Source organism: Cupressus sempervirens, chromosome 4 (assembly GCF_028749045.1).
Source record: "Cupressus sempervirens isolate cs-2001-9-10 chromosome 4, ASM2874904v1, whole genome shotgun sequence".
In the NCBI taxonomy this organism is placed as follows: domain Eukaryota; kingdom Viridiplantae; phylum Streptophyta; class Pinopsida; order Cupressales; family Cupressaceae; genus Cupressus; species Cupressus sempervirens.
In genome coordinates, this window is record NC_143121.1 from 609991304 (window position 1) to 610063392 (window position 72089).

Genomic DNA, 72089 nt, shown 5'->3' on the forward strand with positions numbered 1-72089 from the left:
AATATTTTTCTTTCCTCATAGTAGGAAAAACATAGAATGTGACCATATTTTGGATTTTGAAAATGTAATACTATTTTAAAGTTATATATTTTTCAATCAGTTTGCAAATCAACACTTATAAGTAACCCCATTAGAAAATAAGCAATAATTACTTATTGAACTCATAATTGGACAACAATTATATAGATGGAAACTAAAAAATATGCTTAATAAACCCTTTTGATTTCATCAAATTTGGATAATTTTTTTTTTCATATCACTACTTTTTGGCCCCTCATGACCACACATGTACCCTAGCAAAAATAATGAGGGAAAATATCTTGATAATTTCCCCTTTACCTCCCACTTGTTAAGTACACATCTCGCTTATGGTTCAAGGATCTAGAACAATATAATAAAAAATTGCACCTATCTCTAAGAAACTAAACCAACAGAGGAAACTAAACCACATTTTGGGAGGACAATTGGTTAGGGGGAAAACCTATAATATTTAGAAAGTTTTTCAATGTTGGAAATGTTATTAAAAAGACCTTTGGAAATTATGTCAAAGATTACATTAATCCTGCATGAAAATGGATAACTCTTATTAGCAATTGGAGAGGTAACCCTTAAAGTTTAACACTAATTAAGGAATTAAAAGAGTTCATAAATACCTTCAAGATTCCTACAACACACTCTATTGAAATAATCATATCGGATAAAAAAAAGTTTGGGTGATTTCTTTGTAGGATCTTCCTACCTTCAACTGATTGACACAGAGGTGCTAAGACTTTTCTTGACAAAGGTTTTGGTTTCAATAGTTAACACCTAAGATAAATTTCTTATGGTAGGAAATGCTTCATGAATGAATCCTTACTATTGATAACCTTAGGAGAAGAGGCCTCTAATTTCCTAATAGATATTTCTTCTGTAAGTAGGAGGAGGAATATATCTACCACCTTTTTGTCTCTTTCCCATTTGCAAGTTAGACATGGGCTTCTATTTTACAAAATTTTAACCTCTCATCACTAGTAGATTTGGTGTTAATTTTTGACCTTATGTCATTTTCTATTTGATTTTAACTTTTTTTTTTCTTAAGCTCCCGATTGGTCAAAAATTCAACCAACATGAGTTTGTTTGGTTGAAATTTTAACCAATATGGATTATAAATTAAAAAAAGAGAAAAGTGCATGGGAGGAGGGATTTTCACTACATCTATTCACTTGCCAGCATGGGAGAAGGGATTGAGCTACAAGTGCATTGCTAATTTCTCTAGTAATTCATTAACCCCATGCCATTTTGAATGCACATGAATGCAAAAGGATGCAAGATTTTCAACACAAATGATCTAATCATAAAGAAATTGACCTCATTTTTGTTTCTAGTAATGGTCGAAAGCAAGTGAATGCAAAAGGAGGTGATAAGTTATAGGAGGTTATCTAGTTTCTTTTTGCTATTGGATCTACTACTAATATAGGATATGAAACTAGATTTGCTTCTAATGTAGGTACCCTTGCCTCTACTTTCACAAATAGGTGACTACTTAGCTACTTGCAGTGAATGAAAATCAAGTATTGCTTCCACCAATGCTCTAGTCTGCTACTCAAATGCTTCCTTTACTTCGTAATCTTGATTTTTATTACCTTAGAATAGTAGGAAATTTGGATCTTGTGTGAATGCAATGGCACTATATTGTGGTCCCCATTTTTTTTCTAGGTGGGCCCCTAAAATATGGGGGGAATAGTAGGGACAATAATTTTCCCTTACAATAATATGTTTGTGGGCCTTACTCTTACCCTTAAAATAGTGGAATGTGATTATAAGTTGCAAGAGGTAGAAAACAAGTCAATGCCAAATGCTCAAGTCAATGGTAGAAAGCAAGTGAATGCATTAATCCCTCATTTTGAACTAGACCCAAACCTTGGTAGCCATGAAATGAAAAGAAAAAGAGTTTGAGGATAAAAAATAAAACCCTGCAGATTTACTAGCTCATACCTATGGATTAGTGCCTCTTATCTATTTTTATTCTTATGCAAAATCTCATATGATTTTTCATTTTAGGAGCTCCTATAGGAATTTTAGTGTTGAGAAAGTTTCAGGCCACATTCATAATAACAATCTTTCTTTGTTTTGTTTATATCTTGGTTTTATTGTCTTTCATCATTCTTTGAAGTTCGAATATTATTAGATTGTATTTCAATTTTGGGTTTGAAGATCTTTTAGAAAATGTGGTTTCTAATTAAATAGTAAGTGATTTCTTTCTCAATCTTGCAGTTGCTTCATTAGAGTTATTTGCAAGAAGGAAATTTTTTTTTAATAATTTTTATATATTTTCAGTTTTATAGGTGGCCTAATAAGCATGTCATATATTTACTATGCTCAAATAATTGTAGGAGAACCATAAATAAATTTAATACATTTTGAGATAGGTAATGTAGGCTAGATCTTAGTAAGTTTGGGGCTATTCAATCTTCCCATCTATGATAAAAAATTACTGTAGCCAGTTCAGTAATCTTAAATTTACATTAGAAATAGGCATAAACAACTCTTCCATAATGATGTCCCCCATAATTTTTGCCTCCATTGAAAACATTTTTTTGGTGACAAAATCCTTATAAACTATGAAAGTATGCACATAATTTATTCTCTCATAGGAAGTGTGTGTTTTCTTTATCCCATACATTATCTTCAAATGAATTCTCTTTAACTATCCCATAAATTATCTTCCCAAATGATTTTTCTTTAGTTTTAAGAGATGTTATTAAATGGATGGAAATACTATTAGGGAAAATCTTAGAGTGAGTTCACTGGACTTGTTTAAGTTAAATTTACCTATCATCATTCACCATTATTTGATGAATCTTCCATAGGTGGTGATAAAGACAATAACATGTTAATTGTTGATAATTTGACTGTCTATTTGTTGATAGGAAGCTACATACATGTGTACACACACACACACACACAACTATGGCTAAATTTATGTTGTTTGATGTGAACATAAGATTTTTCCTTTGATGCTCAATCTTCCTAATCAATATCTCTTGTAATGGTTATAATTGATGGGTGATTGGTTGGTTAGCTAAATAGCTAAGTAACAAAGGATTGGACATCCTTCTACATTGACTCTATAATTAGACATAACCATATATTTTCCTAAGAATAACATACTAACTTCATTTTATTTTGTCAACCTGTGAGAGTAAGCTTGAGAGGGTGGTTGTAAAGTATATGCTCTAATTCCTCTTTAAGTAATTACAACTAAAATAGAAAAGAGATGCTGAAGGAAACTAAGCTAGGAACCTAGGAACTTAAACAACATTTTGTCTTAAAGCTTAACATAATGTTGCAAATAGTAAATTTATTTATGCACCTATGTTGCAGGAATAGTTCAATGATTCTGTTATGAATGGTTGTAGGAATAGTAGAAGTCTACTTTGAAAAGCAACAAACAAGGAAATAAAATCTATTCTAACAAATTAGTTCACTCACCAAGTGGGCCCCCTTGGATGAGTGAACAAAAAGATGGTCAAGACTAAAGGTGGAAAGTTGAACTTTGTATTCTATTCATTCATAATAAGAGGTTACATTTAAAAACAAGATTACACATACTAAACAAATAATCTATTCTATCTTTCTTCTGGCCAAGCCAAAATCTCTTTTCAAAGCTACAATGGGAATTATTTAAAGGAAAGATTAAAAAACTTCCTACTTCTATGATCACTCCATCAATGAGGATCCATTATAGATCATAAAGTTTACAATAGAAATATCATTAACTATGTTTTAACTCCTCTAAGAATATAGCAGGTTGAGGAAGCTATATTCATGCCCTGCCATAATAGAATTCACACAATAATCTACTTGTTGTGGTGATTCATCAATCTGGTTGGCTTTGACTTAGCATTGAAATGCTAACTTGAATATGCATGGCAAGTACCTACAAACCATTTAAATGCAAAAGCTTCCACATACATAAATATTCATTTCATCATCAATGTTAGAAAAGGTATAATGTTCAAATTGTCACTCTTTACAAATCCTATGGCTATAGGAAGGAACCTACCTAAACATATAATGAATGAGGAAATATTTATCAACATGTAATATTCCTTCATTAAACTATAGAAGTCCATAGATTCAAGAAAATGCAACATATTTGAACAATCTATACTTCAATCTTCATGTCCTAACATATAGATAATATATTCATAAAAACATAAGTTCTTTTGCTTAAACCATAGAGTCACAAAATGTTTCTTGCAAGATAACTGCCTAAAAATAAGATAAAAGCTTCTCAAAATAATGGCCTTTTAGAGGGTCATCATTCCCCACAAATGATCTATTGCTGGTCTCTAGTAATTATGAAGTTCTTAATCCAGGCCCACACTCTCTAGTCACTAGATGTCCTTTCTCCTAGCACATTCTTCACATAATCAAAGTAACAATAATTTTTCTTGAGCCTCTTCCAACACTAAACTTTAGTAGTCATGTCATGATCTTCTACATTGTCATTTACTACTAGTAGTGGATGCAAGAGAACTAGGGGCTGATACCTCAATGGAAACTAGTGTTTACATTGATTTCTCCCTAAGTCGATATACCAAGGAATCCTAATTGTGGCAAGAGTCAAGTTTTGTGGAGAGTGGGGTTCTCTTATTTTTAGATCACATGGCATTCTAACCCATCACTACCTTGAGGCAACAATTATTGTTTCAACATTTTGAGAATAGTGTTGTTCCTAGTTTGTAAAGGCCTATTCTTTGACTATACTCACCTTACTAAATCATGAAATATTTTCCTAAATAGAAATCCAATCCAGATATATTCATTTGGAATGTTGAACTTTAGGTCTCATGAACAAGGGTGTTGTCATCTCATTCTCCCTATAGGGTGCAACTTGATGTTCTCTATTTATTTCATTCTATATCCATGAAATTTTTGCCCTTAATTGCACATCCCCTATAGATAGGACTAGGTTCCATTCAGTGTCATTAGGCACTACTAGATTGTGAAGATATAATCACATAGAAAATTTTTCAAAGCCATAGGAATAGATCAAAATGCATCATAAAACTCATTTGGGGTAGAGATAGAGGGGTCAAGACCTTCCACAATTCTAGTCAATTTATAATTTGTATATTTTTTCTTTAACAAAAAAACCATATACTAGGGATGGCGACCTACATTCCATTAACTCAGGAATCAATCTTATGATAGAATTCCTCTCTTCAAAACTTTATTTTGATTTGAACTTTATTTTAGCTGGTAATTTTACTCATTAATAATGTGCTTTAATTTTTGTTTCTCTAATTTCCATTAAGGTCTCTCCCATTATAACTTTTGAAACAAACCAATTCCTAGAGACAAGGGTATAGATAGGTTTGGTGGTGGCAATGGCTCGTGATTAAAGAGGTCTATCCATTCAAGTGCCAAATGGGGAATTTTTTTGACACTTTGCAATGTGGAGCACCCTCCTTTTCTCATGAAAATAGTTTTTTCCTCTTTTTCTTCCCTACTAGATTCTATGGCTACTACAACTAATGTGTCTAACCTTTCTCAAGATCCAATTTTTCTAGTACTTCTTTAACAATTTTAGGTCTAAATTTTGGATAATCCTTTGAAGAGAGCTCTGCAAATTTTTTGCTAATATCTTGCATAATAGAGTTTCCTTTAAATTCCTTAGACATTTCAAACTCACTAGATTCCTTATCACTATCAATAAGCACATAATCAACACTACAATCAACTTCAAGTTGTAGATTATGGGTTTTGCTTTGAGTTTCACTGGCTTCAATTTTCTATAATTTTTCCTCTAGAGAGGACTCCTTTTTACTTTTAAACACTTCAAGGGTAACTATGGGAACAAAGACTTCTAGAAACCTACTCTTAGAGAGTCTTGCACTTTGCCTCATGGGTGGTGTTGACAAGTATAGAAGATTCTTTCATTTCCTCTTGTTTATAGGTATTTCCAACACAAGAACTTTAGGAGGTTTTTCTAGATCTTCCTCCTCTTGAGAGTGTAGGGGTTCATTAAGGTTACTGTCCTCATTCGATTATTGTTCTAGCCCATGTGCTTTAGGTTCTAAAATTTTACCTTTGTCTTTCTTAGTGGAAGACCTATTCTTAATAGATGATGGGGCCTTAGGAGCATTAGCAAATTCTACATTTATTTTTATTTTTTTTGATAAAAATGGAGGGTTCAACCTTGTAAATCCTCTTCTTATTTGGTCTAAGACTAGATGGAGAGGCTTCAGGAGAATTTCTAGCTCTGGGGATATTTTTACAAAAACTTTTGGATGTTCTTTCCCTTTATCCTACACCTTGGCTTCTAGGGCCAACCAACCCAGGTTCTACCTCTTTTAATTGTAAGAACTCCTCCCATGACTCAATTACTTGCTTATTTAATTTCCTTTCTACAATTAATTTTATTAAACTATGGTGAGAGATAGATTAATCCCTTAGTGACTATACTAGAGAAGCTTGCTTCTTAATTATATTAAATAGGAAATTTGAAAGGTTTATTTTCCTGTAATCATGTTGTAGGTGAGCCAACATTTTGAAATGTATGGCATGCAGGTATTTATAATTTCCCTCACATGTGAAATACAAGATGATAAACACTGCAGGTTGAATAAACTCCATTGGCAAGGATATCCTAGAAGTACCTTATTTCTTATCAATGTTCAATGGTAGGTCCTAGTGTCTATTGAATTGTGCCCTAGCTATCTTTAGGTCAAACTCTTTCTCCCAATTTTTGCCTTCTTGGGAAAACTCAATGACCTCGACTATAATCTCCTCTAAGAACTCAATTCCTAGACATTTAACAACTATGATGCCATCCCTTAAGGTGATAATGAAATGAAGAGCTACCTCTTCATCAAATCCATTCAAAATAAAACAATAATCCAACCATCACCTTCTCGTAAATATTTCACAATTGATTGCATCAACCAAAAGAACTAGATGATCAATGAACTCACTCCTTTGTATACCCCCACCCATGGTTAATTCTAGCTTTATTATGGGGAAACCATGATGTTTCAAAGCTTAGTGGATCAAGCTTTACAATATTACAACACTAGCCTTGATTTTTCAAAAAAAAAATGGCATGTACTTGGAGAGTTTAATGCACCATATCTCATAATATCCTTCTTGCATAAATTTTCATAATTTCTGCTCATGTACAAGTTTGTCACTCGGACACATTAAAAATTGTCATTAAAATTTAAGTAACTAATTTTAATGTCCTTAATTTCATAATGACACAATCACAGAAGGACAAGTCACCAACATGTGATATTAAATATGCACTTATTTGTAGTCATCTCAATGCACTTTGAAAATACATGCGATTTGATTTTATTTTTTAAAGCAAACATTTAATATTTCTCTTCCCAAATTAAATAAAAGCATGGGTCCTACTAGGCCAGGATAGAAAAGAATGAACAATTATAAATAATACCAAATCGTAGCAAAGAATGAATAAAATAAAATAAAATACATGCAAAGTTATGTGGTAAGTACTTGGCAACTACTGTAGAAAAGATGTTATGGAAAGATCATTGGAATTGATAGAGTGATGGGATGGAATGGTAACATGGAAGAGAGAGAAGTTGAAGTGGAATGGATGTGAACAAGCTACATCCAAAGAAAAAGTGTTTATTATGAATGTCTTGATTGGAGTCAAGAAGTTTCAAGAGTTAGGGTAGGAAACCCAGACTCACTGGCTACAAGAATAAAAATGTCCTAATTATTCTAGAATTTTTGCAAGGACTCCTCATGGCTAACTATTTTAATGTAAAGCTTGTACATTAGTAAATTTTGACCCAATTTTTGATGAAATTTGGTTGAATTTTGATTCATGTTGGTTGAAATTGTGACCAAGTTGTACATCACAATTTTTCTCATTGAAATTTTGACCAAACCTCAAATTGGTGAAAATTTTGACCAACACTTTGGTCAAAAATATTGCATTTTGGATGAGCCTAATTGGTTCATATTGGTCAAAATTTTGACCAAATCTTGGTGGAAAACTTTCAAGAATTGGTCAAAATTTTGACCAATTCTAGTCCATATCATGATTAGAATGCCATGGTCATGACCAACGGGTTGGTCAAAATTTCAACCAAATCTGGGTGGAAAGCTTTCAAGAATTGGTCAAAATTTTGACCAATTTTGGCCCATCTCATGACCAAGATGCCATGGTCATGACCAATGGATTGGTCAAATTTTTGACTAAATATTGGTGGAAAAATTTCAAGAATTGGTCAAAATGACCAATTTTGGTCCATCTCACAACCAGGATACCATGGTCATGACCAATGGGTTGGTCAAAATTTTAACCAAATATTGGTGGAAAACTTCCAAGAATTGGTCAAAATTTTGACAATTCTAGTCTATCTCACAACCAAATGGTTGGTTGACATGTCAACCTATTCTTGGTAGAAATCCTTCATGAGTTGGTCAAAATTTTGACGAATCTAATTTATTTAAAAAAAAATATAGTGGGTTGCAGTGGATATTGATTACCATCAATATGGAATGTAGCTACTATAGAAATTTACTGTGTGCTTAAATCACCCAATCAATGCCTACCCGTGGACTCTCTCTTAGATCATCTTCTTTGATCACTCAACCAACACAATTCTAGAAGAGGCTTGGTAGTGATTATCATTCTATAACACATTGGTTCAGTGATTTTGATGTTGATCTACTGGTGAGCCCTCATCTAGCATTAGGTGTTTGCTTGGCACTCTAGCAATTTGTTATATACCTATCGTGGCTAATGGGAGATTTGATAATGAAAGCTTCCCATGACCCTCCAATAGAATTAGTGTTGGTGTTCAAGGAAGACACGTTTTCTAGATTTTGAATATTGGCATTAGCATCATTTCTATTGGAGTGCCATGAAGCATCCTGATTTCTATGTGAGGGCTCCCTAAAGTCATCTCTATGCAACTTCATTGGCATAATTTGTGGAATGGTTCAACAATGGTTGTCATTCCAACATGTCATTGTGGTTGCCTGGAAAGTGATCTGAACGATGAGCCATCATCTAGAAATTGGGCTGCTTATCATGAGTGACAAAGGAGTTTTTGTTATTGGAATCTCCCTATGGCCATCAAATGGAGCCATTTCTTGTGTAAGAAAAGGATGAATGCAGTCTTGGATTCCAAATGAAATCAATGACATTAGATCTATAAGAGAGGAATGAAGTAGCAACCCATTTTGTATACATGACTCCCTAAAGTTTCTTTTCTTTCTCACTCCATTGGCACAAATTTGGGAGTGTTTTTCGACAACAATTGTCATTCTAGTGTCATTGTGATAATCTAGAAAGTGATATTAAGGGAAGAGCTTGTGTCTAGCACTTGGGATGTTTGTGCAAGCTAGTAGGGGATCTTCTATTATGCAAGCCTAGTTAGATAGAGTAGAGCTATTAGCATCATCAACAACCTTAGATGAATCCTTAAGAGTGGAGTATGAATCCACGAACCATTAGGAGCATCAAGTTTGATCTTCTCAAGGAGGTCCTTCAAAGAGTCAACCACCATGAGGATGCACATGAAGATCTTCCATGGCAGTAAGGTTTCAACATAAATGCAATAACCTAGAATGCACTAAAGATAGCACAACATTCTAAAAAGGGCCAAAGGATTTCATATAATTGAATACAAAAAAACTTACCACACCTGTTAGATAAATTAGATTTGAAAGCTTCTTGGACTAAATTAGATTCTAAAGACATCAAATATATTTGTATTGAATATAACACTTCTTAAAAAAATCATTAACCAAAGTATTTATTATATGCATGTAGAGAAACACATGAATACATACATGCATGCTACTCTCTTATGTGTCCAACGATGTTTAATTCTGGGACAATCATCTACATCCATATGAAGCAATCTCAGATTACATGAATATCACAAGCAATTTCCTATTTCTCCTCTTTATTCCTATCAACAATTTCCAAAACACATTCCTTTAGCATAAAACCATTTCCTCCAAATTTCATAGGCCTGGAAAAAATCACAAGCATTCTTGAGGTTCATTTTGGCTACCTTAAGGTGTAGTGTCATATTTTAGAAATTAAGATAGATATCTTCTATAAGTTATTGCAAAGTATTATTAAAAAATTTTTTTATAAAAACATTTTTCTCTAGTCAACAATATAAACTAACAATTCTCTTTGACCAACTGTAGAAAACAACTACATACATTTGATAGACGTAGTAAGTTATTAATAATATATCAATTTTCCAACAATTTCCCTTTGATTGAAAACAAATCAATTTGTCAACAACTTTCCTTGACCAATTTGTCAATATTGTTTCCTCTTTTATCAATCCAATTTCATGTTGGACCACTATGTATAGAGGCCATATTTTTCCATTGTGTTAATGTCTTTGTTATATATGAGTCTTCATGGAATGACAACCACTAGTATAATTTGGAGCATAGTATTTTATAATTGCTAGTGAAGAGTCACATTATAGGTCTCATTGTTGTTCACACTAATGACAAGATTATCACCTTCATGAACATATATATTGGGACTGGGAAACTTTCCATTCACTATCACAATTGTTTCTGTGTTGCATAATCTGCTCACATTTTGTGTTCTAATCTATAACACATTGTAAACAACATGATTACATTAAAATCATACATATTTTCACAAATAACCCAAAAGACCCTAATAAAATTTTCACAAGATGCATGTCTTTACAAAGTTGGTGTTAACAAGAGGTGTGTGTATGCAAAATTGTTGTGTTTGTAAGCTATGTGCCTTCACTTGACCATTGTTGTGTTTACAAGATGTGTGCCTGTGAAAAACTATTGTGTTTGTAAGCTACAAGCCTTCACTTGATTGTCGTGCTTTTAAATTTGAATAAAATGACAATTTATGATATTGTGATCAAACTTAAATTAGATATTTTTTGAATCTAAATTCATAGACCCATGTTTTAGAAAGAATGCTAGAAAAGAACCCATCTATCTATTATTAAAATGAATGGTAAAAAATTTCTACTTAGAGAAATGAACATTAAACCTTAAAGTACTAAAACTACAACTCAAACCCACTAATTTATTTACACTCAAAATAATAAATGTATTGGATAGTGAGACCCCTCAATGATGATCTGGCTACTATAAAATCAAAAGAAAAAGATTACCATGCATAATCTCTCACCAAACTGCAAACCCAAATAATCCATATGAACAAAACTAAGATCTAAATCTCTATCGTATATGGTGCCCCATCATTCATGCTAAGTTTGGTTTGTGGTGTGTATTGTGTAATTTGATAGAAACCCATGATTTGATTAATGAAAGGAGAGAATGGCAGTTTGTGTATTATTTGCCAAGTGTTAACACTGATCAAGGTAAGTCATTTGTAATGTCTTTTCCTCTCTTTCTGTCAACCATGACTGGTAGGCATGACCTATCCATAGCAATTGGATTGAAGACAATTATATTACAGTATAGTAGCAACTAGGCCAAAAGATAAATATGTGATTATAGTCAAATTATAGGCATATTTTATATGTTTATGCCATAGATATACTTGCATAAATTATTGATCTTTATGACTAGTCTAAATGAGTTTTTATTGCAAACATGTAAGGGAAGATTCATATGAAAATCAATTCTAGATTTAGAGGAAGTGGATTTCAAATAGAAAGGATAACCAACCTTCATAAGAGGAGAAGGAAGACATACCTTCATGTTCTTATTGATGACACCAACCCAATGGAATGGAATGATCAACAAGCCTTCCATGCTCATGGACCAAGAGGATGAATGGAAGAATGGTTTCCCATAATCTTGAACTTGACCAAGGATGGAGAGCCTGCAAGGCAATCTAAGGGATGGAAGGAGCCCCACCATCCATGCTCTCACTGTACAAGGGTGGTAATCCTTGAGACTGCATTTTTCAAATGTTTCAATGAATTCCTAATGAGATAATTATGGGTTTCCACATTGACTATTGCCTTTCATGGATTGATTTTTAATATGAGTAATATTAATATGATCTCATGATCCATACTACAATTAGCCAAAGTAGATGTTATATTGTCTTATGACTTAAATGAAAATTTCCAATCACTATTAATAAATGATAGAATAAATAATCATGCACCTTCTTGTGCAACCACCTTAGAAAAATATGTTGTACTACATTTTGTATTATCTAGACTAGTAAACTGATCATACCATGCTTCACAACCTGTAGGCATCATAAATAAGATTAATACAAGTAGAAAATATAAAACTATCTTCAAAATAATCATCAATACTCAATAGCAGACCAGAATGCTAGTCCATTTTCTCAGAAAGGTCAATCCATTGATGAGTCTTGGACAAAACAATTTTATGGTTTCTCAAACCAAGTATCTTAGTTGGATAATTCAACTTAAAAAATGTCCATGCGCATGATCGAATCAAGAAGAGAATGAAATTATCCAAATGAATGAAGGGTAATGTAACAAGAAATGCACCTCCTAGTCTAGATAATTGGTTGCAAGCTCATAATCTATTAGTATAGACATAGTGCATTGCAAGTATGGTATTTCCCTAGCCTATATAGGTGGGAAGTGGTGATCATGTAAAGCACTATAGAAAAAATTGTCATTTCAAATTTCTTAAGCTAAGGATAATAGAAAAGCTATACAAGGATTAATGTATAATAAACTTTGACAAAAATAATATCTATTGTGAAAAGTAATCAAAAACTTGAAAACCTTCTGAATTCTGATCAATTATACATCAAGCTTGAAAATAACAATAATTTGTATAGAATTAAGAGGTGACGCAAGAAGTAGACAATATTAAATAGTTATAATTAATTTATTGATGCATATGAATGGATATATTAGACAAATGGAATACAACCCAAAACTTGACCAATTTCTATATATTAAAAAATTATTATCCAGATTCATCTCTTCTTTTATTACTCTTTTCCACCCACCAATCAAGTCTTCAATCAGCTCCTAAAAATTATTCCAACTGAAAGTTTAGTTTCATTAGTATATTGCCAAAGACAAAAACTTGACCAATTTCTATATAGTAGATAATGCTTTCCATAGTTATGCCCTTTGATGCAAATAAAGCTTCCTTTATTTACCTTTTACCCATCTTTTATCTCAATTTAGGACAAAAGTATATTGCCCCAAGTTCAAGCAATCTTTAAATATTCATAAATGATTACAAGTATCTTATGTTGCCAAATCAGATGTTTTACCTATTGAACGCAAGTATGAAATTTTCCAAATTAGATCTAAATTTAGACCATCCACACATATTATGAGCTTCGTCTACTCTTCCAAACATGTAAAAGGTGAATAAACCCCTAAAATGTGATGTGATCTTCATTTTCATTCATTTTACAAACACATTGAATGGAAAATGTAGTGAAGAATTGTTTTGTGGACTAGAATTTCAATTGATTGATAATATAATGTCATCTCTTTAAGAAGGATATTGAAGAGTTAGTAGTGATGGAGCCCTTTTTATTTGGAAAAAAATTATTGCCTCCATTTAAGAGATGATGTTGAAGATTTGATGAAGTATCATGGCTTGACAAATATATTTACTATTTTCATCAAATTTCTCTAATTCATCCCACTTCAATAGATTAATTCCTTACTAGTATTCTACTAATACAATTGCTTACCATCTCTCTCTATATCAACATGCATTGAAAGTGAACCACATCAAACATAATAATGTTCATCTTAACAAAGTTTTTGTTGCACCTTCTAATATAGAAAAATTTATATCTATCAATAATTAATATATCCATTCTCACTAATTTTATGTACAAACAATTTTCTCTCTACAAAATTATATATAAAATATAAAATATATCTAAATCACTAAACATAGTTGTCTTTGTCTTAAAGAAATAAAACTAATATTAGTTTAGCTTATCTATAGAAATCTCATTCTCATCCCCCACATCACTAACATTTTCTCCTTGTTTATAAACTAAGGATCTAATAGTTGCAGTATTTGAGAGTATAGATGGAACTCTAATTCCTCACATATCTGCATCATGGTGGTTCTATCTTTAGGACTTTTTCAACACACCTCCGCCCAAGTTGACCCATAGAAAACATCATATCTCTGTTATATGTCTATATCATAAGAAAAAGCTCCAAAATGCTCTCTAAATCAACTTGTACAAGGCTTGGCCTAGCCTACCAACACAAGCAAGAAAGAAAAATATAATTGAATTTCAATGCTAGTAGGAAAAAAAAGTGAGTGTTAGTCCATGAGAAGAGAATGATGTGTATGCCATGAACATATATCTCATTGATTCAATAATGTTATAGCAAGGTTGCCTTTTGGTAAGATCAATGGCTAGTCTTGTAGCAACTACAAGAGAATCATACCAAAACTGTAGACATCAATGAATGGTGTAAGATGGTAACTTGAACAATAGTTAGGATCCATGTAACCAGGTGTCCCTTTAACAAGGTTGTTCACATGTGAGTCACCACCCAATATACCTACCCTCACAAGCCCAAAATTAGATACATTTTCTTCCATTTCATTGTCCACCAAGATATTTCTAGGCTTAATGTCTTTGTGGATGATGGTAGGCTTAAACTCTTCATGTAGGTGATTAATCTCTATACTTGAGAAAATGCTAGAAAATATTCATTCTTTTCTGATGGTAAGATTGACAACTATAGTTCCTATTAGAACTACACAAATTTAAGCTGATTTGTTTAACTAATTCATATGAAATCATAATAGTTTAGTATAATTTTACACAATCATCTAAACAAATCAAAATCTAAAATGTGCCATATAAATTTAGTTTTAAGAACAACATTAGTGAACATTTTTTCAGCCAATTATGGGTTAATATGCTCATTTTTCAAATTAAAAGCAATTTAAAATGTTATCAAATGAAGGCCTTCTTTAAACATTGCACACACACACATTGCTTTTTCTACTACTATCTTTGAATAACAATACCAATTCTGAGCACTAGAAGAGAAAGAGGAGAAATTAGCTTAATAAATTTGGAATATGGATGTAAGTTTACAAGGCTTTCCATGGTATGCAAATAAAAAATAAATGGTTTACCTTGGTTTGGATGTAGTAATGAAGGTTTCTCTAGTAGTCCTCATCAACTATGGTTTGCAGATTTCTGTTGAGGTCAAGGTAAATCACAAAGATGGAGGACATGAGGTGTTCAGAGAAACTATCAAATGACTACATTTTAATTATAAATTTTATAATATAGATGTTAATTAAAAGTTTTGTGAACATCTTTATATTTTAACAAGTTCTCGTGTTATAACAATAGGTTATCAAAATTGTTCACTTTTGTTAGGCTTAAGAAAAATTGTGGCACTAGCTTAAGTTAAGCTTCCTACTAATGCCTAATTAAAAATTTTCCTACTAGCATGCAAACACCACAGAATAGGTTAAAAAGGGACCCCAAGTCATTCTTGAGGCAAAAATATTATAAGGATCAACCTCATCCAACACCATGAGGCTTGTCCAACCTCATCCAACACCCTCCCCAAAGGGTCTCTCTATTTTAGTGAATGCAACAATGGAAGTAGTTCTATTTCCTTGGTTATTTGTTATGATTTCAACTCTATCAAAATGCAAAAAACCTACACAAATTTAGGTGGTGCCTAGAGCAATGCAAATAGCTTTGTCTCTTGTCATACCTCTGCTTTGCAAAAATAATTCATAGGAGGTAATGTACTCATGATATGATCAAAACTTACTACTTTATAGTCACAACCATTAGTACTATTTTGAACTATCACAACCATTGAAATATGCTATGCTACTAGATCATTTCCACTACTACCATGCCAAAAATGATCAATTCAATATGTACCTACTAAAGCAATCTATGAGCTAACTTGATTTTATCAGAGAGACTAAATTGTGATTTTGACAAGTAAACTATTCTAAGAAAAGAAAGGTGACCGAGGAACTAAATTTACTGCTCCCATAGATGGAGCTAACTGTAAGATCAAATAAAAGGTTGGAAAAGCCTCATGGTTTTGGATGAGGTTGTGGCTATCCAAGATAATAAGGATCTTTTATAAAAATATGTTAAAAAGGGATCCTAAGTCAAATCCTTGGAGACCTAGCCTAGGAAAGGTCATTATTTCCAATGTGTTTGTTGATGTTGATACTATTTAAGCTATAGCTAGTACTTACAAATTTGAAACAATGAATGTGGAAAGAATAGATATAAATTATTTATCAATCATGTATGTAGAGAATATTATAGATAAAATATGTCACTCAACTTAATATACTTTTCAATGAGGATCCAATAACCTAACTTGTGTTTTGAGTTTGACATTGTTGTTGAAATTGAAAGGATTGTGTATAAAAGAATGATGCATTGGAAGAAAAATAGAAGTTTGAAGAATTATAATTTATTATGTTAGTTATTATTATTTTAAAATAGTGTTATCTTCCATCACTCAATGAGATTAACAATGTTAGAGGGAAGTGGAGAAAGGCTACCAATTCAACTCTAGTGTAGAACTTGAGACAAACATAGTAAAGGTCATAATTATGGGATGTTCCATGAATCTTTGTATGTCATAACTATAGTGAAGATACTCCAGAATCTTTATATGCATGTGATGGTAGAAAGGTGAAAGAAAAGGATCTTGGATTGATCCTAAGTTTGTGAGCCAAGAATCACCATCAAGGTCATAGTTTAGTGATCTAGTAAGCACCTAGAAAGAACTAGAAAATAAGGAAGGAAGCCTTGTTGTTACATCAATGTTGAAATTTTTTGATAATGGAGAACATGACCTATTTTGGTTAGACTATTGATGTAGCGGATGGGGGCATTGTGAAAGTATGGAGATGAAAGTCTCTATACAACATCAATACCCTAGATAGAGAAAAAGAGGAGTTGATCAGAATCTTAGGATCTAAAAAATGTCACCTTTCATCCAAGGTAGGATAAAATGGCTAAGATGGATTGAAGAGTAGAAACTAGAACACTAAGGAGGGCTGTGATTAACTAATTAGAAAATAGCTAAGACCAAAGACAAACATGCAATTGTGACTGTATTGGGATAAAAGGTGCTTACCTAAGGCAGAATTGTTCTCATGGCTTGCACTAAAAAATAAAATCCTTATAGCTGATGCCTTCAGAGAAAAAGGATATGTAGGTCCAAGAAGGTGCCCTTTTTGTCAAGAGGATGAAGAAAATGTGGACCACATATTATTAACCTATAAATACTCTCACAAATGTTGGAGCTGGTTACATAACAAACTTGGATGTAACTCAACAATACCAAGGTCAATCCTAAGCATGTTTCAAGCTTGGCCTATTCAAAATAAGGACTATTTGTATGGTGGATTGTGGATTTCAACACCATCTATTGTCATATCAGAGTTATGGTAGGAGAGAAATAGACACATTAAAAAAAAAAAAGGATAGGATAGGAACAAATTATTAACAAGATGGAGGTTTCCATTATAAATATTGTGATAGAATATTAAATATGAAAAAAGTGGAGGAAAAGATGAGAGGTAGATGGATTGGGTTTAAGATTCCTTGATATGTTAGTTTGAGCTTCACTTGGTATTGAAAATACTTTAATATGCTCTACTTAACAAGGCCAACCATGTAAAGATGGAAGCTCATCTAGCCTCACCTCCTCCCCCTAACATCAATCTAAATTACCCATTATAATCTAATTACATACTTCATTCATTCATTCATCCATTTATGAGCTATAACATTCAATCAATACAATCACATAATATTCATTAAGATGATATAAAATTCATTAATACACAATACTAATAAAGACTTCATTAACACATAACAATATTCATTAACGTTAACTAAAAATCAATATTAATACACAAATTTCATAGATAATTACTTAAAACAAAGTTCTTTCATGATCCAACAAAATTTATCAAATAAGGTTTATCAAAGAGCATTTTTAAAAAATCATTTCTTCTTTTTGTTTTTCTTAGCTTTTTTATGAAAAAGGCTAATAGGAGCATCAATATCTTCCTCATTCTCCTCATCTTGTCGCACATGTAATATCAAATTATGATGCCTCCCCCTATTTGGAGGAGCAAGATGTTGCTGCACTAAAGGGGGCTCTATTGCAAGAACAAGTAATTTGGTTAAATTGGCATACTCTTTTTCTTTCCTTTTTAAAACTATTACAAGAATTTAATTTAGTAGTACAACATAACATACATTTTTCTTACCTGACAATGCCACATAGTGTAAATTAATATTTTGATCCACTACTATGTCAAGATGTTAAAATCTTGGAACATGCTCCACTCCTTCACCATGATGTTCAACATTCTTTAAAATACTCAAAAAAAGGTTACACATCAAATTGTAATTGAAGATGTTAAATTGTATTCATAATTGCATAATTAATTTCCAATAGAAAATGAATACCTCCACCACTATAATGCACATCATGGCCTTCATCATGAGTAGGTTCTATGATAGGATATGAAGGCTACAATGAAATTTTATGCACATTGTTATGTCATCAATTTATGTTCAAAACTAACACCAAAAGGAAAATTTCTCAACCATTCAATTTCATTTACTTTTAATTTGACTAATTTACCCATGTCTCATTTGGTGCACTAGATTCCTAGGTATAGCTTTCAGATTCTTGGTGTAGGTGTCCAGCCACAACTTTATAGCCTTCCTTCAAGAAATATTTTTATCTTCATCCATGAGCTCCACATTGAATTTTGTACCCTGTGTATTTTTCTTAATATCATTAGTTTTGTATGTATGGTTTGATTAAAAAAAATTGTTTGAACCATTATATTAAAAAATATTATAAAATTCCATTGCTACTATTTACAAGTTGAGACTAAAGGTTCTTATTGCCACTAGAGAAAATTTTGTGTTGGCCAACCTTCTCTAGTCTCACTTTTGTAGCCATTGATGTGTCCTGCAGTTTATGAATAGTTTGAAATATGTTAGATTATATATTTACACAGATCACTAATTAGTACATGATTACATTCTACTTAATACTATCATGACATACCTTCTTTTTCCTTGTTCTAGTTCATTTCCTTTATTACCACGTAGCCTTTTCTCCTTCGCATTTTTTATTATTTCATTCCACTCCATCAGTGGAATCATAGGAGGATGCTCATAATTTTAGTTCTCCTTTAGACCCCTTCTATATTGATCACTCATAGTCTTTATATGTCTTGATGCTCTTTTCAGAAGTAGGGTAATGTCAAAGATGTAATTTTCCAAATAGGTCCTCAAAAGATGTAATCAACTCATTTTTAATTCAAAACCTTGTTCATTCCGCCTTTTTTTTAATTTTTATTTTTAGATCAATAACTTTAATATAGTACAATAAATGGAAGAAAATAAAAATATTGTAGTAATGATATAAAACTACATACCTTTTATGTATGGTCAGTCCAAATGGCCTCAATGTCATATCAAAAAGATGATCAAAGAAAATGTTATTTCCTACAAAAACATAAAGGGATTATTAGTCCAAAATGAGTTATGTATAAGTAAACTAAAATTTCACTTTAAATAATAACAATTTTAAAGCACCTGGAAGCTTTCATAATTTTAATAGAAATATAATTTTCTTGTTTAGCAACAATGTCCCTGCAAATGAACTAGTTCTAGTCACATAGACTACTCCAGGAAATGGACCAACTTCAGTGGTACTGGTCTCTATTGCTTTATTAACTAAAGGTCTATCTATTAGTGCACAAAATAGGTATATGAGTATAAAATTCACCTAGCAAAAAAACCAATGCATGATTAGCACATTACAAAATATAGCAAAACAAGATTTTACTAATTGTAATGGGCATAGATGAGGATGTTTTCATGCTCATTGTTATCAGCAATGCACTTGGCAATATCAAACCATCGACCAAAGGAGGTGTCTGCACTTCATCATGAGCTGAAGAATAAAATATTGTTAGCAGAGACATTTGCAATGGATAAAGATCAAATGGGATACTAGCTAGAAGCATCACTAAATAAAAGTTAAGTGTTATAATATTGATGAAAACAAATAATGTTGCACTAGTTTCATTTTCAACATTAAATGTCCTATTTCAAAATTTAGTAATTGCCTTAAATAAACTCAATAGTGTAATAATACTATAAGTATAATTAACATTGTAAAAATAAAGTGTTACTTAGACAAATGTTGTGTGCTACAACCCTCACCATGCTCACCACATAGTGTCACAACTATCACATATTTTTGTATAAGAACACATAATATTTTAGATCATGATCCATAATATACTATAAAATATTTCTTGAGATTAATTACTACTTACCTTTAAAGAATTGACTCTATGGCCTAATTCTTCTTTCAGTGCCTCTTTTTCCTCACTTGTGTCAACCTCAATGATAATGTCAACAGTTTTATCACTATATCTTTGTTTGAATTGTTGGGCCATGAAAATAGGTCAACACTAAGGGTGATTTAATATAGAAGTGATGCCCATATTTTAGATCACATTTGATTTGCTATCATTTTAGCTTTTCCCTATCACTTGTGACATCAATATTAGTAAAATTCAATAAAAATAACTCCAAAGCCATAAAGAAAAGAATATAATAATACAAAATTTGTTTCTATATAATTTGAACAATTACAATTAATATTTACCTCTGCTAAAGAAGGTATGTGATATGGTGCATCCTTGCCTATGGGTGGTGGTCTTTTTATGTCACCCTATAAAAAAGACTAGTAATTATTGGTGTAAATAAGTATTTAATATTTACACTTTACTTAAGTTTAGTTAGGTTAATGCATTATTTTATTATTTATTAGGTAAGACACTGTCATGTCCCCTTTTCAAATAATTAAAAAAGAAAATCTTTGCTAAGGCAGGCAGGCCCAAGAAAGTGAAGTTTCGGAAAAAGGGGGTTAATCTTTGGAAACCGTTGGACTAATAAATGAAAATTATTATTAAAATAAGTTTCATTAACCTCTCTTGGACGTGAGTTATAGTTATGCCCTCTTTTAAGGGGTTTGGAGGCATTTTGGGCTCATTCCAGACTTGATTTTCGCTCATTCTTTGTTAGTCTTCAGAGGCTGCCAAACCTGTGGAGAAGGAGACCCAAGAACGGGAGTTTGCAGGTTTCCAGGGAGACCCAAGAACGGGAGTTTGCAAGTTTCTAGGAAGGCTAAGGACGGGAGTTTGAAGCCATTCCATGTGCATGCTCATACAGAGTTTGCCTTTGTGCTGAACGGTGTAGATTTGTGGATTTTTGGGTGTGTTTTTTGCATGAGTTTGGTGTTTTCAGTTGAGCATTTCATATCAGTTTTGGTTGCTGCTGTATTTCAGACTTTAAGCTATTAAAATAGAGCTGAATATATGTATTGGGACGTGATTAAACTTCTGAGATAGTTTATTAGTGTTTTTGTGGTGTTTCCGGGCATTTTGTGTTAATTTCGGGAGCCCGATGAGCATAGTTTTTGTCCTACATTTGTGAGTTGTTGTGTAAAGGCTATATAGATCTGGAAATGTCATTTTTTAGGCTGTTATTCTGTTGAAATTTCTGTAAAAATGTCCACTTTCAGATTTATTAATAACAGGTGAAGCTGTGAAGCTTTTTGGCACTATTTTCGACATACCCGATTTGGGGTTTCTTAAGAAATTTGGTGGATCTTTGTGATATCAGTTGTTTGATCTTAAAGATCTGATTAAAGGTTGGAAATATCATACAAAATCAGAAAAGGGACATTACAGTGCTATCAGAGCCATGATCTTGCCAGCCTGAGGGTTTGTAGAAGTTTGCAGGTCAGTTTTGACAACTACCCAGATCTTGCATTTCAGTTTTGAGAACTACCCAAATCTTGCATGTCATAATTTATGGTTGCATGTTTCTTCTAATTAGCTGCATGTCAAAATTAATGGGTGCGTGCTACTTCTAATTATTTTCATGTTAGTTCTTGGTGAATTTGGTGGTTGTAGAAGTTTGCATGTCAGTTTTCACAACTACCCAGATCTTGCATGTCAGTTTTGACAACTACCCAGATCTTGGATGCCATAATTTGGTGGTTGCATGTTGCTTCTAATCAGTTGCATGTCCAAATCTATAGTTTCATGTTAGTTCTTGGTGAATTTGGTGGTTGTAGAAGTTTGTATGTCAGTTTTGACAACTACCCAGATCTTGCATGTCAGTTTTGACAACTACCCAGATCTTGCATGTCATAATTTGGTGGTTGCATGTTGCTTCTAATCAGTTGCATGTCAAAATCTATGGTTGCATGCTACTTCTAATCAATTGCATGTTAGTTCTTGGTGTTTGAAGAAGTTATATCCTATTGGGGTTACACTCTACTTTATCTAGAATGGACAGGTATAGTACAGAGTCTCAGAGGACACGATCTTGGACAATTGATATCCAGAGTCAAAACAGTAGGAAGGATGGTTATTTAGACATTCGAGATAAACTTATGAAAATAAGCCATGACATGTCTAAACAGTTGGTTGAGCACCACCGTATAATGAATGACATGTTGTCCGACCCAGCTAAGGTGGATAAGTTGACTAGATTTCTATTTGGCAAATTTTCTCACAGGACAGATGACACAATTCACAAGAACTTGCATGAGGAGTTTGAGAAACTAGCTGATAGCCAGGTAGAGGTCTCAGATTCTACTCTGCCACAAGAGGTGGTGGGAAAGGATATCACACAGATTGATAGTAACAGTCAACTTGATACTCAAATTGAGACAATTGTTTACAGGTCATCAAAGGGTGATGCCACAGGTATTCAAGATGGTATAGTTACAACAGGCAGTGACTACAGTGTAGTGGGTTCAGATGATGATTATGAGGATGTTGTTGTGCAGGATGGTGAGATACCTGGTAGAGATGAGCAGACATTGAGCATTCATGACTTTGCTAAGGAAGAGTACCAGGCACAGTTAGATGCTTCATCACATGAGGTTGAGGCTGGTAGTACTTCACATGATTTGTCCAACCAGCTGAAGGTGAACCAAGATAGTATTGTGACTTCATTATCTCATCATGACAGGTATGTGGAGTTAGTTGGTATTGGTCATATTACTCAGGTGAGGAGTTTGCTTGAGTTACCAGTTGATTCTAGTTTACGGATATGGACTCGAGATTGTTATATTGGCATTTGGGATTCAGTTGACTGGAGATCTTTAACACTTTTTGGTAGCAGTGTTTGTTTGGGTGCTATCATGGATTTGATTAGCAGATTACACGGTGTTGTCTTTTCTTGTGCCAGTATCTTGTTTGATGTTGGTATTAGTTTTTATACACCGGTGTTGGGCTTTGTTCATATATCTAGTCGACCATACTTGCTGGAATGTGTTGATGATGTTTCATATTTGGCAGTGTGTATAGATGAGTCCCAGGATCATATTGGCATTGATGACATCCAGGAGGATGTAGTGGGAAATTTTGAAGACTTAGTTTCTTTGGGTATAGAGGAGTTGGACAGCAGTGCTACAGTTTTTGATACTCCGTATGTTGATATGAGCTTTAGATTTGATTCACAGGATATGGATGGTAATACTCTAGAGACTAGTAACTTTGAGGACACTCCTTCAGACAGTGCATCAGAGGAGGTTTGTAGGAGACAGTCAAGCCAGTGCCATCATGTGTCTAATCAGTTGAGAGTTAGTGACCAAGACATTGCTATCACTTGCCAACATTTCGATGCTGCTCGTCAGTTGTTAGCATTTTATGGATGGGGTTCTCCTACTAATGATGAGCAGGAAGGAAGTTATCTTTCCTTGACAGAGATCCACTCTTTATGGGAGGCTATTTGGATTTTGAGACAGAATTATATGCAGTTGGTAGCTGACAGAGATTATCTTATGGAGTGGGGTAGTACAGCATATGATGCATTGTTCGCCAAGGAAGATGAGGTGAGTGAGCTTACTGAGCAGCTTGAGGTGACTTCTGAGATTCTTGAGAGTACACAGTTGGCTTTCAAGGAGTCACAGTTTCATTTGGCTAAGGTGACCATGGAGTTAGAGTGACTACAGTCTTTATCTGATTCTATACAGTCACAAGCTATGGTGTTTGGTGATTCGAGGATGTCCATGGCTGAGATTGTCAGAGATAGTGGAGATGGGGATGCATCCATCCTTGATACTAACATTGGCATATCAGGTTCATTCCCACTAGAGTCAGGTTTAGTTGAGTTGGGTATTGTAGTAGATTATTGTATGCCTAACAAGGTGGTGGCCTCTAGTACTGAAGGCACAGAGACTAGTGATGTATCAAAGGTCATGTGTGATGTTGGTGAGTCGACAGTTGGCATGGTTCCTCCTAGTAATACTACTCCCTTCGCAATGTCTTCAAAGGTAGTAGTCAGTTCCAACTTGGTTAATGATCGATTATAGTTAGTTACATCTGGATTGTAGTCTGACCCACTGACTGAGATTGGTGCATTCTATCGGCATTACACTATGAGGTATGCTCATCTATCTACCTTTTATGACCATGTTGATGAGATGATGATACAGAGATGTACTTTGGTTCCTAGTGCTTATCATCAGTTATGGGATAGTTTGATGCCTCAGGATGAGAGTTGTGATGGGCATGACATGGTGATAGGTCCTACAATTGACAGGTTGATAATACATGACTTAGAGTAGGAGCTTTGGAGTGATGCTTTAGCAGGTGTTGTTATTGATTCTACTCCTTTGGCTATGACATCTCTTGACTTAGCTGGTGATCAGTCACAGTGGGTTGTATCACTTCTTCATGGTGAGCTGTTGACTGAGGTTGGTTTTTTTTATCAACATTATATTGCAGGGTATGTACATCAGTTAGCATTTGATCCTTGTGCTGAGGAGTTGATGGCAGACAAATTTGGTTTGGATTCCATTTCTTACTCTTTATCTTGTAATGTCTTTTCACCATCAGCAGTGTATGGGAGTTATGGTTATGAGATAGTGGCCGATGATTTGCAAAGTTGTGTTGACTGCAAGAGTTGTACAGTGTGTGGATTCTCCATACTTGGTACAGTTTCATTCGAGAAGGTTCACCATTGTTGCAGAGTTGGATTGTACATTCCATATAGGCCAGTGGGATGTGTTGATGGTATTTACTGTGTTGGTAGTTTGATTTGTCCACTTTACTTGGGTTCTGATGCTCTAAGAGTTTGTGCCTCATGGGTTTTTGATTGTGGTAGTGGTGATTTCAGAGTTTGGTTGAGCTATAATTGTCAATTTGATTATGGATTCCTCTTGGTCATATTGCAGAGGATATTGCAGGAGCCTGTGTTAATTGGTGGTAGTATAGTTCATGACTACATTTGGGATCCAGGTGGATTGATTGGTTTATTATTCAGCCATTGCTTGAGGACAAGCAATGTTTGGGAGGGGAGGACTTGTCATGTCCCCTTTTCAAATAATTGAAAAAGAAAATCTTTGCTAAGGCAGGCAGGCCCAAGAAAGTGAAGTTTCGGAAAAAGGGGGTTAATCTTTGGAAACCGTTGGACTAATAAATGAAAATTATTATTAAAATAAGTTTCATTAACCTCTCTTGGACGTGAGTTATAGTTATGCCCTCTTTTAAGGGGTTTGGAGGCATTTTGGGCTCATTCCAGACTTGATTTTCGCTCATTCTTTGTTATTCTTCAGAGGCTGCCAAACCTGTGGAGAAGGAGACCCAAGAACGGGAGTTTGCAGGTTTCCAGGGAGACCCAAGAACGGGAGTTTGCAGGTTTCTAGGAAGGCTAAGGATGGGAGTTTGAAGCCATTCCATGTGCATGCTCATACAGAGTTTGCCTTTGTGCTGAACGGTGTAGATTTGTGGATTTTTGGGTGTGTTTTTTGCATGAGTTTGGTGTTTTCAGTTGAGCATTTCATATCAGTTTTGGTTGCTGCTGTATTTCAGACTTTAAGCTGTTAAAATAGAGCTGAATATATGTATTTGGATGTGATTAAACTTCTGAGATAGTTTATTAGTGTTTTTGTGGTGTTTCCGGGCATTTTGTGTTAATTTCGGGAGCCCGATGAGCATAGTTTTTGTCCTACATTTGTGAGTTGTTGTGTAAAGGCTATATAGATCTGGAAACATCATTTTGTAGGCTGTTATGCTATTGAAATTTCTGTAAAAATTTCCACTTTCAGATTTATTAATAACAGGTGAAGCTGTGAAGCTTTTTGGCACTATTTTCGACATACCCGATTTGGGGTTTCTTAAGAAATTTGGTGGATCTTTGTGATATCAGTTGTTTGATCTTAAAGATCTGATTAAAGGTTGGAAATATCATACAAAATCAGAAAAGGGACATTACAGACACTTAGGAGTTTGTGCACTCTTATGAGTTTTCATGTTGACAACACTAGAGTAAGTAAATCTAATTCAGCACATGGTGTCTACAACACTAGAGTTTGCATAATTAACTAAGTTTTCATGTAGACAACATAGTTATTCACACTCCTAATATAGCACATGTTGTCTACAACATAATTTTGCATGCTACACCATTGTAGGCTTATCTTCTCATCATTGCACTTACTCTTGTGTTTAATGGAAGATAACCCATATCTAGTGGACATGTGCTTGGTTGTATGACTTATCATGTTGCTGACTTCTATGCATTATAGAAGCATTCTAGAGGCCTTTATATACAAACACTCCTAGTGTATTTTTACATGGAATATTGAATGAATATATCATCATTCTGATCATATTCTTTCTAGTCTAGTGTTGTACTTGTGCTTGAGTTCCTTGGTGTTGGGTGAATTCTACCCTAATACAAATTCTTACATGGTATCAGAGCTCGGGGTGATTCTCTTCACATAGTCATTCGAGACCAATCTTTCTTCGACACCTTGTTTGAGATCCAGGGAATTCATAGATATTGGGAGTGTCTAGAGCCAAAGTGGACCTTACCATTGCGTCCAAAACATGAATTCTGTGAAATCTGACTAAAAATTCACCTATGATTGGCAATAGTCAAAATTGAGGAAATTTTTTTTTTTTGTTGCATAATGGGACCCAAAGGCTCAATTTGCAAAATTGGTATGATCATTTCAGATTTTTACATTTAATTTTTAGTTTTTTATTTTTTTCATCTACATCTCTATAAATTTTTTTAGATCTCCATTATTTTTTAGGAAATTTTTGGCCATCAGACTAGCAGGGGAGATTATTGTAGGTGAAGATTGAAGCTTGCTGGTGCAAATCAAATATTTGCATTAGATTTAGAAGGTCAAAAAGCCCCTAGATTAGACTTGTTTCATCCAAATCAGACATCTAAGGCAAAATCTAGAGTTTTTGGAGGCATGACATCAGTGATTCAGTAAAAATAATAATAGAGGTGATTTTAAAACAATGATATCTCCCTCATACAGACTCCTTCTTGCAAGCAATTTTGATTGTTTGTTTTGGGGTAGAATTTTGTGATCTACACATTGGTGTAGGTGGTTTGAGATCTGTATTCCTAAATTTTTCTACAACTCAAAAATCCTAATTTTTGTCACTTCAAATGCTTAGTACGGGCTCATCTAGACACATAATCCAATTTCATTCTTTTTGAAAGTGCATTTTTTTGTCTACTTTTGAGATTTGCAATTAGATTATAGGTTCTATGGATAGAAATACTACTTTCAGAAATAGGCCCTAAATTGGCAAGTGGCTATAGGGTGCCCGAATCATACATTAGGGGGGTTAATTTCTTATTTCTTTATTTTGGGGGTGCATACATTCATTGATCTCATGGAGTCTTTTCACATATGTCAGTTTGGTATAAGGCTGTAGTTGACAAAGAGGAACTATAAGAAATCGAGTGTCATAATCATTGCTCATCTAAGAGAGCATAAGGAAGTATTTCCTTCTCTATACTCGAAGATACCACCTTTGTTCAAATATTTTAATCTTCTTCTTCACTTTATGTATAATAATATGAGTAAGGAGTCTTTTGCTCCTCTTCTTATGGTAAGTTTTCCTCATGATGTTTGGATGGCTCTTTGAGAAGCATATGGAGATTCATGAGTCCCTCCATTTCTTGAGGACATTCTCTCTCTAGTCACTCCTATTATGGTGCCTCCAACTCTAGATGAGATAACACCTCTTGATGCTCCTATTGATACTATTGATCTAGTTCAAGCCCTAGATGCTTCAGATTCAATGTAGTAGGGAAAACTATGTCTTCCTACTTTAGCTTCATTAGATGACTTCCTTCCAGATATTTTAGGCTTGTTTGTGGAGTCTCATATTGAAGATGTGGGAGACATCATTAATACCATTCGTCTTCTCTTTGTTGAAGAGACCACTTCATGCATTGTTGAAACTAACCGTGACACCAATAATAGTGCTTCAACATAATCAAATATGTGGGTTCCTATTAACATATATAGGGAGAGGTCATAGCATCAGCAAATTCTTCATGCACATATTGCCACAATGATAGGTTTAGAACAACAAGGTACACCTAGTCTTCTAGCTCCAACACCAACTAGATGACTTCTTGACAGATGTTTCAAGTTTGCTCATGGAGTCACGCATAGTAGATTTGGGAGACTTCATTGATGATATACAAATTCTCTTTGATGAAGTATATCCTTCTACAATTGTTGTACAAGTTCACGTTGACCCTCATGTCCATTCTCTACATGATCAATTTTCATAGGTTGATGTGATTATGGATCCTTATGTACAATAGTTGCAGGAGGTGTCTTTATCATTTGAGGAGACACTTGGTTCTTTGAGGCATATTCTACATCCATCCTTGCTAGATCTACTATGTTCTTTTCCATAGTATTAGAAGGAGCCACTATCAACATTGACACAGGGACAGTTGAGCAAGTTTTAGAGACACTATACATCTTTGAGATTCTTTCTACACATAGGGGAAGCATCTCACCTATACCTCTGCCATTTTTTCTTCCAAATGGGAGGAACATTATTCCTTAGTCCTGGATCAACTTCTACATTGGAGCATTTCTCACTGATTGACACACTACATTTGGGGGGGGGGGGGGGTGGGGGGGGGCTACCTTGTCTCCTTGTTCTTCTTCTTTTATAGGGGGAACTTTTTCGTCTTATGGGGTTGTGTCCTCCTAATTCTCTATTGTTGAGATCATTTGAATGAAAGATTATTGAAGAAGTGTTTGCAATCATTGTTTTATTACTGATGTCAAACTTGCTACATGTTGGTAAGACAATTTCTTATATGTTTCAAGCACTATCACTTAGTTGATTGATGAGGAGGATTTGATCAACAAGATATAACAAAAGTACCTAGAGAAAAGGTTGAGTTATGATTATGTATTGAAGTGCAATAATTAGTTAAGATAGAGATAATATAATGTATTGATGATCTACTTGAGGTTATATAATGATTGGCTATAGTTAGAAAATTCAAAAGAATAAGGTTAGACAAAGTTCATTTTCTAAGCTTGACCAAGTTGATAGAAGGTGCTGAGCAAAGTTAATGCAAGCTGAGAAAAATGTTAGTTGGAGCTGAGTGAAAGTAATTTTTAGTAGATGCTAAGTAAACTAGTGGATGTTAAGCAAGTTAGTAGGTGTCGAGCATAGTAGTTGAAGCTGAATGATTTTTAGTTGATGCTGAGCACTAGTAAAATCTAGTTGATGTTGAGTAACATAGTATGTGCTAAGCACCAGTAAATTGATAATGCTGAGCTACTACATTATGAAAAAGATAAAAAAAAATTGTCAATTAAAAGTCAACAAGTTTTTTTTCTTGGAAATTGTGAATCAGGAGGAAGATCAAATTGATGAGATGGAGGCACATAATCTTATGTAAATAGTTTTGGAGGTGAATACAAATGGATTCTAGGAGAAGTTTCTAGAGAAGACAAGATATGGGATAGATGCATTGTATCCTACCTAATCCATTGAAAACTAGAATTTTTGAGATGGATAATGAGTAGGAAAAAGAGTTCTGATTCCCCATATGTAGGGATGTCTAGTCATGAAGCAAAGTTGGATAGAGGTCCGAGAGTTTTGGATGCAAAAATTTGACAAAGAGAAGGAAGAGGATTTTCTTTATCAAGTGACCCAAGATAAGATGTCTACAATGGTGAGCTAAGGACAAAGGCTAGAAGAGGATGAATGCTTGAAGGGTAAACAAGCTATCAGAACTACAAAGATTGGAAGCTAAGAAGAGTTGAGGATTGAATAGTGATCTATAATTTGCAAGTAAGGTTGTGAGTTCTATCAGATCAAAGCTCTATTGTTACTTTCTAACAATTATATCAGATTAGGGTAACTCCTTTGGAGAAAGTTTGACTTAATAGTCATTGAAAAATCCTTTAATAGGGTGGTATTCCAAGTGAATGGCCAAAAGTCCTCTAAAAAGGCTCACTTTTAACAAGGTGATTGAAATCCCTTAACTAGGTCACATTTAACAATGTGTGTTGTAACCTTTAATAGGGTTGGCCTTTAATAGGGGATCACTTTAGAAGAGTGAAAAATGGATGTTACTGGTAGTTTTTCCCAAATTGGGTTTCCACGTTAAATCATTGTGTCAAGTATACTGATGAATGTGCTATGCTTTATGCCTTATACTTCTACATGTTAATATTTTAGTAACATATTAGTTTTGGTTAACACACAATGAATGCATGCATGGTTGAGAAAGTTTTATAGCTTCACTGAATTGTAAATTTTTTTATTTTATACATTTGGACCTTGAATAATTGATTCACCCCCGTCTTAGTTATTCTAAAAGTTGTCCAACAATTGGTATCATAGCATAGTTTCTTAAGAGGATTAGTTTTAAGTTACTAAAAGCATAAAAATCAAATGTCAAAAAGAGAGGTACCCAAGCTAAATAAAGATAACTTTTCTACATGGAAAATTTTGATGAAGCTACATCTTGGAGGACTTGGAGATTATGCACAATCTTGCATTTTAGTTGCAAATGTTGATCTAGTAGGAGTCCTAACTGCTAAAGATCTAAAGAAAAAGAAAGAACACAATCAAGCAATGTTGAAGATTGCCTCTGCCCTAAGCTATGCCGAGCTTAATGATATGAAAGAACTTCAAAGTGAAAAGTAGATGTGGGATGCCCTAGACACCATCTATGGAGGAGACAAAATTTTTTAAAGAGCCAAGGCAAAGAACCTTAGAGTAAAGTTTGATGACATGAGAATGGAAGAAGGTGAGAATATTGCTCAATATGTTGCTAGAATAAAAGAAGTTGTTAGTGCAATCAAAGGGGCAATTGATAAAATAGATGGTGGTCCTGTGCTAAGTAAATTCTTGAGGATATTGTTGCCTATGTATGCCATTATAGTATCTACAATCTAAGAATTAAGATGTATGCCAAGAAATGATCTAACCCTTGAAGGTCTAGTATGAAGACTCACTACTTTTGAGTTATCTGATTTTGACAACTATAGACCAAAAAGTATTGAATCAGCCTTCAAAGAAAAAATTCACTGAAGGATTCTGAGGAGGTAAAGTCCAAGAAGAAGAAAAGAAAGATGAAGTATGCATCTAGTGACTATAGTACAGATGAGGAAGACATTAAACAATTAGAAGCATTTTTGGCTAGAAGTATCCACAAAGGAAAAGGTAAATTCAAAGGTAAGTTGCCTATCATTTGTTTTAGTTGCAATGACATTGGTCATATTGCAGCAAGATGTAAACAGAAGAAAAACTTCAGAGAAGGAAACAAGCACAAAAATAGAAGAGAAGATGATGGAAGAGATTATAGAGATAAAGACAAGAAGTCATGCTACATTGTTGATGAAAATAACTCTAATGAAAATGATGATGAAGTGGTATATGTTGCAATGAAAGATGAATCAGATGAGGATGAAGCTACTACACGTATGACTTGTGTGAACAAGAATGACAAGTGGATCATTGATAGTGGATGTTCACATCACATGACTGGAGACAAAAGTAAGTTCATTACCTTAAATTTTAATGATGTAAATATTGTAAAATTTTGGAATGTGGCACCATGTTTGATAAAAGGAAAAGGATCTATCAAGCTCACAGACAAGATTTTATGCGATAATGCTTATTATGTTGAAGGATTGAATTATAACTTGTTAAGTGTGTCACAATTGAATAACTTAGGGTGCAAAGTTGAGTTTGAAAATAAATCAGCCAAGATATATGATACAAATGGAAATCTGACTGGTAAAGGAGATCAAACTAGAAGTCATCTATTCTATTTGGATATAGAAGATGCTACTTGTCTTATTGCAAAATTTGATAATGTATGGCTTTGGCACAAGAGATTATGTCATGTTAACTTTGATAATTTGATTAGTATCAGCAACCTGAAAAGATTTAGAGGTTTTCCTAAGTTGAAGAAATTAGAAAATATAATATGCAAACAATGTCAATTAGGAAAGATGACAAAGTCAAGCTTTAAAAGTAAAGCTTACACCTCTAAGAGAATACTTGAAATTGTTCATACTGACTTGTGTGGACCTATTGAAGTGTAAAGCTACAAAGGAGATAGGTAGATAATGTTTCTTGTTGATGATTACTCTAGGATGATGATAGTCATGTTTCTAAAACAAAAATTAGATGCTTTTCAAATGTTTAAATGGTACTTGGAAAGAGTTGAAAAAGAAATAGGTGAGAGATTGAAATGCTTGAGATTAGACAGAGGAGGTGAGTTCACTTCACATGAGTTTGAGATGTTCTACAATGAGAAGGGAATCAAAAAACATACATTAGCACCTAGGACCCCTCCACAAAATGGAATTTCTGAAAGAAGAAAAAAATCTATAATCGACTATGCTAGAACACTCATGATGGAGAAAAATGTTGCTCTAAAATACTAGAGAGAAGCTATAAGTACTACTGTATACACCTTGAACCATGTGCAAGTAAAGAAAGGGACTCACTCAACACCTTTTGAACTATGGTATGGTCATCCACCTAATGTGAAATATTCTAAGCTATTTGAAAGAAAATGCTACATTCTTAAAGATGTTAGGAGTGGAAAGTTTGATGCAAAGAGTGAAGAAGGTGTACTCCTCAGTTACTCCACAAGAAGTAAAGCTTACAAGTGTTTAATTACTAACACTAAAAAATTGTGGAAAGTGAAAATGTGAATTTTGATGAGCTTGCAGAAGCACATTAAGCTAAACCTACAAAAGAATTAGAATATTAAAAAACATTTGTAATCTATTATGAAGAAATTCCTACTAAAGAAGATACTACAAATCATGTAGCAAACCAATAGAAAGTTTCAACAACTGTTGAGTCACATCGTGTGAATGCCAAGTTGCATTTAGATGTTGAGCTATTGAATGAGGAGAATGCACAATCTAACTTTGAGATTAGCATACATGAGAGAGATGCTAAAACACCTATTAAAGATGCACATAGTGAAACTAAAGTTGAGAGACAAAATGCATCCACAAGAACTGAGTCTAAACTATTGAAATATGTCAAAAGATACCATCCTATAGATAAAATCATTGGAGACAAAGATGTAAGACCAATGACTAGAAATTGGGGTAGAAGGGAATCATTTTTGTTAAGCTTGAATGAAGCTAAGATAGTGAGAGATGCATTGGAAGATGATGATTGGTACAAGGCTACGGAAGAAGCAATTCAGCAGATAGAAAAGAACAAGACTTGGAGCCTAGTTCCTAGATCAGAAGACAAAAATTGTGATTCGCACAAAATGGGTATTTATAAACAATCTAGATGAGAATGGTGAAGTGACAAGAAAAAATGCAAGAATAGTTTGCAAAAGATATGCACAAGAAGAAGGAATTAACTATGGCGAAACATTTTCTCTTGTTGCAAGAATGGAAGGAGTAAGAATTCTGCTTGCTTATGCTACATATAAAAGTTTCAATGTTTATCAGATGGATGCTAAGTTTGCATTTCTAAATGGGATATTAGAAGAGGAGGTCTACATAGAATAGCCAAGAGGATTTGTGGATAAAAACAATAAGGACATGGTATGTAGACTACACAAAGCTTTGTATGGATTGAAACAAGCACCAAGAGCATGGTATGAGAGACTTCATACCTATCTTGTTAAGATTGGATTTGAAAGGATAGATGATAACAACAATTTATACATGAAGATAGAAAAAGAAAAAGGTGTATTGTTAACTAAAATATTTGTTGATGACATAATATTTAGAGGACAAGATGCCTTATGTAAAAATTTTGCAAATTAGATGAGGCAACAGTTTGAAATGTCGATGTTCGATGAGATCAAATTCTTTGTGGGATTACAAGTCTATCAAATAAAGTACAATGTATATATCACTTAGTCAAACTATGTCAAGGAGATGTTGAAGACATTTGGACTTGAGGATTCAAACCTAATAAGTACACCTATGGTAACAACACTCAAGCTATCAAAGAATGATGATTTAGTTGAGGTGAATCAAACATTATACAGATCCATGATTGGAAAATTGCAATATATAGTACATAGCAGGCCTAATATTGCATCAGCTATGGGGATAGTTAACAGATTATTTGCTAACCCTAGAGAGAATCACTTGGTGGTAGTAAAAAGAATAATGAGATACTTGAGAGGAACAGAAGAGTATGGTTTATACTATAAGAATAATGAAAAGTTTGAACTAATAGCCTATGAAAAGTTTGAGCTAAAAGCCTACATCAATTCTGATTAGGTTGGAAATATTGATGATAGAAAGAGCACTAGTGGAGGAGCATTTTTATTAGGCAGAGGACTTGTTACATGGACATGCAAGAAGAAAAGTTTTACTTCCCTATAAATTGCTAAAGTAGAGTATGTTGTTGTTGCTATTAATTACACAAACATTGTATGGATCAGACAACTACTAAAGGGAATGAAGGAAGATATCATTGAACTAGTGACACTTTATTGTGATAATACAAGTGCTATAAATATATCAAAGAATCCTCTTATGCATACAAAGACAAAGCACATTGCAATAAAGTATCATTATGTAAGGGAATTGGTTCAAGAAAAAGACGTGAAGATGGAATATATTAACACCAAGGAGAAAATTGTTGATATCTTCACCAAAGCATTACCTAAGGATTCTTATGAGTATCTAAAAGGTAAACTAGGGGTGATACCCCTATCAAAGGCTATGTAAAAGATAGAGGGAGTACCTTGCATCAAAAAAGTTGACATGCATTTCATACAAATTGATGCAGTGGATCTTACTTTAGGAAGTTTCCTAAAGTAATCATACAACTAAAAACTTCAAATTAGTCACAAATAAGGTGATAGAGGGAGAAAACTAAAGAGCCTACAAAAGCCTATGTTTGCATATACAAAAGATGCCAAGTGTTGTGTATATGTCCTTGGCATTGTTGTAAAAGAGGGAGAAAGTCCAGTAAACTAATCAAGTACATACTAATCAAGAGGGGGATGATCAAAGTAGAAGATCAAGGGAGAAAGTACATTGAACCAATTAGTTGAAAAGAGGAACAATGAATCTCATCAGAAGATCAAAAGACTAAAAGAAAGAAAGATGGAGAAAGCATAAAGCAATCAGAGGAAGGATCAGAACAAAGTTGCTAATAGAGGGAGAAGTTTTATTTACAAGCTTTCTTTGTCATATTGCCTTACTATTTTAACCTATTTAGTTTATCATTTGTTTGATTGATTGATCAGTTTGGTTTGCCATCAAAGACAAAGAGGGAGATTGTTGATATATGATTGAAAAGATCATTCGAATGAAAAATTGTTGAAGAAGTGTTTTCAATCATTGTTTTGTCACTGATGTCAAACCTGCTACATGTTGGTAAGACAATTTCTTATATGTTTCAAGCACTATCATTTAGTTGATTGATGAGGAGAATTTTATCAATAAGATGTAAAAAAAGTACCTAGATAAAAGGTTGAGTTATGATTATGTATTGAAGTGCAAAAAACAATTAAGATAGTGATAACATAATGTATTGATGATCTACTTGAGGTTATAAAATGATTGACTATAGTTAGAAAATTTAGAAGAATAAGGTTAGACAAAGTTCATTTTCTAAGCTTGACCAAGTTGATAGAAGGTGCCAAGAAAAGTTAGTGTAAGCCAAGCAAAAAGTTAGTTGGAGCCAAGTGAAAGCAATTTCTAGTAGATGCTGAGTAAACTAGTGGATGCCGAGCAAGTTAGTAGGTGCCAAGAAATGTAGTTGAAGTTCAGTGATTTTCAATTGATGCTAAGTACCAATAAAATCTAGTTGATGCCAAGTAACACAGTATGTGCCAAGCATCAATAAATTGATAATGCCAAGCTGATACATTATGAAAAAGATTAAAAATTTGCCAATTAGTAGCCAACAAGTTTATTTTTTAAGAGTTTGTGAATTAGGAGGAAGATAAGATTGATGAGTTGGTGGCATAGAATCTTATGTAAACCATTTTGAAGGTGAATTCAAATGGATTCTAGGAGAAGTTTCTAGAGAAGACAAGATATGGGATAGATGCATTGTATCCTACCTAATCCATTGAAATCCCTAATTTTTGAGATGGGTAATGAGTAGGAAAAAGAGTTCTAATTCCCTATATGTAGGGATGTCTAGTCATGAAACAAAGTTGTATAGAGGTCAAAGAGTTTTGGATGCAAAAATTTGACAAGGAGAAGAAAGAGGATTTGCTTCATCAAGTGACCCAAGAGAAGATGTCTTTAATGGAAAGCTAAGTAAGAAGGCTAGAAGAGGATGAATGCTTGAAGGGTGAACAAGCTATCAGAACTACAAATATTGGAAGCCAAGTAGAGGTGAGGATTAAATAGTGATCTGTAATCTACATGCAAGGTTGTAAGTTGTATCAGATTAAAGCTCCACTTTTACTTTCTAACAATTGTATCGGATTAGGGTAAATCCTTTGGAGAAAGGTTGATTTAACAATAATTAGAAAATCCTTTAATAGGGTCTTGTTCCAAGTGAATGGCCTAAAGTCCTCTAACAAGGCACACTTTTAATAGGGTGATTGAAATACATTAATCAGGCCACATTTAATAGTGTGTGTTGTAACCTTTAATAGGGCTAGCCTTTAACAGAGAATCACTTCAAAAGAGTGAAAAAGGAGTAGCATGTTAATGGTGGTTTTTCCCAAATTAGGTTTCCACATTAAATCATTTTGTCAAGTGTACTGATGGATGTGTTATGTTTTATGCCTTATACTTTTGCATGTTAATATTTTAGTAACATATCAGTTTTGGTTAACACACAATGAATGCATGCATGGTTGAGAAACTTTTGTGGGTTCGTTGAATTGTGAAAAGGTTTATTTTATACATCTAGACCTTGAATAACTAATTCACCCCTCATCTCATTTTTTCTAAAATTATTCCAACAAAATCTAGCCTTAACATTAGGTTTTGTAGCTGAGAAGGTTTTATTGTACATAACATCATCCTCTACAATGTTATGACAAAGGGTTATCAAAGGGTTGCAGTGGAATGTTTTTGGTTCCCTGATCCTAAGATAAGAAGGGCATCATAATATCACATGGTAATAAAATAAGCCTCCCAATTCTACAATTCTTTTCAATCATATGATCATATACTATTTTTAATGATGTCTAATCTTAATGTGAGATGCTATAGCAAGGAAAGTGATCATGACATCAGAGACTAAAGAAAAGGTTTCTAAGATTTTATGAAGCAATGGGCCTTGTAAGTTTGTGAAGGTTATATTCTGATGTTTTGATGCTATGGGAAACTTATGACCATAGGATCATAAGGTGATAAAAGACAAGTAAAATTAACAGTGCATTGTCAGACAGGTGACAGGTGTCCAGTTCTAATTGACTGAACTATGTTGCATACACCAAGTATATGCTTAGTTGGACCAATGGGACCATATAATAATTTTATATTGATTTTCATATGGCATATTGCAATCTCCAATTTTATTATAGACAATTTATCCTAAGATCTCAAGGTAATGGATAAAGTGCTCTGATGCTATGAATAAGGCCATACCATAAGATCATAAAGGAAGGAAATTTCAAATAAGATGATACACTATTCAAAGTAAACTAATTTTTGAGAGATCATAAAGGGTCTAGTAATCAAAATTAATGCCACAACAACTAATGTGTCGTAAGATCGTAGAGGGTTTTGCTATGGTTTTTGATTGTTTGTAAAGGGTTTTTCAAGGGTTTCATAATATCATGGAACCTTTTGTCTAGCCATAAGATAATATGAGGAGTCATTTTCTTCAATGGTGATCATAAGATCATAGACCATAACTCAACATAAAATGTGCTAGTCAATTTTTTGAGCTTGAAATAACAACAAGCTTCTTGACCAATGATATTTGAATATGGTACAAAAAGTGCATTTCTAGATAGTAATGGTGATGCTCCCTTGAGGTGAGAAAATAATTTGATCTTATATTTCAAGCATGCTTAAAATCAATGCAAAGATGAACATTGATTTTATACACTGAACAATAAAGTCTTTCTTATTTGTCAATTATAGTTCATAATTTATAGAGAAAGAGATTTTGAGTAGTTGCAGAGCTTTCATTGTATACAGATAATTGTTTTTAGAGACTAAGAGTAGAATCCATGCCCTATTTGCCAAAAAATCATCAAGATGTCTAATAAAGAGATGGAATAAATTCAAGCATTAGATATGGGAGTTGTAGAAACTTCAACCTCTAAAGGAGGGAAAACAAGACAGAGGAAATGTAATAGGTTTTTTGAAGAATAGAGTAAGATTTTTCCTAGTTCTTCCATCACCAATGCTACAGATGACCATGATTTTGTTGACTCATATGCTCTTTACAGAGATGTTGTATGCCTTGGTGTCACTGGTTCTAAAATCTTCAAGTACTTCAGCTATAACAGAGAGAAGAAGATTCCTGTATGTAATCCATGAAAGAAGAACCTGGATAAATTAATATTTCTAGAAGTTTTTATGGATGAGGACTTGATGAAAGCCCTATTTTATTGCAAGAATCTGGTTACCAAATCTTTTCATAGGAAAGATGGAACTATTCTTTGTACATTTGACTATTTTTCATTTATTGAAGCTTTTGGATTGGATGGAGCCATGGGCCAACCTATATATTTGAAGGATTTATAGAGGAAGTTTAAAGAGAACACCAAGGCCTACACTAGGAAGTCTATGCTACAACATATTCCCATGGATTTAAAGAATGTGGATGATTACCCTAAAAAGGTACAAAAAAAGATGCCTCTAGAAAAATTTAAAAATTATTTTGTAAATACAGTAAATGGTGTCCATAAGGTGATTGGCAAAGATAGAACTAACATGGTATATGGAGCTCAATTCATAATTGCCAAAGATGTGCAAGACTCTTACCATGGAGGGGAGTATGATTATGTTGAATATATATTTTGGAGGTGATGAAAGAAAACATTGCTTAGGCTTAGAGTGGAGAATTAAAAGACTTCAAGTTCCATCACTACTCATTGTTGATGCACCTCATCCTCTACAGAAATGTGAGGTATGTGATTTCCAATTTTATTGATCATACCTATAAGGAAACTTGGCAATAAATAATATAACCATTTCTACATAACCCATAATAGATCTGAAATAAACACAGAATTAAAATCCACATGCAAGTGAATAGACAACATACCCACAAAATTGTGACACAAGATATACCCTAGGAAACCCTCATTGAGGGAAAAATGTAGCCTCCAAAAGCATCCATCACCATGTATTATTCAACAAAAAATACCATTGCCATACAAGCATGGAAGCCTTCATGGCCATAGCCACAACCAAGCAAACTATGTGAACAAGCATGAATTCACACATCCCATGCCATGCTTTCAACCTTCACAAATGCTCCCTTGGCTAACCTGTCAAGCCTTGTCCCACTCGACTCTTGCCTTTCTCACCCTTACTCTCTACAAAAACTACCCTTGTGGCTGCTTATATAGTAGCAAGTCCCACAAAACCACCAAGTGGTATTACATAAACCATGTGCTAAAACCATGTGCTATCTAACCAACTAACCCCACATTTAATATTGGGCATTTAATTCTTTTCCCCAATATTAAATAATTACATGAAATATTATCACAATGTTACAATACAACTCATCAAGAATATTCCATGGGAATCTTTACATTTTACACGTCCATCCAAGTGGAACATTACATGATAAAATAAAATAATAAAATATAAAAATATTATGCAATGTGTGCAACACCCATTATCTCAACAATCTCCCACTTGTTGTATACATTGCATAGGGCCAATCCGTAGCCACATTAATGAACAAGGGAACAATCCCTCCTAGCACATCCACCATTACATCCACCATCATGGGTCAAAGTATACCAAGTGCTCCATCTTGGTACCTACAACAAAATCAAAGTATCCAGCATCTCGAACATGAATGATCTCACCTGCTATTATGCCACTGCCACTGGACATACATAGAAGCCATCCAAAGAGAAAGCCACCCAACCTGTCACATTAAAAGATCATAAAATCCTGTACCAACTAAAATTCCAAGCACAAAAAACCTGATCCAAAGGTAGTCACATGTATCCGTAGTTGTCAAAATATCCATAGCTGAAATAGCACTCACAACAAGTGCCAAACCCATCCAACTATCCATACCTCAAAGGTATAACAAGTGAGTCTCATATCATCGACATATCCAATTTGCAACCTGCAATCACAAGCCTGAAGAGCAATACCTACCACATATATACCAAGAAGCTCCCACTACAAAATATAATGTCAAATCTATAACCAATCCACTCACATCTTAAAGAAGTTAATCCATGTAGTATCAAGGACATCCACAATACATAAACTAATATTCTGCAATAACAACTCTCATAAAAAGTCTCCAATAGTCTCCCAAATTCTTCACAACCAACAGAGGAAAGATATAAAGGAATAACCATGTCATCTCTCACATGAAATACATGAGCACAAACTAGTGATCACAATCTCTAACCAATCTCAAATCCAATGTAAGCAAAATTGAACATCCAGAAAGATAACCAAGACCAAAGAAACCATGCAAATCATAACTTGTATCGTGTCCTTCTACACATACCTCTAGATGTAAACTATGCAAGTATGATCTCCTCCATAAAACCCCAACAAGAAGCCTCAACAACACCCAAACCATACCATATAACTAATCATGGATGTAAGCCTCTCACAAGAAGATCAAACTCATAAACCATTCCTAAACTAAGGAATATGCCCAATATAAAACCATCTCCTAAAATCAACCAACATAATAACATATGCACATGGAGATAACCAATGCTAAACCATCTCTCAAATGAACCCTCCAGAACTAACTCATGTATCATAGCTCAAGATCCATATTCATGAAAGATAAGCATAAATATAATGCACCTGAGAAAAAAAATGGGCTATACCTCTCAAGTAGAAAATTGCTGAGTAGACGAAGAGTGGAGAATTAGAATGCTCATCAAGATAACCAAGTCTCCAACCAAGACTCATCTAAGAACAATCTCCTCTCAAGTCCATATCAGGTGATTGCCCCTCAGACTTCCTACTGAAACCATCAACCATCCCAACAAATACTTCTCTAATCCAAGAGAAATCAGCATCACCACCATCTCTAAATATCCATGAGCACCTATAACCAATCAATCCATGCCAAATCCAAATGCAACATAGCAATATCATGAAGTATCTAGCTTATGATCAGTGTACTCAATACCAAGAAACTAAACCAAGATCAATGTCAAAGTTCTAACCATGGCCTCAAGAACATAAACATGACAACATGATCTAACCATCTCAACCAAAGACATAACATGCTCCACATGAACATACTATAACATGTCACAACTCTAAACATGTATCAAGAGTATACCATGATATAATAATGAAACCATCCTCATACCAAGGATAACATGCCAAATAAAAGCATAAACCACACCTTTGCCAAGAACCCTGTGAGTCCTCAAGATGCAACCATCTCTAGACACCATGAAGAAAACCATCTCCACATACCATGAAGAACCATCTCCACATACCATGAAGATAACAAGTGCACCATGCAAATGTCAAAGATGCTTCTACAACAACAGGATCTAAGACAAACCTCCAACATTTGCAAACACTCATTAAATATATCAATGCCAAAAAACTCCCACTCAACTGTAGTACCAAGTCACCTATGAAATCATAAAATCCATCTCCTACATGAAGATCCAAACCAAATCAGGAACTAATCCTGCACTGTCACCTTATCATTATCACAAAACCAAACTAACACCATCTTGTAGTGCTCTGAATTAGCTTTCCAATGCCTATAAGAACTTTGAAATTTGATATTCTGAGAGAAATTTATGGTCATTTTACTAAGACAGTCTTTTTACCATTTTCACTGCGATTTTTCATTTTATTTTTTTCCGTGGCAAAAATTTCGACGGGATTAAATTTGATAGCCATCATGGGCTGAAATAAAAATACTCTTTCATTTCCTCTGAACATGGCCAAACTAGGGCATATTATATATCAAAATTTATGGAAATGTCAACCCAAATCCAATGGTGAGATCTGCTTTTACCCAAGAGGTCATTTTTGCAAGCGCCCCCTAAAACCCTCATTTAAATGAAACATCTAAAAAGATCCTTTTGTCCAAAAAATTTCATATGCCCAAAATATTTCAACATCCCATCATAATAGCAAATCCAAAACCCTCAAATCTGCAATAAATCATTCATATATCTTGCCCCTTCTTTTATCCTCTCATGCATTCCCATGGATTCAATCTAGGGTTACAATAATTAAACCATAGCTCTGATACCACTTGTAAGGAAACTTGGCAATAAAGAATATAACCATTTCCACATAACCCATAATAAATCTGAAATAAACACAGAATTAAAATCCACATGCAAGAGAATAGACAACATACCCACAAAATTGTGACACAAGATATACCCTAGAAAACCCTCATTGAGGTAAAAACCCAACCTCCAAAAGCATCCATCACCATGTATTATTTAGCGAAAAATACCATTGCCATACAACCATGGAAGCCTTCATGGCCATAGCCACAACCAAGCAAACTATGTGAACAAGCATGAATCCACACATCCCATGCCATGCTTTCAACCTTCACAAATGCTCCCTTGGCTAACTTGTCAAGCCTTGTCCCAGTCGATTCTTGCCTTTCTCACTCTTACTCTCTACAACAACTACCCTTGTGGCTGCTTATATAGTAGCAAGTCCCACAAAACCACCAAGTGGTATTACATAAACCATGTGTTAAAACCATGTGCTACCTAACTAACTGACCCCACATTTAATATTGGGCATTTAATTCTTTTCCCCAATATTAAATAATTACATGAAATATTATCACAATGTTACAATACAACTAATCAAGAATATTCCATGGGAATCTTTACATGTTGCACGTCCATCCAGGTGGAACATTACATGATAAAATAGAATAATAAAATATAAAAATATTATGCAATGTGTGCAACATCCATTATCTCAACAATACCTTTGATCCAAATGGAGATTTACTAGTTTATTTGTGGACACAAGTATGGGATATCAACTATCATTTTTCTAATTATGTTTCATTCATTAATAATTTTAGTACTATAATAATGAGAATGTTAGATCCAAGTTACTTTAGGGCACCTGAGATTCTAAAAAGCCTTTTGATACTAGCCCTACTTCCTAAGGGTAAAATATTAGACTATAACTAGGGGAACATCTTTTTATTTAATACTTTTTCTTTGATGAGAGTCTATGGTTGTCCTCAACCACCCCATATATTACCAAAGTTTATTCCTCCTAGATTGAGTATAATGGAATTTATGTGGCAATTGTTTATGGTCAATAGGGAGTATCTAGGGCCCAAAGTGCATAAAGGAACTTTCTTGCATAGATTTTTTAGGGTGGGGGATTTTACAATTGGAAAAGAGGCCCTTGATTAGATCCATACTTTCCTCCACCACTACAATTTGTCAATTGGTCCTTATAGAATGTATAAGCCTAGAAATTGGATGAGGATCACCCTTAAAGAAATAAAAGAACTATGTATTGCCTAACACCAATGAATTACCAAATTAAGATGTTATTCCAAACATAGTTGTAGAAGATGAGGCAACTAATAGATTAGAAAAATTGGATGACATTTTGAGGGTGGAGAGAGAAATGAAGAGAATAGATCCACAATTTATTGGATTCTATAAGGATATTCCCTATCCTCATAGGATTAGGAAGATGGTCACATATCATGCTAATATTATGGCCAATGTACCAAAAGGACCTATAGGAGAGGAAGAGAGGGTGTGCCTAGATGGCCCTAAACTTGATGTGAACCTAAAGATAGAGGAAGATGATGCACCTGAGGCATCATGGGTCGCAAAAGGAAATAAAAGATAGAAAGTTGTGCATATCCCCACTGAGGTATGTATATGGGTAATGTTAGTATGCTAATAGAAACCAAATTTAAATAAAGCTTCTACAAACTAAAAAAAAATCATAAACTTCAAGATAGACTAAGATGAGCTCTCAATTGAGAATATGAGTCATTAATGGGCTCTCTCAATAAGAAGCTCTCTTGTTGAGTGGCTTTGTCTAAATAGATAGGATGTATACTCAAGCTTATGCTTCAAAAAGGGATTCAAATGGAGTTGGAATTTGGGTGTGAGTGTATGGTTTTGATGTAAAATGGCTTCTTAAAATGGCATTATGACTTTATTTCATGAATTGTGTTATTTTGCAAAGGGGAAGGATCCAATTTATAGGCAAGAGGCTTGAGGGATCAAGGGCTAGGATGAAAGGATGGGAAAAAGCTTATGAAAGGTTTAGATTGAATGAGAGGAGAGCACATGGATTGTGCTTCCTTACAGCCAATCAGGGAGTGACACATGTCACAAGGTCATTGGTTAGAGCAAGAGGGGTTGAGGGGTCAACAAAGGAGGCTCAAGGGATAAAATCTTCATAAAGACCCTCATAATGGCTTGTAAGAGCAATGAAAGGGCTTGGAAGAGTCATTTATGGAATAGTGGGCTTCATAAAGTTTTATGGTTGGGATATTTTGAGGGAGATGAGAGGAATTTTGACTTGGGCTTGATTAGGAAGGTTTTAACCTTTCTTAGGATTGTGCAAATGATTAGAGGATGGATTAGGATGGTTTAGGATTAGCTTAGGGATAGGCAAGTGGATGACATTTAATGAGGGTGGGTGAAGGAGGAGATAAACCCATGTTTAGGGAATGTGACAAGGTTAGGAGGGGATTAGGATTAGGTTTAAAGACATCTTCTAGAAGAGTCTAGACTTTGGATGAGGATAAAGACTTTCTAGAGTAGTCTAGAACTTCCTAGGATGAAGATGAAGACTTTCTAGAAGAGTCTACAACTTCTTAGGATGAGGATAAATTAGATTTTAGGAAATAAATAAAGTTTTATTTATTTCAAGGGTTTAAGTTGAGGAGATATTTATTAAAACTTTTTTAATAAACATGAGGATTAATATTTAATCTTAATTAAATATTTTGAGTTGGGATTAGGGGTAAGAAATGATGGGATTAGCCTTTAATCAAAATTAAAGAAAGATTAGAAGATTTTGAAAGAGGTTAGTGGTCTTAAGGAAATAGGGCAAATTTTGGGCAAAAAATAAATTTTTAATTTATTTTGAGTTTTTAGGTCAATTTATTAATTAAATAATTAATAAATAAGGAAATAATGTTTAAATAAGATTTAAACATTTTTGGGAGGGATTCCTTAATTAAATATTTTTAATTAAGATAAAGGGATTTAGTGGCATAAAAATAAATAAATAAATTAAATAAATAATTAATTAATAAATGATGATGTCATCAAAAAAATTTCAAAAAATAAAAATACTTTATTTTTTAAAGGATTTAGGTGTCTACATTTTGCCCCTCTTTGATGTGATGCTGCAAGTGGCATGGCATTAAAGATAAGAAAATAAAATGCCCAAGGCTAGACCAAAAGAGGAGAGAATGGACTGCGAGATGCCCCCTCAAGAAGGCGGCGACGACTTCTTGAAAAGTACAAGAATTTGAGATGAGCAAGGAGACTCAAATTGGCTTAAGAGAAGATGTTTAGTTAGCTTAAACTCTCACTATGGGAGAATGATAAAGGGAGAATTAGAGGCACAAGAGGAAGCAAGCTTAAGATCTCAGGGATTGTAGAGGATGAAGGAGTAGAGCATTATAAAAAAGAATCTAAGATAGGGAGATGGATGATGCGATGATAAAGCTGATGCAACAAGATTTCAAAGAGTCAGATTGGCAAGAGATGGGTTTCTGAGATCCTTAAGATTAGGATTGTGGATCTTAAAAGATGAGGCTTGATGGATTGATTTGATGGGTGGATCCCTAAGACTAGGATTCTAGATCCCTAAAGCTAAGAGTGATGATTGATTCTGAGAGATACAGTTGCACAAGCTGGGGTAGGAGAGATGGATGCTGGATATGGATGGGGGATAATGGAGATGAAGGGAATCCATTGAAGCTTTTTGAGCAGGGGGATACTTCAAAGAGAAGTACCACCATGTAGTTGAGCACTAGATTTGCTATAGGACTGTTGATTAATTGCTAAGGTTACCAAGAACATCAAGGCCTTTTTACTAACTATCCAGAGGATTGACAGTCTGACTCAAAACAAACATGCAAGGATTGCCCCAGCATCACACATGAATCCCAGAGGAAGTAGTGTGGAACTAACACTGGGTAACCCACAAGAAGAAAAGAAAAGAAAAACAAAATACCTAATCAAGACCTTATGCTCAGATTGCCCCATTCAGGGTATACCATGATATGAAAGATCGTGGCAACCTTGAGGAGGGAAAAAAAAGATTGTTTGGAAAAGATACTTCAAGACCCAAAAGGGAAGATTCCAAATCAAAAGAAAGCAAAAATCCAAAAGAGAACCATTTGCCAATGAGATGGGTGGGATAAGGTACTAATGGACCAAGATTTAACATGAGGAAAGCCATATCCTACAAGGATCTATCGGAGAGCACCTAAGCTGATGGATTTGGATGAGTGATGCATTTAGCAAGTGAAACTAAGAAAGATAGCACTTTGGTGATAGGAGATCTAGCTAAAGGATGCATTGAAATAGCTAACCAAGGGTTGTGTGATGTGTGCAAGATGCTGATCAAGGAGGAACTGATACAAAAGCTGGATAGATACAATGGTACTAAGCTAAAGAGGATGTACAAGCTAATGGACCAAGATATGTTACAAATGTACAAGGTTTTTTCATGTTTTGGTTTTTGTGAGATGGAAATGTTCGTGAAGGGTGGGATGTCTACGATAGTTGATAGGCAAATAGGTAGATGGTTTGTGAAAAGCTTAAGGAAAATGGAATTCTTTGTGTACATGTGATAGGATACAAGCTAGGATACAGGATTTGGCATATAATACAAGATGGAATATTGTACAAGCTTTGGACAAGATTTGGATATACAAGCTATGATACAAGGGATGATACAAGATTTACAAGTTGGGGTACAAGATTTACAAGCTGTACAGGAGGTATTTACAAGCTTCATTAGATTTTGGATATCTATTTGGAACACTAAGGGAACAAGCAGGTGTGTTATGGGATGGTGGGTGAATGGATGAGGGATAGGATAGTAATAGATAATGGATTAGTCTTAGTACACAAGGTGCCTAAATTACCAAGTTTTCACCAAAGTACCTATCCAAGGTGGTTGAATTGCCAAGTTTTCACCATTGGATGCTTATTTCTCTTTACTATTTTTTTGTATTTTTCAAAAGCTGGGTATACCAAGGATCTTCAAGTATAGAATTTCTTGAGATGAATGATGTTAGTAGGATCATTCAAGAGTTCTCCTTCTAGTGTATATAGCTAATAGGCTCCATAGCCAAAGGATGCAGTGACAACATAAGGACCAAGCCATGTAGGTTCAAACTTGACTTTCTTTTCTTGACCAGCTTGGACTTTCATATTTTTTTTGTGGGAGCACCTTCTTGTTGAAATTCCTTTTGAGATGAGTTTGATAGACTATGAGATGATCATAGGCTTGTTGTCGCTTCTCATCTAAGAGATCTAGCTAGGTGAGCCGAGCTACTCTGTATTCTTCATCTGATATTTGCCCCTGCAAAGATATGCGCAAGGAGGGAAGTTCAACCTCTATGGGTAGTACTGCTTTGGAACCATAGACTAGGGAGTATGGAGTTGTTCCTGTGAATGTACAGAAGGAGGTTCGATAGGCCCATAGGGCTGGACTTATTTGAAGGTGCCAATCACGACCGAAATCATTGACAACTTTCTTTAGGATTTTGAGGAGGGTTTTGTTAGTTGCCTCTGCCTGACCGTTACCCTATGGGAAATATGGGCTAGAAAAGTGGTGATGGATGTGGAGGAAAGTGCATAATTCTTCCATGTTGAGATTTTCAAAGTTGCCTCTGTGGTCGGTGAAGATGGTGGATGGGATGCTGAAGCAACAAACAATATGGTACAAGATAAACTTGGAGACCTGAACTCCTATAGCTGAGACTAGGGGGACTGCTTCCACCCACTTAGTGAAATAGTCTGTAGCTATTATTATCCATTTATGTCCATCAAATGAGAGAGGTGTGATAGTTCCAACTAGATCAAGGCCCCAACAAGCGAAAGGCTAAGGTGGTGCAATAGGCTATAGATCTTGTGATGGAGCATGCGCAAGATTTGCATGCTACTGACATGGGAGACACTTTCTGACAAAGTCACAGGAGTCTTCTTCAATGGTAGGCCAATAGTAGCCTGCTCTAAGGATTTTTCATGCTAGGACAATACCACTCGTGTGGGTACCGCAAAGTCCAGAGTGTACTTCTTTTAATGCCATCGCGGCCTCATTTTGGTCTAAACATTGAGAGAGAGTATCGTGATAACCCTGATGATATAGGGTATTGGCTATGATAACATAGCAGGATGATTTTTGGATGAGGTTTTGGCATTGGGTATGTGTGAGGTGAGGGGATATGATACCATCGTTAAGGTGAGTGCAAATCTCATGGTACCAAGGGGATTAGGGACCAACCAAGATACAAACAAAATTTGAATCCTCATTCGCATAGGTGGTTGTGAGGAGCTGCTCGACTAGAAAATCATACTGTGTAGCTACTTGGGGAATTTCCAAGAGCGAGCTGATAGTAGCCATAGCATCTGCTGCTTTGTTTTGCATTCGAGGCACTTGTGTAAACTGAAGCTTTGTAAAATGTCGGGTTAGCTGATCAACTAGCTCTTTGTAGGGTAATAGATTTTCATCTTTGGTTTGATATTCACTTAGAGCTTTCTTGATGATGAGCTGACAATTGCTAAAGATTTGTAACTTAGTGATGTTCCATTCTACAGCTACCTTTAATCCTACTATGAGAGCCTCATATTCACCTATATTCTTGGTGCTAGGGAATTGTAGCTAGGGAATTGGGCTAGGGAATTGTAGCCTATCTATGTTGGGCAAGGGAAAATCATCTTTTGGACAAGCTTTGTTAAGATCTCTAAAATCAGTGCAAATTTTGATGTCACTGGAAGGTTTAGTGATGGGGACCATGTTGGAGATCCACTTTGAGTAGTCGATAGGCTGGATAACCTTAGTAGCTAAAATTCTTTTTAATTCAACTTTGACCAGTAATGCCACCTTGGGGTGCATTTTTCTAAGCTTTTGTTTGATGGGCTTGATCTTTGGATCGACTGCAAGATGACGAGCTACAAGCTTTGGATCAAGTCTTGGCATGTCCTGATATGACCATGATAATCATCCAATGTTCTCTCTTAAGACCTCAAAGAGGAGGTCAGCTTGGTCTTGTGATAGTGATGCAGCAATGTGAACAAGTCTGGGGATCTCTAAAGAATCGATGTTGGCTTCTCTAGTATCTTCAATTAGAATAGAAGACATCTCTAGTAAATTATCTTGAGGAGACAATGCTAAATCCTCATGTTCTACTTGCGGCTCTAGATTTTCTTGCTGAGGATTTTTCTTCGCTGCCTTAGCTAGTCTCAGATTCACCTTAGTTCCAGTTTTGGGTGTATTAGAACTAGGTTGGGGATTTTCTCCAAAATACCCCTTGGGATCTAGCTTATAGATATAGGCAGAATCTAGCTTTTAGATATAGGCAGAATCTAGCTTTTTTTTCTTGTGAGGAGCTTTGGCTCCCATGCATCTCAGAAGCACTTCCTCTGATGTGAACTCATCAATGTGTATGATGCTTGGTTGGTCCCAATCTATGAGTTATGGATGGGCGAGTGGTAGGTCAATGAAATGGATGGATAGTTCCTGGAGAACAGAGTCTCCAAGGAAGATTTGGTCTGGGATATCATTGTAGGCTCTCTTTTCAACTTCCTTAGGAATGTCTTCAATTTTGACAAGGTCGCGGTGAATGTTTGAAAAAGTGTGACCATCCATATTGGTGCCCCCAGTTGTGGGTTTGCCAAAGCCAAGACCTAACTTCGATTCCCACTTATGTGTGTCGATGGGGCACTGCATGCCTCTTTCTTCTGATCCTAGATCACCACCTTGATAGTTCCATTTATCAGTGATAAGATTATGTTCTTGGGGATACTTTTGGCTGAAGTGATCAAGGCGTGCTTGATTTCTTGGAGGTGTATCCTTATGTAACCAATTGTTGATATCTGGAGTGATCTCCTCATGAAGAGGGATTTTCGAGGATACAAAGGTTGTTGGGCCAAACTATTTTTATCAAGGAGGTGGAATCTCCTTAGCTTTGTGATATGTTGGTCATCCATGAGCATGTGGATCAAGTGGGAGTGCCCCAACAGAAAATGCATCTGACAGACTATACTCTCCACAACCTTTGTTATTGATCTTACGATAGATAAGGTGGAGGCGAGGATGGTTTCTGGGTCATTACAAGTGTGGGATGAGCTAGCGATGACTATGCCAATATCAATTCCAAGGCAATGGTTTGTATATGAGGCTTCAATCACATTGCAGTAAGAAAAGGGTTTTGGATCGGCATGGATGGTTACCTCAGTGCCTTGATGTGGAAATTTGACGCACTGATGGTAAGTGGATGGAAAACCTTTCATGGCATGAATCCATGGGTTACCAAGGAGGATGTTGAATGGTAGGTTTAGATCAATAAAATGGCAAAGTGTTTCTTGGATGACTAGCCCAACCTTGATTGGTAGCAAAATAGTTCCTTCTATGGTTCTTTCTAATTTTTCATAAGTTTTGATGGTGATAACTTCACTGATGATATCTGCCTCAGTATACCCAGCTTGTTTTATGAGTTTTAGGGTGCAAATATTCAAGGCTGATTCATTATCTATCATTACTCTTTTTATAGCAAAATTGGATACCATAATGGCTATGTGAAGTGGAAGGGTGTGATCTGGCTCGACCACGGGTATGTCAGTGGGTTTGAATGATAGGGCACATGAGGATGAAAGGTGTCCAACAAGATTATGAAAATTAGTAGTATTGATATCTAAAGGGACATGGGATTCTATGAGAGCACTATCAAGGATGTTTTTGTACATAGGACTAGTGCAGAGAATGTCTAAAATGGAGATTCGGGTTGGCATGTTTCCAAGGTGTTTCAAGATATTGTACTACCTTTTTGATGGAGCTGAATGTGCTAGTGAGACTGGTGGGCCTACGATGTTAAATTGCGCTCTTCAAGTGGTGACTGCATACTCATTGTTTGGTCCTTGGATATTGATAACATTGACAGAAGGCTCTTTCTCAGATATACAATCTATGAGGCTACCATAACCTATATAGGATGAAGTGTGGTCATTGTTCCTCCCATGCTGTTGGTTTGGCTAGCAGTTTTTAGTGTTGTTGTTGCTGGTTTGGATAGGTGCTTTTCTAGGATTTTGGTTGTTGTGAGGAGGAAAATCATTTTGATAGATTTGTAAGCCTGCATTGGGAGAGGTTTGGGCACCAATGGTGATTTCTTTCCGATCAATGAGGTCCTACACATAATCTTTTAGTTTCATGCATCTGAGGGTAGTGTGACCTTTTACCCTATGAAATTTGCAGTACTCATTATCTTTGTACCATGTAGCTTTGGATTGGCTTGGGTCAATTTTTTGGGTAGGAGGAAATTTGATGAGGTTTTCCTTATTCAATTTCTCAAAAATTGCATCCAATGGCTCACCAAGGGGTGTATAATTTTTAGGTGCATGTTGGAATCTGGGCTTTTCCCCTGCAGCTACATTGATGGCATTAGCTTGATTGCTAGACACTTGGAAGTTGGGTCTTGGATTGTGGTTTTGATAGCTTTGGTTATTCTGCTATTGGTAGTTGATAGCTTGTTGATTGTTTGGTTGATATGGTGGGTTGGACTAATTTTGAGAAGGACCAACAATATTCACATGTTTGGTGTCAATGACACCATCTATTGCAATATGTTTTTTTTTGTTCCAATACCTAAACTTGTCATTTGAATGTGTTTGATTTTGGTTGGCTTCCTTGTAAACCTTGACCACACCATCTTTAATGAGTCCTTTCTCAAGGATCATTCCTTTCTCTTTGATATCTTTGTAGGTTTGCAAACAGTTCATGGTCATGTGGTGAGCCAAGCTGGGATGAGCATTATCAATAAACATTTTCACCAAATGGCGCTCTGGCAAGGTGCAAGATATGTGGGTGGTAAGAGTTTTCCATCTTTACAAATATTCAGGAAGGCTTTCTCTACATTTTTTCTTAGTGTGGACAAGATCAACTACTGATAGCTCTATTTCAACAAGATGGTCATATTGGGCTACAAATGTCTTAGACAATTCAACAAAGTTTTTAATTATGCCATATGGGATTCTATAAAACCATTCAAGAGCTGGTCTGGCCAAGCTTTTGGGAAAGAGACGCAAGAGGAAGACATCACCATATGCCACTTCTTGGCAGTGCATGTAAAATTCTTTGATATGTGTGACAGGGTTTCCTTTTCCTCTAAATTTGTCAAACTTGGGTATCTCAAAGTGTTTGGGAAATGGTGTCATGGTAATGGCTCTGTCAAATGGGTAAGGATACACATTCACAAACTTGAAGGTTTTCGGATCATTTCCCTCCTGGATGTTCTTCAAAGCTATCTTCATAGCTTCCCATTTTGAATTAATGGGTGATGGCTGGGGTGCCCTCAAAGTAGGAGTGCCCTGAGGTAGATATGTGCTAGATGGGGCAATGGAATATGGATGGCTTTGAGGTATGGGCTGGTAGGGATTGTACATGGCTTGGGGAACTGAATGTTGGATGATGGATTGCTGAGGTGGAGGGGGCACATATTGCTGCATGTGTTGTGATGCTTGCTGTTGATATTGGATTTGAGGTTGGGATTGAGGAACATAAGCTGGCTGTGGGATAAATGGATTTCTTTGTGGAGGTAAGGTATAAGATGGTTGTGAAGCTTGGGGAAAGGATCGGGGAGCTTGTGGAACTTGACTTTGGATTTGAGGAGTTTGACCAATATATTTGGTTTGTGCCCCCATTTGGGAAAGTATCTGTATGGCAAAGGATGCCAAGTAATTGGTGGTTGGTGGTGGTGGATTTCCTCCTAGAAGTGGCATAGAAAAATAGTTGGTGATAGGAGGTAATGGATTAGTTGGTGGTGGAGGTGGTGGGAATTGAAAGCCTGGGAATGGAACCGATGGGGTTTGATAGCTTGGTGGCTAGATTTGAAAGCTTGGTAGAGTGGTGGAAGGAGCTTGGGTTGCTTGAGAGCTTGACAGAACATTGCTAGTAGCTTATGGGGTTTGATAGCTTTATGGAGTGAGGGTAGTAGCTTGTGGATTTGTGGCTTCTAGCACTGAGCTCCAAGGACCTAGTGGAAATGATAGAATTATTTTCTGAGCTGAGGTAAACAAGCTGGGGGTGATGAAGGGTTGATTACTTGACCCCATGGGTGGCATCCCATTTGTATATTGCTGAGGTTGGCCAAAGATGCTAGCACTGATTTGGGAGATGGGTGGATTTGGAAGGCTGGGTTGGAGAGTAGCAGTAGCAATAGTGGAGGGAGTGAATGATGAGGTGTTTTGGGCAAAGGGGGTTTGGGATGGAGTAGTATGGACCAATGGTGGAGTGGTGGTGGCTAGATTGGCTTGTGGAAGGGAGATTTCAACTTGAGTGGAGGCTGGTATGTTTGGGTTTGTTGGATCATATGGGGTGGGTTGAGGCTCTTCTTTAGGCACATATTGAGGATAATTTGAATCATAAGAGCCTATGACTGGTGGGAGTTGTCCAAACAATGGGTGAGATGGAATTGATAAGGGAGGAGGTCTTCCAAAGTTGAAGGCTCCTATGTTGTCCCTTTGAAAGTTAGCCATGATTGTTTCTTTGTTCTTGTCTATAATGGCATTGACCAATACTACATTTCTTGGTTGTTTCATGAAAGCTTCAATGTCAGTAGGTGATGGTATAGTGTTCTCTGGGTTGAAAGATGGTTGGGTGCTCAAGAGGAGCAATGCTGTTTGATCCAAATGATAGGGCTCCATTGTTTCCTTCTTCTTCTTGGCTAAGCGAGTGATAGGTGGCATGAAAATGTTCCTAGGGATGAGATGCAACAATGTTGATGGATGCAAAAGGTGAAGGCTTTTCTATGCAAATGATTTCCTAGGTTGAGGCAAAGCTATATGAAAAAACCTAAGGAGGATTGGGTTGGGGATTCTAACTTCAAAGATATGTTGCCAAATCATGAAAGGTTTGCTTCCCTATGTGCAAGCTTGGTGGTGATTGTGTCAGCTTAAGGATAGACTGATGATCCTTTAGGAAGAACACGAGATTGACCACTTGTGGATCCCAACCTTTAGCTCAAGGTGATGAGGGATAACAAGTGACAAAGCTAGATTATCCTAGACAAAGCTCTGTCAAAGAGATAACCTTGGTGAGATTGGTGGATTGGCAAGATGGTAGGAATGGAAAACTTTTGGCAAGGTGACAATAATTTTGAAGGCTATGAAGTTTTTGGATTGCTGGCTAGATGGTTTGGTTCTAAATGAGATGGATGAGCTAAAATGCTTAAGGGGAGGACTAAAGATGGCTGGCTTTCCTACAAAGATAACTCTAAAGTGAAGCTTATGCAAGAAGGTGTGGAGAAACAAGGGGGCCTAATCATAGAAATTGTGTCTAGTTGGTAATGCATAAGCAAAGTTAACTTCTAGATGTTGGTTAAGTTGGATAGTGTGATCTAACCAGGCATCTTGAAGGTCTTCATTGGCAGCTTTGTTCTTTGCTTTGTGGAGTTTGGCAATTCAAGGGCTTGGTGTTATTTCCTTTCTCTTGGCTAAAAGTTCTTGGTATGCTTGAGATGGCTTGAGTTTGGCTTTATGAAACTTCTGTTTGGGTTTGGGTTGGTCTGACATAAATTCTTGAATCTGCTTGGCTTTGAGAGATCTTGGTTGTTTTGATTCAACTTGTTCAACTTTTGAAATAGGCAGTGACTACGCTAAGTGTTCCCTAAGTGATGGGGACACAACCCAAGAACAAAATGGACACAATAGAAAAGGGAAAATTATATTAACTGAGAAAATAAGCTAGTACAAATAGTACAGGAAAATAAACTTCAAAGCATGCCCTAAGGGCTTACAATAGCATAAATTTGGAGATAATTTCTCCTTTCAGTACCTCCTCTCAAACTCCACTCCGAACTGCCTTTTACAATGCTAGGAATCTCCTTAAATAGACCTCGAAGAGTTAAGGACTAGGAATACATTCTAGAAAGTGCTAGTAGGCATCCACCAACCAAATAGAATGTTCCAGAAGCTGCATTAGAATTCAGTGCAAATCAGGAAGAATCCAGAAATGGTAACCAAACTTTCGAGAGGCATAACTTTTGAACCGTAGCTCTAATTGATGAATCATTTGCATTTCTGGAAAGCTCTCAAAGTGCTTTATAGCCCTATGGACAAGCTTCGCTCATCCCCCATTTTTTGGCCCTTTTTGAGGTCATTTAATGCCCCTAACTTGACTTTGAAGCATTCTTAGGAGGTCTCCAAAACTTGAAAAATTGCAATAACTTTCAAACCGTGGGGCCTTTTGACCTGATTCTTTTTTTGGAATTCTCTAAATTACAATTACATTCATCTAGCCAATTTTCACCTCCTAGTTCACCAAAATGATGGCCCAATTACATGCTCCTATTTTTTCAAGATTTTCTAGCACACTCTAGATGCTCCTGCATCACTAAGCTAGGATCGACCAAGTTTGGAAAACATTCATTCAATAAGTAAAAGATCAAGCAATAGATAAAAAAAACTAGATAGAAGTTTTGATTCCCAGAATGTGATACTTGCACCAAGGAGTGTGTATGTTTTACAAATATTTTGATTAGTCACTTCAAACACATTAACACCCTAGATGGTTGTCTGCAAGGCTGACAGTTGGTTTAGCTAGGGAGTCCTTGATATACCCAAGGTGCGGGAGGCCCAACTCCATAGATAAAACCAAAAAGATGTCACACAGTCGAGAGGAGTGGTAACCCACTTCTCCTCTTTCACTTCTCAAGGGTATAAAGTTCCTTGAGGCTTAGCCTGAGTGATAGAATTTTGATCCTAAGAGAGGTGTCTTTGGATTCACCTCCCAATCTTAATACTCTGCCAGAAAGCTAGAGTTGAGGTCATCCCAAGGGGTGATGAAATCCCCGAGCAAGCCTCCTAAAAAGAGAAACAAAGTTTTGGATTCTAATCTTATGCACCCAAGATGGCCTCAAAAGATGATAAGGGGAGAGAAGACTTGGATGACCTTGGGCTAAAAAACACGTTTGTTCTTTTACCAACTGACTCTTATGTGTGCTGATCTAAACCTTGCAAACACACATGTTTAGGATGCAAATGTTCAATTCCAACTTTGAAGCATCAACACAAGTAAAATCGATTGAAGAATGCATACATCAAGAAGATTTAGGGTCAACAAAAATAAACTCGCATGCCCAAAAGCCCTCCACGTCAAGTGTCGATTGATTTTCTTTAAGGCATTCAAGATTGAGTGTTTTTTCATTTTAAACCCAAAACAAAGATGTGTCAAACTCGATTGTCAAGCATGCGCCTGGAGGCCCTCTATGTCAAGATTTGTTCAATGTTTATGCCCAAATGAAGTGTTATCTAGACTAATGTGCATTCAAGAAATTTTTTATCTTAGAAAAACCAATAAAAACTCAAGTGAGTGGAATTTGATTTTTGTGGAGCACTTAACACCTTTTTAGGTAGACCCATTCCCATATATGGCGCTGATATTGAAACCAATGGTTAGAATGATGGGTGATTAAAGAGGGTGAGTCCAACAACAAATTCACTCAAAGTGTCTTTATTTGTTTTTATAACTTAGAAAGTTTCTAAAATGTAGATTCTTTTTATGCTCCAAAATATGAAGTGTGAGATATTGTAATGATTAATTGACCTTTTGCATTCAAGATTGGATTTGTTGTTTAATCATGCATTCATAAAAAAAAAAAAATCTTGATTTTAATCCATGGCACTCAAGAGTGATTTTAACAACATGCATTCAAAGACAAGTGGTTAAACATTCAAGTTTGTTTCCTTTGAGCATTCAAGATTGAGATTTTGTGTGTTGTTTTAAGAACTTTGAAGTGCTTTGTTTTAACCTTAGATCATTCAAAATTGTTTTGAACTCAAAAGTGAAAATTACTTCTTTGGATTTTGGTTTTCATTCAAGATTTTGTGTTCTAGTTTGCATGTTTTAAGCCCAAAAATGATATTCCTAGATTGTTTTGATGCACGAAAAACCTAAGAAACATTCAAGATTTTGCAACAAGACATTTGTTTGGAACAAATAAAAAAGATTTTAGGACAATTTTGGCAACCATTTAGGACTCTTAGTTTTCATGAGATTTTTTAAAAGAACTTTAAAATATTTGCAAATGAGGTTTATTTTATCGTTGATTGATGCTTTGAGTTTGATTTAGATTTTAGTGTGCACTTAGTGTTGATTTTGAACCTTTTGAAATGGAAACTTGAAGTTCTTTTTAAATTCCCAAAAATGAAGTGTTCCTAACTTTGCATGAATGCATCTAAAACCTTGATGTTAAAAGAATGCAAATGATTGGATTGGTTTAGTTTCACTTGTTAAAAGATTTTACTTTATTTTTGCAAATTTTTAGTTTTTAATGGATTTAAGTATGATTTGGGGGTTCATTTTAAGCACTAAAAAGAAGTGTGTATGATTTTGCTTCCTTAAAAAAAAAAAAGGCCAAGATCTCCCACAAGAAGAAGAAGAAGAAGTAGATGGAATAAGAAGAATATAGACAAGAAGAGGAAGAAGAATTCCAAGTGCTTTGTCCACCTATAAGCTTGAAAAATCTGCAAACACTATGAGATAGACTATGAGTTCCTTTGTCTTCTTCATACTCATGTGGACCTACAAAACCAATTTCTACAATCCTACCAATCACAAAAACAAGAAAAATTAGCTAAAATTAGCTAATGACATACAAAACTTGACTAAAAAAGCTAATGAAGATGACCCATGCCGGGTCCCACCAGGCGTGTCAAAATGTATATGAGCAATGTTAGTATGCTAATAGAAACCAAATTTAAATAAAGCTTCTACAAAATAAAAAATAATCATAAACTTCAAGATAGACTAAGATGAGCTCTCAATTGAGAATATGAGCCATTAATGGGCTCTCTCAATAAGATGCTCTCTTGTTGAGTGGCTTTGTCTAAATAGATAGGATGTATGCTCAAGATTATGCTTCAAAAAGGGCTTCAAATGGAGTTGGAATTTGGGTGTGAGTGTATGGTTTTGATGTAAAATGGCTTCTTAAAATGGCATTATGACTTTACTTCATGAATTGTGTTGTTTTTAAAAGGGGAAGGATCCAATTTATAGGCAAGAGGCTTGAGGGATCAAGGGCTAGGATGCAAGGATGGGAAAAAGCTTATGGAAGGTTTAGATTGAATGAGAGGAGAGCACATGGATTGTGCTTCCTTATAGCCAATCAGGGAGTGACACATGTCGCAAAGTCATTGGTTAGAGCAAGAGGGGTTGAGGGGTCAACAAAGGAGGCTCAAGGGATAAAATTTTCATAAAGACCCTCATAATGGCTTGTAAGAGCAATGAAAGGGCTTGGAAGAGTCATTTATGGCCTAGTGGACTTCATAAAGTTTTATGGTTGGGATATTTTGAGAGAGATGAGAGGAATTTCAACTTGGGCTTGATTAGGAAGGTTTTAAGCTTGCTTAGGATTATGCAAATGATTAGAGGATGGATTAGGATGGTTTAGGATTAGCTTAGGGATAGGCAAGTGGATGGCATTTAATGAGGGTGGGTGAAGGAGGAGATATTTGTTAACTTTGGATTGGGTTAGCAAGTCTTAACCCATGTTTAGGGAATGTGACAAGGTTAGGGAGGATTAGGATTAGGTTTAAAGACATCTTCTAGAAGAGTCTAGACTTTGGATGAGGATAAAGACTTTCTAGAATAGTCTAGAACTTCCTAGGATGAGGATGAAGACTTTCTAGAAGAGTCTACAACTTTTTAGGATGAGGATAAATTAGATTTTAGGAAATAAATAAAGTTTTATTTAGTTCAAGGGTTTGGGTTGAGGAGATATTTATTAAAACCTTTTTAATAAACATGAGGATTAATATTTAATCTTAATTAAATATTTTGAGTTGGGATTAGGGGTAAGAAATGATGGGATTAGCCTTTAATCAAAATTACAAAAGGATTATAAGATTTTGGAAGAGGTTAGTGGTCTTAAGGAAATTGGCCAAGTTTTGGGCAAAAAATAAATTTTTAATTTATTTTGGGTTTTTTGGTCAATATATTAATTAAATAATTAATAAATAAGGAAATAATGTTTAAATAAGATTTAAACATTTTTGGGATGGATTCCTTCATTAAATATTTTTAATTAAGATAAAGGGATTTAATGGCATACAAATAAATAAATAAATAAAATAATTAATTAATTAATTAATGATGATGTCATCAGGAATTTTTTCAGAAAATAAAAATACTTTTTTTTCTAAAGGATTTAGGTGTCTACAAGGTGAAATAAAGGACATTGCAAATTTTATGTGGCAATAGTCAATATTTTGCAGACTTTAGGCAAAGTTATCTCTAGGATAGGATTACTGTAACTAAGAACACACTCACTGACATGGGACTAGCAATAGCAAGGCTAGATGATAGGATCATCTAGGCCCAATAGTTCATAGATGATGATGAATTCATCAAATCTATTGAGTTCAAAAAAATTCTATACAAGATAAAACAAAGTGAGCTGGTGCTGAAGATGAAGCCAAGAGAATAAAATGAGCAAAAGATAGAACTAGTGGAGAAGCTATAGGCCTATAATCTTGAGAGTAAAAACATGAATATAGAGAAGGTAGGAGACCTTGTATAGAGGAGTGGCATGTTATTAGTGCCTAGTTGAGATTTGGAGCAAGCTTTGATGCTTGATCAAATAAGGAGGCAAGAGAATGCCATCTTATATGAAGCATTTGGTGCTAACAGACTATAGAAAGGAATAGGTTTTAATGTAGATACCAAATCTCTGGTAGTTTGGAGCATGGATCCATCATCAAATAAACCAAGGTTCATGGATGTGAAAAGCACTTAATAGGGTAATATGATTGTATGGACTCTACAAGGCACCTCTGGCATAGATATTTCTAAGGCCATGAAACATTTTTCATTTATGAATGAGGCCAAGGTAGAGGAGATTAAGACTCTTTTTTCTAAGTCCATACATGATTACATTGATGTAAGAAAGCTCTATGAAGATGAGCTTAGAAAGATCCATGTATACAAAGAGAAGATTGTAGAGCTTGAGACTAAGGTCCAAGCACTTGAGAATGAGGTTGCATCTCTCAAAGAGCAAATTGTACAGGCAGAGCAGGTAGTAGTTGTAGGATAGGGACATGAACAAGAAGATCAACCACAACCAACTAGGAACATAATTGAAGCCCCAACACAAAAATGTGATTTGGGGGAAGAGGATACAATAGAACCAAGAAGAATGAGCATTGATGCTCCATCTACTCAGTAAGGAGATGAGATAAGGACAATTGTCCTTAAGAGCTTGATGAGCCACAAGGTTGAAACTTTGAAAAATTTGTCACAACAAGCTCACAATTTTAATATTGCTTTACAAAGTGTTGAGAAATTTTTTAGTGAGGCACTTTTATGGTTCTCACCCAGATTTAATCTATGGGGCCCATACACACAATTCTTGGAGAGGCTCATTGTAGTAATGGCTAAAAAGCTTGATTTTCCTGAAAAAATAATCATAGTGAAGGAGGGCTTGGAGATAGTTTTGGAATTGATTGGTTTCTTCACTAGTAAACTACATATTATACAAGGAAAATTAAAAGTTTTATCTCAGGGAATATAGCCATGTATACCATCAATCTTGGATGGCATTAACACAATGATAGATTGGAAGGAATGGTCCAATTCCTTTGGTGCCATTTTAACTTAGGAGGTCACACTATCAATTTTTTATGATACTTTTGATGTCCCATACAATAAATTAATTTATTCTCTTTTCAAGGCCGAAATAGATTTGAATAATTTTTTTATTGAATCTAAAGCAATTATGGATGCTATGTGGACCAAAGGCACACAAGATTTGCAAGAGTTCAAAAGTACAGAGTGGCCCTCAAAAAGGGAAATTTATGTTTGGGAGGCAATAGGAGAGATTAAAGCCTTACTAGTAGGAAGTAGTTGAGATATTTCTCATTAAGGATAGTGAAGGAAAAAGAAGAGAAAAATTAAAAAGCATGGTATAAATGTTCACTTATCGTCTCAACTACTTTTCCTTTTTTGATTAATCTTTTGAAGAATGTTCTATATATATTTTTGTTCCCATCTTTCCACATTTTGTATCCATTCTTATTTTGACATGTATCCTCCACTCATTTGTAGCTTGTTGCAATCCTATATGTGGATTTCCAAGATGAGGAGTAGAGGTCAGTCATTTGTAGAATTTTCTCATGATCATGTTTTATTTTATAGTCTATCCATTTGTTCTATAATTATGTGAATGAATTTAATTCTTGCATATTTGAATATAAAAGGTGAATACTTGGTACCAATGGCTTGTTTTTCCGAATTGTATTACGAGTTTATGTTAGTATTACAAAAAATTTCAATAGAATGATTTTCCCTTAAATATCATTGTCTTTGAGTTTTGTCTCATTTTTTACATATCCATAATCTTGAGACTCATATGAACAAGTTTCACTGAATATAATGCAATTCACACAAATTGTATATCTATTATTGATTGTTGTTAATTTAAAGAATTTGGTAATTTCTTTCTATAGTTGATAAGGTTTAGGGTTTGTGAAAAGAATATGGTAAGAATGAAATTTAGAGTTTAATGTTGACTCTGTATCCCAATGGATAAGGCATTGGTCTATAAAAATTCAAGAACAAGTTGATGATTAACTTAATTGTGGGAAATACATAACAAAAAATCAGTTTACCAAAAAATGTACTAAGAACTAAAAGTTCCAGTCATTACTTATTTGCATCTAGTTTTTGCTTATAGTTAGCTACTATGTGTAGGAATTTGATTTAGCAAATCATAGAAGAATGTTGACCATTTCTATTGTAGGGAAAAATCTTTGAAGAATAAGAATATCAAATTAGCAAGATTAATCCCTAAGGTTAGCCCACCTTAGCCTTGTAGAGCCTAAAGTGAAGTGAGTCCTAATGACTCTATTAATGTTGGCCCAAAACTAAGATCTAGCCCTAGTGAATATAGGATTTAGCTGATCCTTAGGCTTGTCCCTGTCTTATTGTTTCCTGGTATTAGGTTAAACCCACTTGATATGTTCCTTTCTAGTAAGAACTCCAATAAGTCCCATGATAGGGATTTTTTTTTTATCTACACAATTCAAATTGTAATCTGTAAGAAGCTCTTCCCCTGCACTCATTGATTTTATCCCACATACAAAAATATGATTTCTGTCGTGTACCTCGAATATATAATTTTCCAACTTATTAATTGACACAAGTTGAGAAATATTTATAGATCCTACAATATTCCCTATTTATTTTGGCTTTTCAGCAATATACAAGCGAACATTTTACTTTGATCATTTTCTTTGCATTGTATATAATTTGGTGAAAATGCATACCTACACATACTTATTTTATGTTGCACAATCCACATCCAATTGTTGTAATTGTAACAAGGTCATACATACTCCATAAATTCAATAATTATATTGTAATAGACCTTTATGCCATCCATGGAAAATAGGCCCAAACCATGTGATGAAGATGGAGCTATGTTATATATCCTTTCATTAATGGAAAAATCAATGTTAACTGGAGGTAGTTCCTTGGGTACCCATTCTTTCTAAAGATGTGTGTACCTTAATGGAACGTCCCTATCACCTTCACTCTTATTATCATAAGAACATGACACCCCCACCCCCCCCTAGCAATAAAAAATTGTATTAATTTGTTAAATTTTCTTCTAATCTTTTGACCTCTAGTTGATCTCCCTATTTTAGACCTACTAGATGTCTCACTTTTATCTTCTATTTTTGCATTTTCCTTACCCAAGGAATATAGATCATACAAATACCTATTTGGTGATACTTATAATCCATTAAATGAGAGACACACTAGGAGAAAGGTTGATGTTGATATTAAAGAGAAGATATGCATATAAACAATTGTATCTATAGGGTTTATTTACATATATAGGCTATTAGTTCATGTGACTGTATAAGGTCCTGGTCAAAGGCATTGAATAGGATGCATACATAAATCATTTATCTTAAGTTAGCCAAAATTTTTTTCTAATTAATGTGTATATCTTAAAAAATATTGGACATGTTGTACTTAATGTTTATATCTACACATATGGTTTTGAAAGAAAAAGTTGGCCACCTTGCTTATCAAATTTACCCATATTATAATGAATGAAAATTTGTCCACTTACAATGCTATATAAAATAAAAATTGCATAGAAGACAAAAATACATGATGCATTCATCAAAATCAAACAAACTTCTATAAATAAAAAACATAACCCCATCATACTTTACATTGATCATACCTCGATAGACATTTCATTGATCGTCATCTTAATCCATGTCATCATCATCATCACCACCACCACCATCTTCATCACCATCATCATCATCTTCATCACCATTATCATGACCATCATTTCCATGATCATCATTGTATTCATTAGCATGATCATGATTGTCATCATCATCATCATCATCACCATTATCATTAGCATGACCAAAATCTTCTTCTTCTTCTTCATCATCATTAGGTAATAGTCATTCATGATCATCATTTACTTCATCTTCTGATTCTTTAGTATCTTCTTCTTCCATCACATTATACTCTACTGACCTTCCTCTTGGATTATGTATAACAACAAATGACCAACCTAGTTTGTGTGGACTGCCAAAGTAAAACATTTTCTCACATTGTCTTGGAAGAACATAGGACTCACCTCCAACTAGTTCAAACGACCTTGTATAAGTCATTGTAAATCCACTATCATGTTTAATAATAGTCCTATCAAGATCATTTTTATTTAGTCATAGATTGTACTATTTGATGACAAATAGAACTAATTTGAATGAATTAAAGTCTCGCTCAAGTATATCATTCAAAATGCCATAGTATCAATTTTCAAAATGTTGAGGATTTATATCATTTCTAGACAAAATATTGGTGATTGTGAAGATTGGACTTATCCCAAAATCACAAGTTTTCTTCATTTCATTTGACTTTTTTATACAAAATTTATGGCCATGGTAGTACATAGCTTTGTGGTGTTTGACCTACAATAATTCAAACATGTCAAGATAATTTGCATCAATCTGTGAGTTGATATTAAACTTATGGCTCATAATTAATAATCTTCTGCATACCTTTATATCTCTTAAGCCATATGCTAGATCAAGTACCATTGGTGTAACATTGAGATCTCTATTATGATAAGCTTCTTTAACCAATGATGCAACATTGTGCCATGTTAATGAGTAAACATTTTCTTGAGACTGTTGAATCTATATCATCATCCAATCAAAGATTGTTTGCAATATACAAATATAGTGCATCCCACTCATGACCAACTATAAGAAAAATAATTAAACCAATTAGAACCAACTTATATTGATAATGGATAAAAATTAATTAAATAGAAAAAATAAAACCTATAATTACCTCTCACTCTCCTCAATGTACCTTTCCCCATTAGGTACTTCTCTTTGAATTTGTTAATAGAGTTGGGATCCCAAATGCGATCTACATGAATATTTGCTACAAATTTTGAAAGATATTCACTAATGTACACCATGGTCTAGCATACGATACATCCCTCTACTGTAGAACTCTTAGGACATGCTCTTTGTTGAATCAAGCCCTTCATAATTTTCAAGTGCCTCTCAACTATCCACATTGACCTAGTTTGTATAGGTCCACATAATTCAATCTCCTTAACTTGATGTATGAGGTAGTGTTCTTGAAAATTGAGAAAGGTTGAAGGTAAACACATTTTCATTTCATACATAAGCTGCAAGATTTTTCTCTTCCAATATTTAATATATTTTTTTATCAATTTATTTAGATGATAACCACATAAAAGAGATTCAACACATAAGAACATATAAACAATATTTTAGATAAAATTATACAACAGATTACATAAAAAGTAAAGCAAGTCATAATATAATATATGAGCAATAAATCTAAAAAAAAACACTTCTAACCTCATGTATTTTCCAAGATCATATATAACTTGTTTAATACTATTGTCAAATTAGTGTGGGAGGGATAGAGGTAGGACATACTGCAATCATTAAAATATAATCATTTCAATAAATTATTAAATAATGCAATAGGTAGTACATTCAATTTTACAAATATATTGCAAATAGAGGACATGACTTACCTTGACAAAGGTATGCTAATCATGCGTTTTCAACCCTGGCCCAAAATCACCTTTCTTTGATAGAAGATTGCTTATATTTGTAGCAAGTCCTAGGAGAATTTTTTTCCTTTTTATGATATCTTTTAATGCATCACTTTTTTGCTCTGTTAACAACCAAGGAAAGGCAGTTGTATTTCTGCAGTCTCCATTGCTACTCGATTAAATGAAATATTTCAATGCATAATTGGATTCATGAGTGTTAGTAAAAATTTTGACAATTTTTTCCCTATCATGCCTTCCATCCAATATTTTTCATAGGGTCTCTATTACATTCTTTTTAATATGCATAACATCAAATAAGTACATGATTGGTAACCTAAATTGGGTAGGATAACTTTTTGTTCCTTTAGGAAGTTGGTCATTAATGCCTTGACAACCTTCATGAGCATCAATTACATCATTACTAAATATAAGATAATATCAAAATATAAATTAAAAACTTTAGACCACAAATTGGACATTACCTCGACGATTTAGTCAATCATATTCCAACCTCCATTGATGAGTTGTCATTCTTTATGGTCTTGATGTTGTCTATTATTTCCCATTAAAAAGATGTTTTTCAATAATTTGATACTTATTATTGTTATGGAGAAAGTTCCTAAACTCATTGAACACCTTCTTTTCCAAACTTCTTGAATGACGAGATTTCATCTTTGGACCACAAACTAGACATGAAATTTTTCTCTTTCTCTCTAGACCTAAAAGATCATGTACAATTATTATGCACAACTTAAGCATACAATAATAATGTGTAAAGCACTATAACAAACCAAAAATATGTGACCTTAATAATATAACATACTACAAAAATGAGTTAACACAGGGGCATCATGTATTGTCCATACAAGCATTACATGGAATTGAAATTGTCTTGGTCCTATTGGTCTAAAGATTTCATGTATAGTGATGCCATTCCATAACTTCAAAAACTTGTCAGTTAGGGGCTCAATATACACATTCATATCTTTAACTTGGTACTTACCTACTATTTAAATGAATAGAAATAGTACACAATTATTATGACTATTTCATGCACTGTTTATAAATTAATTTAGATAACTATTAAATGAAAAAAAAACCTAGCACAATCATTGACAACATTATGTGCTCCCTCTTTATGGACATATAAGGTGGAATGCTATTGTTAATAAAAAAAATAGGCTACACTAAGTAAACAGATCTCATATCTCCAAATGGATTGACACCATCCGCTACCAATGAAAGCTTGAGATTATGAGATTCTTCTTTAAATATAGAACCATCCACAAGCATTCACATAATGTCATCTTGACTTTTATTGCATGCATGGTAATCCATAAATTGTGCCAAGCTAGTGCACCTAAATAATTATTGAAGACATGGAATAATGGGAATGCACTGAAGAACCTTGTGAGACACCCTTTTTGTTATTTGATCTGACCGATATCTACTAATATGACAATCAAGACATTCTGTTACAAATTCATATTATTTATGATATAGAATGGGATCATTGAGACATGCATGTATTATCTAATACTTCATTCCAATTTGATTCATAATGATAGATAATTCTCAGTAAAAATGTGGTAAAATGTTTGATGGTAGTAACAAAAAACTCACCTATCAACCTACAACAATAAATATGCATTGTTAATATAATGAATAGAAATGGTATGCTAACATTGAAGATGACAAAAATGGCATACCTTAGCATACATGACATTTCTATTTGATAAACTATTCATAACCTTCAAGTTCACCAACAACACTATAGAAAAGAGAAGAGTAGTTTGGGAGCCTTTGTATAGGGGCCCATGTGCCTTCTCAAGTATAGGTATAATAAGACCATCTTCATAATCATTATTAGATGCACTAGTACCATCATCATGAGTATTTTTATCACCTATGCCAATACCATCTTCTTTAATCATATCCTCTGACACATTATCATCTTCTTCCATGGGAGTCACACCTCCATGTTCCTCCAATAGGAAATCCACATTCAACAATGGATGAAAATTGTGGCTCCCTTCAACATGACCATGTTGCCTACAATGACTCTGGGCTATTGTAATTAGAATTTTTCAATTCTTTAAGCCCTTACACTTTTTGCAAGGACAATTAAATTTATCATCTTTTCTTCAAAATTGAGACCACAATGTAACCATTATCTTATTATTATTTTTTGATTCATATTGTTGGGCATAGTCTTTCTTCATAGGAAAATATATCTACAAAAATGTTGGACATTTTGTACTTAATGTTTATATCTACACATATGGTTTTGAAAGAAAAATTTGGTGTAACTAATGTGTATATTTGCAATTGTTTTTACATATTGTACTTAATGTTTATATCTGCACATATGGTTTTGAAAGAAAAAATTGGTGTAACTAATGTGTATATTTGCAAAAATATTGGACATGTTGTACTTAATGTGTATATCTACACATATGGTTTTGAAAGAAAAATTTAGTCACTGCACTCAAATTCACCCATATTATAATATCAACAACTTTCATTGAACCTTTCCATTACTTCTTATTTCTCATGAGTTGGGATCATTTAATAGGGCAAGCTTGCATTCAGTGTAGAGTATGAACATATCAAAGATGTGACTATTTATTTCAGTAGCTCAGTATGATTAATTCATTTTGGAAATTGTTTAGCATCCCCTTTGCCATTTTTCTTGATTTAAAAAAATATCAAGGATATAATTGAAGAGAAGATTGAGAAGAATCTCAAAAAGTGGAACAAGTGTTACCTTTCCTTAGTTACAAGAAATGAGTTCTAGCAAAAGATATTGTCCTAGACTGTCTATTCTACTTCTTCCTTGATGCTCAACCATTACTAGTTTAATGTTATACAAAAGAAAATTAGAGATTTATGATCTAATGGTAGGGGGGCTTTGAATTTACATGGTGTGAAATGGGATTGGTGTGCCATGAGCAAAAGAAAAAGGGGATTGGGCTTGAAGGGTCTCAAAACACAAGTTGGGACTTGCTACTAAATAGATTTTCAAGGCACTACAAGTAATGGAACCTTGAAAACTCTTGGTTAGATATAAAATTAGTTGGGCATTCCCAAGTTGAGGTTTCTAATGGAATGATTTGCACTTTTGTGACCTTATTACTAGATCCTTTTCCATGATTTTTTTCTAGATCTAATGTTATAAATCCTTATCGAAAGGATGGGAGAATGTTAGATAAGATATTATAGAGAATGAGAATATATCAGAAAGTAATATAATATGTGGGGAAAGCTCCAATTGATGAAACTTGGTGCATAAGAACATATCTCTAGCTTTACTACAAGGGCACTCAACAAGAGCATGGTCTAGAAAGGGAATTCCGTTTTTTCTATGGAAAATTGTTGGTCTAGGAAGGAGTATGTTAGTTTAAACCAAAAACAAAATTTTTTGAGGTAAATGTGATTTCAGTTTAAACCAATTCTATTTCAATAATTGTTGATAGCCATGGGTTATTTATTATTCTTCATTTATATTAAAGTGAATTGTTATTGTGTATAAGGATAAAAAAATTGGTGTGAAATTACTTCTAAAGTTTATGTGTGAAAAAGCATTAGAACTTTAATCAATTACAAAGGGGACACTATTGTTGAGAGAGGATTCATAGTTTGATAAGAAAGGAAGTTGTGGAATTGCTCATAAGAGATAAGGTACTCAAATTGATTTCTCAATATTTGAACAGGTATATCATTTATAGTAACCTATACCAAAGGGGGAAAAAAAATTGAACCCATGTACCAAAACTGGAACCCAAATTGGCAACTTAGATGAAAATTTAAGCATAATTTAGATACTCATTTGAGTTACAAAAAGCAACATCAAGGCTTCAAAATCCAAAATTAATCACCATGATGTAACAAAGTCAAAGGATGATGACAAGTGCCAACTCACAAACCTCATGCATAAATTGAATATAAATTCTATTATCTTGCATAACCTAAATAATAAAATAGAGTAAAGGATAAAGGATTATAAAAAATTTGTACTTATCTAGCAGAGATCCAAGGAAACACCAACCAGTAGAGATCCAATGCAACTCTAACCTAAAAAAATAGGCCCTAAAGATGAAAGAGGTATTCTATGGAAATAGAAAGAAATCTAAGTAGTGAGAGTGAAAATTAAATTAAGGTTTTTTTAAAAATCTTGTATAACCTAGAATAGAGCAAATGATAAACTAGTGTTGAAAAATTATACTTAACCATATTATAAAACCAAATTATATGATATATAAATATTGTTAAAATGATATAATTATGAAAGTCATATTGAATTGGACAAGTCAAGAAGTGGGTGAATAGAGATGTGATACATGAATCTACTAAACAAAAAGATCTGAATGAAAGCAATATAATCCACATTTGATGCAAGAGGATAGACATACTTGAGAGCCCTATTGTTATCTATAATGCACACATAAGTTCTAACAAACATATTTCTCAATATCTGAGTCTTCCATGACTTATCTTAGGTGTATTCGTAAGAGGGCATATGCTACTACGAACCTTAGTCTTCTACACTCTAGCTGATATTTTTATATATGTTTTAAAATTTTGATTCCATGGATTTCATATATTGTAGAAATTTGACAATGACAATATGTTTAACTTTATATTATGTTATTCAATTTTTTTCCTTCAAAAATTTTCTATTATACTTATGTGATCTATGCATAATTGTGTATGAGTATTAAGTAGCTTCTATTTATCTCAATTATTGTGTATTTGATGTTAATTGACTAAATGATGCATGAAAAAAATCTCTAAATCCTTAAAAATATTTTAATTTCATGGGTTTTTTTAATTTTTTGAGTCCTTGCTAAGTCTTGGCTAAGTCTGAGTTAGATTTTGACTTTTTGAGTCACATGTGAGTCTGAGCCCTATAACTATGGTTTAGACTAAATGCAGGAGAAAAAATTGAATGAAAATGGAGCTCTATGCTTGATGATAAGATCTTCTCATGTGGATTTGGCATTGTAGAGTATTCCAAGGATGGAACACATTTTCTATCATAGGAGAATGTATTATTTGGAAGAAACATCTTTTCATAGGATTTAAGAATAGTGATTGATAATTAAATAATGAATCTTTTATTTATAAGATGTTTTTGCAAAAGGTTTCTTTCTTATAGAGTAATGTGAATCATCTTATATTTAACAAAAAAATGCACACAATCTTTCTTGCACATGTATTTTGTAAATTTTGGGAATATTGTGAGGTGACTTCTTTCTTCAAATTAGCTTGTTGGTATTTACTTGTTTTGTAATCTAGTTTCTCTCAAACTTCCTTGCATGATCAATGATTTTAAATAGACTTCCCTTGCATGACTTACCTATGGAATCTCTTTCTTCATCACCTAATGTGTCACTTTTATACATCAATTAAATGCATTACGTGTTGATCCCATGTATCCTTTTCTTTACCATGTTTTCTTGAAATTGTGATGCATTAATATGTTCATGAAAGTGGATAATGCAAGTAGTTGAGCAGAATTAGATTTATAGATTGTTTGAAATGTTGGTTTTGTAGTAAGGATAGGATGGTTCATGATCAAATCCATCACCTTTAACTCTTTGATCAATTTAGTGCTAATTAAATCCATCCATGTATGTAGAAACTTGAATAAAAAAATAGCAAACTATTTTGAAATAGTAGGGTTCCATTTGAGATCTCTTGTAGTTGGCTATGTATAACTAAATGGATAAAATGAGCTAAAGCAATATTTGGTATATGCATAGGTTTTCTATTGGGTGTGTTTGTGATGTCATCCTGACATTACCATTATGATTGTGCTTGTCCCCTTGCATTTAATCTCTCCCTTTATGTAAATTGCTTTATATGACCACAAGCAGAGTTCTATTTCTCTTCTTAGTTTTTCTTATTTATTCCACCATTGTTTTGTTCATGGTAATGTAATGGTAAGAAATTCTTTATCATCATTTAGGGAACTTCTAGAAATGTGCAATGAATATGGTTGAAATCATTTTATTATATAATTTATTATTGTATTAGTGTGGCCAATTCTAGAACTTTTGGGAGACCATTAAATGCTTTGGCTGGTTTAGAATATTGATCAACTACATATTTAATTCCCCTAAAATTTAACTCAAACATAAATGATACAATATGTAGTTGTAAAACTAATGTAACTAATATTACAATGGTGGCATTCCCTTCTTCAATCTTTTTTTGGATCATACTCTTCATCTTGTATTTCTCTTTAAAGGCATAATTTGGACTCTTGACATTATTATTTCCCTTTTTTCCTACAATAA